Genomic DNA, 72089 nt, shown 5'->3' with positions numbered 1-72089 from the left:
TGAAAGAGGGGACGATGGAATTAAAACATTAAACTGGCCCGCCCCCTTCTGCCTAAGACCCCGCCTCTTCCATAGAGCCACATCCCGTTCCCCAGGGGCCCGTCCAGGCTGTCGGCTTCCCTGGCTTCACCGTAGTAAATGGAAGAACAGTTTTAGCATCCAGCAGCTGAGGATCTCACCGGTTATGATTTCTTGCCAACAGAAGAAAAGATGAGCATTTGAGAAAACTGATGTAATTTTCTACTTTGTGACTATCTGGAGCTGTGGGTGAGTGGCTCAGAGGATTTCTATTGTGTATTTGGACAGCACAGCAACTGAATTTAATTAAATTTGTGATGTGGCCTGGAATGCAGTGGAATTCTTACACAGAAATTCTGTTAATTGAGGCTCTGATCCTGCCATTTGATCTGCGTCAGCAAATTTATTCTGCATGGAGACATTGGTCTGTCCTCCTGAAGCCCCACTGAAATCAAAGGGGCTCAGCAAAAGTCTGCCCCCCCAATCCAATTGTAGGATCAGGCCAGACTAACCAAATCCTTGTTTGTACTGACATCAGCAGCAAAATTCTATTTGACGTTTATCAGACCATGGATTAAGCCTACATTTGAGGCAGCACCTGTAGCAACAGTGAGCTGAACTCATTTGTACAAAAGATATTTTTTTAAGGGTGGGAGGGGTATGGTAGCAGATGAAGTAAATGTATCAGATGATTAGAGAAAGAGGGAGTCGAGACTCCTGGGCTACGTCTATACTGCGCATTGTTGCGCAAGAAGATATGCAAATGAGACAAGGGGATGAATATTGCTATGCCTCATTTGCATACCTAATGAGTCGCCATTTTGCAGAAGGGGGTTTTGTGTAAGAAGGAGCTGTCTACACTGCTCCGTCTTGCGCAGGAGCCGTTCTTCCTTAAAATAAGTGGCAGACTGGCTCCTATGCAAAAGGCGTTTGTTTGCACAAGAAGGAGCAGTGTAGACAGCTCCTTCTTGCACAAAACCCCCTTCCACAAAAATGGCGGCTCATTGGGTATGCCAATGAAGTGCGGCGATATTCATCTCCGTGCCTCATTTCTATCTTATTGCGCAACAATGCACGGTATAGATATAGCCCTGGGGTTCTACAGCCTTTCTCTGACACTGACTTGCTGTGTGGACTTGAGGAAATCACTTGGTTTTGTGTTTAGTTTACCCTTCTGTGCCACCACAGATACAGAAATTCTTGCCTCCTAGGTTTGAAGAGGCTAAATGGTTATAAAAACCTTTGTGATCTTCTAAGGACAGATGCTAGGAAGTACAAAGCATCACTCATGTCAAAGTAGTCCATGCAGGTTCTAGTTCCACTTCATGCTAGGCTGGGGTGTTACCCCCCAAAGCAGTCTAGGTAACCCCCAGAACATAACTGATCTATTGCCCCCTCCTTGCAGGAGGCATAAGGGATCTGTCGAAAAAGGCTTTCTTTCTCGACAGATCCCCCTCTAGACTGCTGCTTTTTGATATTTAAATCCCCACTTCATTTGCAATGTCAACCTGCCTAATCTGCATCCCTCTGCCGACAGTCTAGACATACCCTAGTAGGCTAAAATCAGAGAAGATATGTAAAACTGGGTTATTGAAACATGCAAATTACCCTGAAGATTTGGAGGGAAAAAATCCTATAGTTAAGCGGTACTAAATCCATGGCCTTTCCAAGGTGAAGAAGCCACATTTCTCTTACTTGTTTGCACCGGAACTTATGGGCCCTACCTACCTGTTTCTAAGAGCCGCCTTCTCTTCAGCTTAACACTATGCCAGAGTACATGTAAAATATGAAGCACAGAAGCTATAGTAATAAGCAAGTGCTATACAAGTAATACCAGAGGGCCTGAGGTCAAATCCTGGGAAAGCCTTTGTGGCTAAAGTCAAACTATACAACCTGTAGTTTTTACATAAAGATGACCAATTATATACTAGTCTGGGACTGGGGAGACTCAGATAGGATTTCTCCTTCTGCCACAGATTTCAGGATGACCTTAGTCAAGGCATTAAACTTCTCTGTGCATCAGTCAAATGGAGAAAAACAGTATTGCTGTTCCTCAAAGGATAAACACATTGAAGACTGGAGTGCTCAAATGCTATTGTGAGCGGGTGATGTAAGTGGCTAAGATACCGACACAAAGAGACTGATACATATTAGGGTACGTCTAGACTATAGGCTTTTGTCAATACTGTTGACAAAGCTTCTGTCGACAAAGAGCGTCTAGACTACATCCAGCTCTGTCGAGAAAGCAAGCCGCTTTGTTGACATGAGAGTGTAGACACAAAGGACAGTGTAGATGCAATAATGTCTTCTGTCGACAGAACTCTGTCAACAAAAGGCGTTATTCCTTGTAGAATGAGGTTTACAGCCATCGACAAAACTGCCGCATTCTGTCGATGTTATGTCGACAGAACTAGGCGGTAGTGTAGACACAGGTATAGTTTTGTCGACAAAAGTCCACTTTTGTCGACAAAACCCTGTGGTCTAGACACACCCTTAGTCTCTTACAGTTGCATTTTTCTGTCACAACAGAAAATGGAAAGTTGCTGAGAAAGAATCAAATTAATTCAATAAGCTAGTGGCTCTTATTCTGTTCCATAATATGATTCCTGGATATACCTGGAATACAAGTTTTGAGACCCCACCTCACACCTGTCCATTTACTCTGGCCATAAGGAAGGAAATAATTATTGTAACTCTCAAAGCCTGATATATAAGAATGGCCATTCTGAGTCAGACCAAACCATCTAGCCCAGTATCCTCTATGCTGACAGTGGCCAATACCAGATGCCCCAAAGGGAGAGAACACAACAGGTAATCCTCACATGATCCCTTCCCTGTCACTCACCTCCAGAGAAACAGAGGCTAGGGACACCATTCCTACCCATCCTGGCTAATAGCCATTGATAGACCTAACCTTCATGAATCTATCTAGCTTTCTTTTTAACCCTGTGAAAGTTGTAGCCTTCACCGCATCTAGCTGTTCACAGTCCTTGGCTGGGAACTCATGACTTGAGACTGCTCAACAGCCTTCATATGGTAACACCTTTAGCTTCTAGGTAAGCTCTACTGAGCCTCAGCTATTACTAAGGAGACTGTTTCATTGTGGGGTTTGTCAACTACAAGAATTGCAGGTCAGCTTTGTGCATACCTTGCAAGCTAAACATTCTGCTTTCACATTAATGCTATACCTTGCACACGTTGGGGCTTTGTATGACTGATGCAAAAAAAAAAATCCCCCAAACCTAAGGAACCTCAGGGTATGTCTACACTACCCCGCTAGTTCGAACTAGCGGGGTAATGTATGCATACCGCACTTGCTAATGAAGCCCGGGATTTGAATTTCCCGGGCTTCATTAGCATAAGCGGGGAGCTGCCATTTTTAAATCCCCGCCGCTTCGAACCCCGTGCAGCGCGGCTACACGGGGCTCGAACTAGGTAGTTCGGACTAGGTGTCTATTCCGAACTACCGTTACTACTCGTGAAACGAGGTGTACCGGTAGTTCAGAATAGGCACCCTAGTCCGAACTACCTAGTTCGAGCCCCGTGTAGCCGCGCTGCACGGGGTTCGAAGCAGCGGGGATTTAAAAATGGCAGCTCCCCGCTTATGCTAATGAAGCCCGGGAAATTCAAATCCCGGGCTTCATTAGCAAGTGCGGTATGCATACATTACCCCGCTAGTTCGAACTAGGAGGGTAGTGTAGACATACCCAGGTTTATTAAGAGACTTTGCTTAAAAAGAGAATGCCAGATGCACAGATCACATATAAGACATGAACTATCCAAACAAATAGCTTCTGCAGCACAGCTTTTGTTTACAAAAAGAGTATATTCATGAAAAGATAAATATTAGCATATATTTTAGAAATGTGCGTTTGTCTGTCTGTCTGTTCATCTGTCTGCGAGTCCATTTGTTCAAGAACTCCTAAACAGTAAGAGCTAGGACTACAAAATTTGGTGTGCAGCTCCCTCTTATCCTAATTTAAAGCAAGGTCAGGGTTTGGTTGTGCCAGGACAATGGGGTATGCCTTGAATGCAATTGTTTCTCTTAAAATAGAAGAGAGGGATCTTGTAGGCGGGAATAGTTATAGTGTAGAATAACCGCAAGGGGGCAGTAATGCACCAGAGATGGCGACTGGAACAACTATAACCCCATTGAGCCAGCAGGGGGCAGGGGTGGAGAAAGGGACAGCTATCTAATATATATTTCAAAGAGTTTGTGTGTCTGTCTGTCCCCTAGGGGACATTCACCCCTTCCCTGGCTGTGCAGCAGCCATGGACTAGTGTTTCTCACCAGGCTCCAAGCTGCTGCAGTGAGAGAGGGCTGGGGTTGTCCTCTCTACCTGGGGCAGCCTGCTTACTGAACCCCTCATCCCCAACCCAACCCAAGAACAATGATTTAAACAAAGAAAAACAAAACTTATTTGAGTTAAGGAGCTGGGCAGTGCTGGGTAAGTCTTCTAGTATTTAATATAATTAATAAATGGAACAAAAATATCCTCCTGGTAAAATCATAATGCATATCATTTGCTCCCCACAAGACATTATGAGTATTAATAGTTTAATGATGTTTTGGTGCCTACATTTCTTTATGACGAGTCTCTGAAGCAGAGCCCCTGTAGCACACTGAATATAAAACAAAATCCAGAACACAAATGCCTATTTCTTATTTCTGTTACTAGCAGTGTGAATCAAAGTCCAGATTTTGCCCTCTAATGTGCACAATTGGTTCCCAATGGGATCTTTCAACATGCAAGCAAGTGCAGCATTTATCCCTGAATATTTAATAAGTCTTGTACACAAATCACTTCCACTATGGTGACTCACGAAGCAGTGAGCCGGTAGTTGCTTTTCACAAAAGAGCTGATTAGTTGTGATAAATAGAAAGTTATTTTCTAAGTTTTCCTTGCTATGTAATTCTCACAAAATTATCATGACGGTGCTCTCACTGTTCATTTCAGTAGCACGAACCAAGGAACAGAAGATAAAAGCAACAAACATTGCATTTGTTTCATAGCCAACTGTGTGAACTCAATGAATTTTAATTATACCCATGGAATTGCAAAGCATTTAATCCGTAGGGAAAATCGTGTGTTTAATCCCTAGGCCAGCAATTTCAACATTGGATATCCGAAGTTAGGTGACTAAATATGGGTGGATTTTTCAAACCTTCATGATTTCCATTTTGTATTTTGGGCAACGATTCAGATCAGTTATTATATCCCATATGCCATCCTATCTACACTTCCTGAGAAATCCTGGTACCGCTTTTTGGATCAAACTTCCAGTTATGTAATGGTGAAGCCCAACCTGAGAGATTAAATGACATGGCCACCCCTCTCTTGTGTAACAGTTTTGCTACTCAGGTCTCCACAGAGCCTTCTGTATTTATCTCTTATCCAGTTGATTTACTGCCATGTTGTCTCTAGGTCAGTGGCTCCAACTGTTTTTACCACAAGATCACTTTTTCAATGTAAGTGCAATGTAAGATCTACCTCAAACCCAAATACCCTGGCCCTGCCTCCTTCCCGCCCCTTCTCTGAGGCCCTACCCCTGCTCACTCTGTCCTTCTTTCTCCCCCTTCCTCACTTACTTTCACCAGGCTGGAGTAGGGAGTTGAGGTACAGGCTCTGGTCTTGGGCCAAGGGGTATTGAATGTGTGTGGGGGGGCTCTGGGCTTAGCCCAGGGTGGGGGATTGGGGTCCAGGAAGGGTGTCAGGGTGCAAGCTCTGGGAAGATGTTTAGGTGAAGGGGGACTAATGTCTGGGGCAGGAGGCTGCCTGCAGGAAGAGGTTCAGGGCTGGGACAGGGGTGCAGGAAGCAGGCTCTGGCTGGGCACTGTTTAACTGAGACGGCTTCCGGGTGGGGGAGCAGTGGGGTTAAGGCAGCTTACTCCTGCCCTGGCCCTGCACCACTCCTGAAAGCAGCTGATATGTACAGCCAGGGCTCGACAAATAATGTAAACTACTCGCGCATGGCGAGCAGATTACAACCCTGAAGAGCTGGCCCAGAGCGATCTGGGCCCACCCACTACTGCAGGCACAGAACCACGCGAAACCGCATGGCTGGCGAGCAGGGCTCGCCGCCACTTGGCGACCCCTGTGTACAGCAATGGTGCCATGGCACCATGTGCTGCCCCTCATCTACGGGCACTGGGCCCACAGCTTCTACTGGCCACGGTTCCCTGTTACTGGTCAATGGGAGCTGCAGGAGCGGTGTCTGCAGGCTAGAACAGCATGTGGAGACCCCCTGCTCTGCCTCTCTCAGGGGCTGCAGGGACAAGCCAGCTACTTCCAGGGGCAGCAATTACCACAGGGATAATTACTCCAGCCATAACAGAGGAGGCATTTTAGAACTCACTATTCAAGGAATTATATTTAAGCATCAGAGAGAAATGAAAATTATGAAATGCACAGACCAGTCAAAAACCCCAAATAGCCCACTTTGCAAGCAGTAAAAGAAGTAACAACCCCCCCCTCCCCCACGTGTGTGTTGGGTTGGGAGATGAGAGGGAAGGACAGTGTGTGTGAGAGAGAAAGAGAGAGAGTGGGGGTACATCTACACTACAACATTAACTAAGCTAATTCGAACTAACGTATCTAGACTAAAAAACTAGTTCGAATTAGCGTTTTGCTAATTCGAACTAGCATGTACACATTAAGTGGACCCTGAATCAGGCTTAAGGATGGCTGGAAGCAGTACCAGCAGGGCATCAGAGGAGGAGATGCTGTCTCAGGCTAGCCGAGGGCTGCGCTTAAAGGGTCCCGACCCCCACCCCGGACAGACAGTTCTCAGGGGTGCCCCGCTTGCAAAGCAGTCCTGGCTTGGATTGCCCGGACTACCCACACTGGGCACATCACAGCACTCGGCCATCAGCCCAGCTGCACTTGCCACAGGCTGCCATCTGGGGAGAGGGGACAATCGGGGGGCTGCAGGAGAGGTTCCACCCCAAAAGCCCGCAGAGCCAGCCCAGTCCTCCCCATCGGGGGCTCGTGCCCCATTCCTCCCTCACCTCCTTCCACTTACCCTTCCCTAGCCCCTTTTCTTGATGTACAAAATAAAGGACAATTGGGTTCAAAAATGGAATCTGTCTTTATTGAACAAAACTGGGGGAGACTGGGAAAAGGAGGTGGGAGAGGGGAAGAGAGAGGCTGGGAGAGGGGAGGGCAACTAAAATGATCAGGGGTTGGGAACAGGTCCCATATGAAGAGAGGCTAAAGAGACTGGGACTTTTCAGCTTAGAAAAGAGGAGACGGAGCGGGGACAGGATAGAGGTCTCTAAAAGCAGGAGTTGGGTGGAGAGGGTGCATAAAGAAAAGTTCTTCCTGAGTTCCCATAAAGAAGGACTAGAGGACACCAAAGGAAAGGAATGGGTAGCAGGCTTCACACTAGTAACAGAAAGTTGTTCTTCACAAAGCAAAGAGTCAACCTGTGGAACTCCTTGATGCAGGAGGCTGTGAAGGCTAGAACTAGAACAGAGTTTAAAGAGAAGTGAGATCAAGTCATGGAGGTTGGGTCCATGGAGTGGTATTAGCCAGGGGGTAGGAGTGGTGTCCCTGCCCAAGGTTTGTGGAAGGCTGGAGAGGGATGGCACGAGACAAATGGCTTGGTCACTGTCTTCGGTCCATCCCCTCCAGGGTCCCTAGGGTTGGCCGCTGTTGGCAGACAGGCTACTAGGCTAGATGGACCTTTGGTCTGACCCAGGACAGCCATTGTAAGCTCAGGGCTCAGGGTCGGGGGTCTCAGTGGACCCCCTTGATTTTCATGCACACCTGCTCCTGGGTGGCCAGGCTGGCAGCTCTCCTGCCCTAGACGGCCACTTTCCTGTGCCTAGTGCGGAGATCGTGGACGAGGTCCACGATGTCCGCACTAGCCCAGGTGGGTGCCCACCTCTTGCGGTCCCGGGCAAGCTCCCGGAAGCCGCCAGCCTGGTCCTGGGAAGAGGGGGAGGGCTGGGGGGCATCGGGTGGGTGGCTCGATCCGTGCCAGGTGCAGGGTCTGCTGGCTGGATGCTGGCAGGCTTGCACCTGGCACGGGCACCGTAGCCAGCCCGTGCCCCTTTAAGGGGGCCGGGGCCGGGAGGGGGGCAGACGAGTTTCCCTGGTGTTGGCCAGAGTGGCCACCAGAGAAAGCTGGGGAGGGCTAGCCTCCCACTAGTTCGAATTAAGGGGCTACACAGCCCTTAATTCGAACTAGTAAGTTCGAACTAGGCTTAATCCTCGTGGAATGAGGATTACCTAGTTCGAACTAAGCGCTCCGTTAGTTTGAATTAAATTCGAACTAACGGAGCGCTAGTGTAGCGCCTATCAAAGTTAGTTCGAACTAACGTCCGTTAGTTCGAACTAACTTTGTAGTGTAGACATACCCAGAGGGAATGATAGAGACACACACAGTGTGTGAGAGTGACAGAGATTTGCCAAGCTCCCTTCATCCCCTTCTCTCTGTGTGGAGATAGGGTACAGAAGTGGGGGAGGGGAGGGACTCTCTGACATCAGCACCCTCTCTCTTTTCCCTCCCACACACTGCACAGCGAGAAGGGATTCCCAGGGAGAGGGGGCAGCTCCAAGGCAGAGGGCAGGAGCAGCATGACAGTGAGTGGAGGGGCAATTGAAGAGCCAGCACTTGATAGCTTCCTGGCCAAACCAGTCAGGATCACTTGTCAGAGGCTCCAGGATCTGCTGGTAGATCCCAATCCGCTGGTTGGTGACCACTGCTCTAGGCTAAGCCGGCCAGCATTCTTCCCATTTGTAGAAAGTCTGTCTTTTCCTCACACCAGACCTACTTTTAATGTTGCTCCTTAGATGAGCCGTACAGTCTGACAGAGGAATAGCCATTATAGCTGCTGTTTCTCATTTATTCTTTAAACAAGGCTTTATCTGTGCTGGCGGTAGCATTGTTTTAAAATATATTCATGTTCCTGGTGACATCAATCCGCTCGGGAAATTGCTTAGACCGAAAACTAATGAATGTTAATGAAGCAAAATATTTGTGCAGCCTTGCCAAACCAGTGCGGTAGGACGTATGTTCTCTCACTCTCATTTAATGTTTAAGTCAATATTTTGCTTGCTCACAGGAAAAAAGTCTGTGTATTCCTCATTTGTTATCTCTTTCCCTCTCATTCCACCTTCATCTGTGAAGCCTGTGTTCCTCCTAAATATCACCATGACCTGCAATCAGCAAGATACAATTGTACAATGCCATTCATGTATAGTTATCCCTGTGCCCACATGGTTCCTATCATTATAGTATCTGAGCACATTGGATGCATTAATACATCAATTGTCACAGCATCTTGTGAAATACCACTTCCCTGTCATCCCCATTTTATAGAGAAATGACTCAGCTAAGGCCACACCGAACTTGTGGCATTGGTTGGAACTGAATCGAGCTTTCTTGAGCCTCAGCCCAGTGCCTTAACCACGGGACAATCCTTTGCCTACATTTTAGCTTGTGCAGCTATACTGATTATATTTTGGATCATTTGCTGATCTTGGGCCTAGACCAGTCAGCAAAGATCTCTACCACATGGCAGAAAACACTCGGCTTAAGGAGGACCAGAAAAGACATTGTACCTCACCAAAGCAGGCAGTGTGTGATGGAGTGCTTGCTGCATATTGGACTCTCAGGGGTTAATAGAGCCCTAGGGAGGCTGTAAAGGAGGCAGCCAATCACAGAAAGGCTTACAGAAGCAGTCCTTATAAGAGTTGTAGTACAGAGCCGCTGCAGTCACTCCATGGAGCTTGAGGAGGGAGAAGGACTGACTTTCTTGTAGGCAGAGGCCAGCAGGGATCGGGGAGCTTATGGTAACCAGAGACCAAGAGAGCTAAACGCACTTCCTGGCAAGCTGTAGCGATCTGAGGCAAAGGCAAAGGGGATGCTGGGATTGTGGAGAAGTGGCCCAAGGAGATCTACAGAGGATTCAGAGGGGACACAGCCTTCTACAGAGTCCCTGGGACAAGACCTGGAGTAGTGGGTGGGCCCAGGTCTTCCCATCTCCACTTGCTATTGAGGAAGTGTCTGGAATAAAGGACTATGATACTGTCCTCTGAAAGAGGGGAACATAGAGTGTGACACGAAGAGAACGCTACACTCCTGGGAATGACGTGAAACCCTGGAACAAAAGTGACAGTGGTGAGACATCACCAAAAGAGAGCACCCCGGCTTACAGAGCTAATCTCCAGGAGAACCTGCGGGAGGTGCGAGAGTGGTGAGTCCAACCCCATCACAGTGATATCAGACTTCACGCATCAGTGACCTGGGCAGAGGGGCCAATATGAAATTAGACCACCTGTTTTTAATGTGACAGGGATTTATCACTGAAAAGTTTTCAGGAAGGCATGCAGTTGTCAGGCGGGCTCAGACAGAAGAGAAGGAAGCAGACTGACACACAGGACCCCTCATTGTTTCTACAGTTACGGACTAACCCGGCTACCCCTCTGAGACTTTCTGCATAAAATAAACCTTCTGGTGCCCCTTTCATCCATTTTCTCCCTTCATGTTTTAATGTTGAGTGCAGCAGATATATTCTATGAAGCTGCTGCCTTCTCTGAAACTGTTCCTATGTAGTCTTTTGGGTCCTACTTGCATTGCATATGCTGGAAGGGCAGAACCAAATGACAGGTAACATATAGGCTATGTCTAGACTGCAAGCCTCTTTCGAAAGAGCGCGTCTAGACTGCACGCAGAATTTCGAAAAAGCAAGCCGCTTTTTCGAAAGAAAGCACCCAGTGAGTCTGGATGCTCTCTTTCTAAAAAGCCTGTTTGCTGTCAAGAACGCCTTCTTTCGAAAGAGCACTTTCAAAAGAAGGCGTTCTTCCTCGTGGAATTAGGTTTACCACCATCGAAAGAAAAGCCGCATTCTTTCGATTTAATTTCGAAAGAATGCGGCTGCAGTCTAGACGCAGGTGAAGTTTTTTCGAAAAAAGGCTACTTTTTTCGAAAAAAAACCTGAGTCTGGACACAGCCATAGCGAGCAGGAAGCAGCAAGGAGAAGATGGATTTGAGATAGTAAAAAAAGCAATTTTTTTTCCAGTGGGTTTATGTTTGCTAAAGACCCCACATGCACACACACACCTTGCCCCTCAGCACCATGTTTCTTGTAAATATTTTTTTACTTTTTTCACAAAAAAATTTAAAGTCAAAACTCCAGGATTTTGATTGTTTCCCAAAGCCAGTTTTGGTAGCATATTTGGCTAGTTAGAAGTGACACGAACACAAACAAAAGAAATTGGATGTTTTACATTTTTTTCTATGGAAAAAAATTAAAATTCCCCCCCAAATGAAAAAAGGTTTGTTTTGTACAAAGAGCAAAAATAATTCAGTGAGGGTATGTCTACACTACCCTCCTAGTGCGAACTAGGAGGGTAGTGTAGACATACCCTAAGATCTACAACTAAATCATGCATTACTTTTTTCAAAGGCGAGAGAGAAACAAAAGAAAAATCTGTCCTGGAGGTTCTCAATCAATTGTTTATGGAAACCTGATAGGCTGGCAAAGCAGTGCTTAGATTGTGCATGGAAGTTGCACTAATTAAAATATTTTACTAGAATAGATAGTCCAAATATCAGTTCTCATACAAATGATCAAAACGTTCTTCAATAATCAGTGTTGTGCTGCTGGAAAAATGGTGAGGATTTCTCCAATGATAAAAAAGAAAGCTTGCCAGATCTTCTGCAAAGTTGAGGGGAAGAGCATCAATTTAATTCCAGGATAGGTTTGGGCAGCAAAAAGTGAAAACAAAAAATAAAAAGCTGCCATAACAAATTATCATCTGGGGGGGGGGGGGGGGGGGAGAGGAGAGGAGGATTTCCAAAATATGTTACAGAAATAAAGAAACCCTTCCACTGATTGAATTTGATATCTCTAAGGAGACATGATTGTCCAAAAGCAGTGTCTGAAAAAAAACTTTTCATTTCCTGACTCAGATCCTTATCACTATAAATAAAGTTTAACTGATCTTAAAAAAAGCCCCACCAATGACAGATTCCACAACAATCCTAGGCAATTTGTTATAGTGCTTAACTATGCTGACAGGAAGTTTTTCCTATGTCCAACTTAAGCTCCTCTTGTGGTAATTTAAGGTCACTGTTTTTTGTCACATCCTCAGAGGTTAAGAAAACACTATCTTCCTCCTTCCTTGTAACAACCTTTTATGTAACTGGCTGTGTCTAGACTGGCCAGTTTTTCCGGAAAATCAACTGCTTTTCCGGAAAAGCTTGCCAGCTGTCTATACTGGCTGCTTGAATTTCCGCAAAAGCACTGACTCTAAGAAATCAGTGCTTTTTGCAGAAATACTATGCTGCTCCCGTTTGGGCAAAACTTTTGCGCAAAAGGGCCAGTATAGACAGCTGAGATTTGTTTCGTGCAAAAAAGCTCCGATCACGAAAATGGTGATCAGGGCTTTTTTGCGGAAAAGCACGTCTAGATTGGCCACGGATGCTTTTCCGCAAAAAGTGCTTTTGCGGAAAAGCGTCCGTGCCAATCTAGACGCTCTGTTCTGAAAATGCTTTTAACGGAAAACTTTTCCATTAAAAGCATTACTGGAAAATCATGCCAGTCTAGACGTAGCCAACTGAGCTTATTGAGTCAGGAAAAGACTTAGGAGAGATATAACAGTTTTCATTCTTCCTTCATAGGTAATGTTTCCAGATCCGGATTCATTTTATTGCTCTTCTCTGATGTTTCTCCAATGTGTCTACCCCTTTCCTGAAATATGGCACCTAGAATGGCATATTATACTCTAGTTGAGGCCTAATCAGTGTGGAGTGAAGTGGAAGAATAACTTCTTGCGTGGTGCTTACAGAACTCCTTCTAATAGATCCCTGAATAACCTTGGCATCATTTACATATTTTGCAAGTGTACCCTCTGCACCATTGTCCAAATTACTGGTGAAGATACTGAACACAACTAGAACCAGAATGGATCCCTGTGGGACCTCTTTCAGCTTGAGTGAAAACCTCTGATAACTGGAAATAATTTTCCAACCAGGCCTGCACCCACTTTATAGTAGCTACATTTATGTTGTATTTCCCTAGTTTGTTTATGAGAGGGTCATGGGAGACAGTACCTAAAAACATAATGAGGTCAAGAGATAATACATCTATGGTTTCCTTCATCACCCACCTGGCTTGTTATCCTGTCAGAGAAAGCTGTTAAGTTGGTTTAACAATATTGGCTCTAGACAAAACCACACTGACAGTTATTTATTGCCTTATCTTCTAGATGTTTGCAAATTGATTGCTTAATATTTGCCCCTTTATCATAGAATACTAGAACTGGAAGGGACCTCGAGAGGTCATCAAGTCCTGTCCCCTGCCCTTATGGCAGGACCAAGCACCATCTAGAATTCCAGATCATCCTGATAGATGTCTGTCTAACATGCTGTTAAATATCTCCAATGATGGAGATTCCAGAACCTCCCTAAGCAATGTATTCTAGTGCTTAACCACCCTGACAGTTAGTAAGTTTGTCCTAAGATCCAATCTAAACCTCCATTGCTGCAATTTAAGTTCATTGCTTCTTGCCTTATCATCAGAGGTTAAGGAGAATATTTTTTCTCCCTCCTCCTTGTAACGCCCTTTTAGATACTTGAAAACAGCTATCATGTCCCCTCAGTCTTTTCTTTTCCAAACTAAACAAACATAATTCTTTAAGTGTCCCCTCATAGGTCCTATTTTCTAGACCTTTAATCTGTTTTGTTGTCTTCTCTGGACTTTCTCAATTTTTCCTGAAATGTGGTGTCCAGACTTGGACACAATATTTCAGTTGAGGCTTAATCCATGCAGAGTGGAGGGGAAGAATTAATTCTTGTGACTTGCTCGCAACACTCCTGTTAATACATACCAGAATGATGTTTTCTTTTTTGCAGCAGTGTCACACCATTGACTCATATTTGTTTGTGGTCCACTATGACCCCTAGATTCCTTTCTGCAGTACTCCTTCCTAGACAGTCACTTCCCATTTTATATGCATGAAACTGATTGTTACTCCCTACGTGGAGTATTTTGTATTTCTCTTTATTAAACTTCATCCTTTTTACCTCAGACCATTTCTCTAGTTTGTCCAGATCATCTTGAATTATGACCCTAGCCCCCAAAGCACTTGCAACCCCTCCCAGCTTGGTATCATCTGCAAACTTTATAATTATATTCTCTATGCCATTATCTAAATCGTTGATGAAGATATTGAACGGAACTAAAATTGAGCCCTGTGGATCTCCACTTGTATATATGGCCTTCCAACATGACTTTGAACCATTAGTAATGATGCTAAGAAATTTTGTATTCATGCATTGGTCTGCCTGTTGCTACTAATTTTTCTGGTGACAACTAAAACAAAAACATGATTTAGCCCTCCTACCATTGCCACATTTTCTGTTATTGTTTTCCTCTCCTCAGCGAGTAATGGTCCTACCCTGCCCCCCAATTGCCCCCTCTCCCCAGATGGCAGCCTGCGGCAAGTGCAGCCGGTCTGATGGCCAAGTGCTGTGATGTGCCCAGTGTGGGCACTCAGGGCACTTCAAGACAGGACTGCTTTGCAAGCAGGGCACCCCTGAGAACTGTCTGTCCGGGGTGGGGGTCGGGTCCCTTTAAGCACAGCCCTCGGCTAGCCTGAGACAGCAGCTCCACGCTCTAAGTCCTCATCTGATGCCCTGCCGGCACTGCTTCCAGCCATCCTTAACCCCGGTTCAGGGTCCACTTAATGTGGACATGCTAGTTCGAATTAGCAAAACGCTAATTTGAACTAGTTTTTTAGTCTGCATCCGTTAGTTCGAATTAGCTTAGTTCGAATTAACTAATTTGAACTAAGTTAGTTCGAATTAGCGCTGTAGTGTAGACATACCCGAAGGTGCCACAGGCCTACTCGTTGTTTTCACATAATTTTGGCATTCCTAAGAGACCCGTTTCTAACAGCTTGACATTACCATTGGACTACTCTGAACTCTGATCAGACCACGCTCTGATCATTTTCTTATCTACCTCTCCTTTTGGATGATATTTAGTATTGCAAGCTGCTCCCCTACCATACCTGTAAGACATTAAAATAAAATTTTTTTCATGAGGTTTTCATCCCCAAGATTTAGCGGAGTTCTTCTCAAATAGTGAGTGAACTCAGAAGTAAGATTTTTAATAGGCCAGGAGTTTAAAACAGTAAAGAAGTGGAAGCAGATACATATAAAACTTGATGGCTGTGTCTAGACTGACCAGTTTTAACAGAAAATCAGTCACTTTTCCAGAAAAACTTCCCAGCTGTCTACACTGGCCGCTTGAATTTCCGCAAAAGCACTGACTTCCTACTGTAAGAAATCAGTGCTTCTTGCGGAAATACTATTCTGCTCCCGTTCAGGCAAAAGTCCCTTTTGCGCAAAGCTTTTGCGCAAAAGGGCCAGTGTAGACAGCTCAGATTTGTTTTCCGCAAAAAAGCCCCGATCGCAAAAATGGCGATCGGGGCTTTTTTGCGGAAAAGCGCGTCTAGATTGGCACAGACACTTTTCCTCAAAAAGTGCTTTTGCAGAAAAGCATCCGTGCCAATCTAGACGCTCTTTTCCGAAAATGCTTTTAACGGAAAACTTTTCCATTAAAAGCATTTCCGGAAAAACATGCCAATCTAGACGCAGCCGATGATCAAAAGGAGACTATGCCTCCAATATGTCTAGTTTTGGGTAACAGATTAATCTTGCCTGAACAGCAAATGTGGCTGAAATGATAAACCAGAGCAGCATTTGAAGTTGTTGAAACCCTAGAGGATGTTCAATGACAAAAGTGTTCAATTTAGTTTTATAATACTGCTAACAAACTTTTAATTATGTAACAAATATACTTTAAAGGAATCACTGTGACAAAGAAGGAAGAATGAAGACAGACATTTCAATATTTTGGGAGAGGGGAACCTTGTTATTATTCAGAAATGAATCAATGAATGAAATTCCAAGAAAAATTGAGATAATTACCTTTTTTATATCTTATAAGATTAATGTGAGTGAAGAAAAATAGCCTCTTCAGTGGGAATCATAAAAGTTTTAATAAAGTTTTCATACTAGGGATTGTTCTCATGTAAGAAGGCATAGCCCTGAGCCTCATGGGCCATAGTCCGAATCTGGCCTTTTTCCCCTGCAGGATGCATTCATATGCTTTTCTCCTGGGTGCTCCCAGTCATGAGATTAGATCAGTAAATAAAAACAAAGCACCTCTTGTCATCAACCTCAATAAACAGCTACAGCTCCATCTTGGCTATTTCCCTGAGACTTTTTAATAGATTTTGGGTGTGCGAGAATTTTCTAACATTAAAACCCAGAGGTAAACCAGGCTGTAACAGAGTAGCCTTTCTACAAAGCTGTAAATGGAAAGGGAAAAACACCTGGTCACCAAATCACATGGCGAGTGTCAGGATCTCAAATGCACTTGGGCATTCAAAGTTAACAGTAATTTAACTTGATTTACTGAGGTCAGCCTGGGGGAGCAAAGCAACAGCAGGAAAAAACTAAAAAGCAACACTTGAACTAATTGTATTGTTTTTAAGATGCTAGGGAAATGTTAATGCATCTGGAAAACAGGCAGTGAATATGGCAAATTATTCTCATGCTAAGGGCAAGTATGGCTTTTAAGAGAGAAATTGCAACTTGCTATGCAAAACAAAATGACAAAGCTTCAGCAAAAAGCAATTAGTCGGTCAATTTATCAGTAAGTAAATCCCTCTCCCCAAAGGGCAATTTATGGTCAAATCACATGAACTGTAAATTCAATTATCTTCCAAAGTAACTACCATAGTCTATTATACACAACACTTCTTTAAAAATAGGGTTCTAGCACTTTAATATGCTTCTGATTCATTTTTGTCTTAAATGCAATATTGCTGGATGTTTTCTTTAATTTCTAAAGGCAGACATAAGAGCACAAATGAGCAAACTAAGATTTTCATCTTGCAAGCTGTTAAATGCAAATGTACTTCCATGCCCATGTAGTGATCCATTCACTTCCCCTGTTGAGAACAACGTGAGGATACAGTGGGTATGTCTAGACTACATGGCTCTGTCGACAGAGCCATGTAAACTAGTTTACCTGACATAGTCAATGAAGTGGGGATTTAAATAATCCCTGCTTCATTAAAATAAAAATGGCCGCTGCGCTGTGCCAACAATCAGCTGATCCGGCACAGCGTGGGAGTCTAGACGCGGATCAGTCAAAAAAGGAAGCTTTTGTCGACCGCTCCCTTATGCCTCGTGAAATTTCCTTAATTTGAGTGGTTCTGGACCCACTTGCAACATGTCAACATCTGGTTTCTTTCCTAATAGAAATTACACTGAAAACGGAAACAAGACACTTTTGGGCTACGTCTACACTGGCCCCTTTTCCGGAAGGGGCATGTAAATTTCACTAGTCGTCGTAGGGAAATCCGCGGGGGATTTAAATATCCCCCGCGGCATTTAAATAAAAATGTCCGCCCCTTTTTTCCGGCTTTTAAAAAAGCCGGAAAAGAGCGTCTAGACTGGCCCCGATCCTCCGGAAAAAGTGCCCTTTTCCGGAGGCTCTTATTCCTAGGACTTTTTCCGGAGGATCGGGGCCAGTCTAGACGCTCTTTTCCGGCTTTTTTAAAAGCCGGAAAAAAGCGGCGGACATTTTTATTTAAATGCCGCGGGGGATATTTAAATCCCCCGCGGATTTCCCTACGACGACTAGTGAAATTTACATGCCCCTTCCGGAAAAGGGGCCAGTGTAGACGTAGCCCCCATGTATAGGTCATACACATAGAGTTGGAACATTGTCACTGTTTACTCTTCATGTTCATGGTTTGTTCTAAAGACATCCTCTATACCCACCCAACGTTTCCACAAAAATAGCCTCTCTCCAACAGTTTTTAAACTTATTGACTCGGTCCCACCTGGAAACACCACAAGAGAAGTTCAAGCTACAACACATGGATCCCACATGGATCCAGATTTCAGACATCCCCAAGTTAGTGGGTGTTTGGATATGAATTTTGGTAGGGGACACTAGAAAGACTCAATTTGCAAAATTCAAATAGAAATAGGGTTCTAGGTTTGGATTTGAGAGACCTTATTCAAAGGTCACTTGTTAAGATTATCAAACCAAGTACTTTTGTACTTGGTGAAGTGAAGGTACAAAATTCACTCATTATCTTCCTTTAGAAATCTTCTTTGGTATGAGCTTTACAGAAAGAGTTGGACAATGGTGGGGCCATTGGTGTACTGAGACCACTAACAACAATGCTCATTCATGTTGTTTTGTCACCGTATACTCCATCTGTCTGTATCCCATTATCTCCTCTTACTGTTTTGCTTATGTACAGTATCTATCTCATTATTTGAGGCTGGTCCTGCTCTGGTAAGGGAGTAGGAGTAGAATACCTCCTGCGCTCCCTTCCAACGCTAATCTTCTATGATTCATTGACATCTCAATCTGGATCAGTTCTTCAGATTTGTCACCCAAGAAGAATGGCTCAGGTTGTGAATCTCTCTCACATCCTCAGTCATGAAGACTGATGAAAAGAAAAGAATTCATTTGGTTTCTCCACAATGGTCTTATCTCTCTTGAACACTCTTTTAGTGTCTTAAATAGTGGAATCACTGGATGCTCAGCAAGCTTCCTGATTCTGATGTGCTTAGAGGGGAAAAAAACCTTAGTACTTTGAGTCTTTAGTCAGATTTCCTTCAAACTCCTTTTTTTGGCCTTCCTTAGTATTTTTATATATTTAATGTGCTAGAATTTATGCTCCTTTCTATTTTCCTCAATAAGTTTAACTTCCACATTTTAAAGGATGCCTTTTTGCCTCTGCCTCTTACTTTGTTTTCAGCCACAGTGGCTCTTTTGGATTCCCTATAGGCTATGTAAATGAGTCTGATCGATAATGCAAATGAAGCACAGATTTACAAATCTTAAGCTTCATTTGCATAATCACCCAAGAGCGCTTTTTCGAAAAAGGTTTTTTCGAAAAAGAAACCGCAGTCTAGACGGCATTCTTTCAGAAAAGAAACCCTTTTTTGAAAGAACCCGTACTCCTGAAAAAATGAGGAGTACAGGTTCTTTCGAAAAAGGGGTGTTTTTTTCAAAAAAAATCCCGTCTAGACTGCGATTTCTTTTTTAAAAAAACCTTTTTTCGAAAAAGCACTCTCACACGATTATGCAAATGAAGTGCAAGATTTGTAAATGCCCTTCATTTGCATTTTTGATCAGGCTCATTTACATTCCTCTTTCAAAAGAGAAATGTTGTTTAGACGTGTTAGTGTTTTAATTTGGGGTACATATTTAAACTGAGCTTCTGCCATGCTGCTTCAAAAAGTTTCCATGCAGCTTGCAGGGATTTCATTTGGGGTGCTCTGCCTTTTAATTTCTGATTAACTCACTGCCTCATTTTTGTTGAGTTTCCCTTTCTGAAATTAAACACTACTGTGATATCTTCCCCCGGGCCTCTAGGGCTCTTAAATTTTATTATCACTATTACCAAGCTGTTCAGCTGTAGTCACCTCTTGGACTAGAATATCAATTTTAAAAAAAGCATATGTGGGATTGCTATTAGACAGAAATATGGCTATGGTCCATAAATGACAGATTAATTTCCATTGCCAATCCATTGCATAATAGCGAGTAGTGATGCTGATCTCTTTTCTGAGGCACTTTCAAAGCTACAACTGAAAAGCAGAAGAAGACCTAGGTGCTGCTATTTCACCGCCTTGATGTTCCTAGTAGCAGCCTCAAGGTCCAAGGGGTGAAGTAAGGAACGGTTGCAGAGTCACTCACAGGTCAATGCACCCCCTTGTGGCCAAGTCAGCACAGTAGCATTTGTCAGCCATTTTCTCCACTGCTGGTCACCACTCTTCCGGCTCAGGGCAATCTACTCCTCCTCAGAAACTCTGTCTAGGTGGCTTATAAGCATGCCCCTTGTAGGGTAACCAAGGAAGTTGAAATAGAACAAGAATTCAGTGACTTTATGTTAGGACTTGAGCACCAACCTGGAGTTTGATTGCCCCTGTTCGTTTGCACACAGGAGCTTGCACCTGTGTTCCTGGGGGGTGGGAATGGTGGTAGAGGAACTTGGGCCTCCCCTCTCCTCCAGATTTTCAGCTCAGAAACCTTGACAGCTAAGGCCTGTTTCTGAATATCCCTTGCTGCTTCCTTGGGCTGTTCATACATGCTCGATGGCATCCTTCATAGTGCTGTGCTCCCCAAACCCCTCTCCCTGGAAGCCTGACTGTTCATACAGGTTTCTCCCAGTGTGTTACTGGGGAATTTCTATGGAGTAACCCCCAGAGCTTTTTGTAGCCACCCTTCTCTGCAGAAGCAGTAGCCTTATAGCCCAGCTGTCTCCAACCAGCCATTTAGTAACAACTGTTGAGGTAAATGCTTCATCTCCTAAACCTTTCACAGCTGCTACTGTTGTTGGTTCTGTAAACCCCCATCATAGATATGTTTCAAGGACCTTTGGCAGTTAGTTTAAATTTTAAAAAAAACTCTAGCCAAATCAATCTCTCTCATTCGGGGGGAAAACCCCATCAAAACACAATTTAAGGCAGTTGATAGGACAAAATCCTGTAGACGCTCCAGGAGGACCATGCAGGGACCAAAGTGCTTGGATTCTATTTTGCATTTTCTTTATATTGAAATGTGATTTAGGGTTTTTTTTTTATTTTAAAAATCTCTTTCTGAATGCATTACCAGTCTTTTAAAGGCCTCCTGTTTCTCCTTCAGGCTGTCACCTCCAACTTGGCTCTAAACTGCTTGACTAATGTGGCTTTTGAAAAACTAAATTTCAGTGAAATGTCTCTCAGCATGATTCCTTCCTACGTAGTCCTGAAATGCCAGGTTCTTAAAGAGCGTGCTGCGTCTGTTGAATTAATTGTTTTACCCTCTTTGCGTAACCCTTTCAGTTATGACAAAACTTTCTAAAACAGCGGTTTTCAAACTTTTTTCCTCATGACCCAGCTGAAGAAAATTGTTGATGCCTGCAACCCCAAGTAGTTTGACTAGAGGGTGGGCTCTGAAGTGGGGCTGAGGATGAGAGCTTTGGGGCATAAGAGGGGGGCTCTGGCTTTGGGGGGGGTCACGGCTGGTGCAGGAGGGGTGCTAAGGTGGCTTCTTGCCAATCCTGGCACTGCAGACCAGGCTGCGCCCCAGAAGCAGCCAGCAACACATTCCCAGCCAATGGGAGTGTGGAGCTAGTGCTCAGGGCAGGGACAGTGCACAGAGACCTCTGCGCTCTTCCCCCTCACCTAGAGCTAGGCCTGCTGCTGGCCCCTTCTGGGGCAGAGCACAATCTGTGGTGCCAGGACAGGCAGGGAGCTGCCTTAGCACCCCCACTGGTCACCTGATCACCCTGCAGCAAGGAGACCAGGTCCCGACATTCCATGACCCATTACTGGGTTGCGACCCCTCGTTTGAAAACCACTGCTCTAAGGCAAGGGCCTTCTGAGAATCTCAAATGATTTGAACACATTCCACATCCGCAAGCCACATGAATTTCTATCCATTCCTCTGATCTGGATTACTTGAAGGAATACTGGAAAAAGCTTTCAATCCAGTTTACTTAAAGAGCTGATTGTGTTATCGTGATGTTTGGAATTAGGAGACGGAGATGGATTTAGTTATTGTACATTGAATCCGTTCTTCCCTATGTGGGGCACAGCCTTTCATTAGCAGTTTGTTACTCGCATGTAGAGTCACCGATGTTCAGTGCTCCACAACATCAAATGATAATTTGGGAAGTGATTTTAATTTCCTTAGCACTCTGAGTGACCTCGAAGGCTCTGAGCCAATACTCCCAGATGCTACCAGAGCTGCTCCTCCATCATTCAAAGGGACCAAATGCTGAACAAATCATCTGGTTTCACAAATATATCCCTTCCCAAGCCACCTCTCAGTAGCAAACCTCAGCAACAGTGTGCTTGGAACAACCGTACAGCTCTCCCATCTGCCAACTGAAGTAGTTTATGTAACCCCCTTTTTCTTTCCTAGGTTACTCGGGAGCATGTTACACTCACAGGTGTGCCTGGGCGCCTGATGTGTTTTAATATAAAAATCATGAGTGGTGTGGAGAGGGCCGATAAAGAAAAGTTATTTATTAGTTCCCTAAATAGAAGAACTAGAGGACACCAAATGCAATTAATGGGTAGCAGGTTTAAAACTAATAAAAGAAAGTTCTTCTGCACTTAGCGTGTAGTCAACCTGTGGAACTCCTTGCCAGAGGAGGCTGTGAAGACTAGGACTATAATAGAGTTTAAAGAGAAGCTAGATAATTTCATGGAGGTTCGGTCCATAAAAGGCTATTAGGCAGGGGATAAAATGGTGTCCCTGGCCTCTGTTTGTCAGAGGCTGGAGAGAGATGGCAGGAGACATATCGCTTGATCATTGTCTTCGGTCCACCCTCTCTGGGGCACCTGGTTCTGGCCACAGTCAGCAGACAGGATACTGGGCTAGAAGGACCTTTGGTCTGACCCAGTACGGTCGTTCTTATGTTCTTATGAGATGCTGAGTACCTCAGTGGTGATATTGTTTGGTTGGGGATTCCCTATCCACCCCCTTGCTGCAGTCCCTTACTCCTAACGAATACAGTAGTCAATAGCAGTGCCTCCATAAGTGTGTACAGGGCTAGCCAGGTGGTGTGCCTTGGGAGCTTCTAGAAATAAAATTATTCCAGCAATAATCTGGATCTAAATCCAAGATAACAATTATAAATAATTTGTTACTCTCTCAGAAATTCTTGTCAGAGTTGACGCACTCCCTATACCCAACATACTGTTCTCATGATATATACCCAAAAGTGGTCTGACTGGAAAACGAGTAACTCTCTGATTAGTATTCTTGTATGATGTAGATACAATGTATGTACAAAGAGTTATAAATATATGCTAAAATTATGTCCTTAAAACGTGTTTGGCAGGCAATAAATAAGCACAGTCTGCCTTACACAAAAGTCTGCATTTGCTTATCCAACCAGCCTAGTTATTAGTCAGAGAGAGTGGCGTTACATTTACATAAAACAAAGCCATCAGCCTAACAACTGGGGAATATGTTCCCTAGGGCCTTCAGAACCCACAGCAGTGGCAACTCAAGTGTTTCACTCCAGGCAGGGTTAGGAGTAAATTGGTGGAACTCAGCAATTCTGTCTGAAAAGATTAATGCAAGGAAGTGTGCGCTATCTAAAATGGCAGTTTGTTAGATTTCAGCACCCAAAGATATAAGCAATAGGTTTAGAACATCCCAAGTATTTATCTGAAATGGTTTTGAGTTAACAGCAGGTTCTCAGTGGCTTGTTGCTCACCCACTGGGGAGAAAAGGTGTCAGGAAGACATTTCAAAATAGCTTTGGAGGATGGCTCCAAAGTACACGACATTGGCTAGTTTTTCATAATTAACTTCTACAAAATATATGTCATAGTGACTCCCTACTAAATCACCATTTTTCCTAGCTTTGAATAAGCAACTTAGCACTCCTAACAATCTTAATCGTAATAACACTTCTATAGCAAAGGTGCCGAAATTCAAGGTTTTCATCCAGCCTCAATTGCTGACTTTCTTTCTCCTCCTCCCATTCTGATTACCAGAAACTGCCACTAGTTTTGACTTTCCCTCTAAAAGCCTGCATTCAAATGTACTCTGTAGTGTCTGCTATTCTGTTTTATAACTTCAAACTAACTGCAACCATATTTTGTGCACTCAGTCACAATGATCCTATTTCTAGGGTATGCACACCCCTCAAATCTAATGGAACAGAGATGGTTATAAAGACAGGAGTCTGAGTCTCAAATGATACAAAGAGTGGATTCAATTTTTTGTATACAGTGTCACTTTTATAAAAACGAATCAAGTACACTTTTCAAAGAATAAATTCTAAATGTTTTTGGATCACAAGAGCAAAGAGTGAAAATCCCCTCAGTTACTACTTGTGGGACTCTTGGGCACCCCAAGCTCTTGACAGCACATCAAGTCTTTCAACCATAGGCTCAAAGTCCCAGAGAACTGAATAGTGGTGAGAAATCTGCATATTCACAGATTGTAACTTCTTGTAGTTTTAATCTTAGATATGTATTTGTGCTTTTGTTTCTTTGATGCCATTTCTACACCTTATACTTGGTATCACTTAAACCTGTTTAATAAACTGCTTTGACTTTCACTATAAACCAGTTCAGTGCTGGGCCTGAAATGAATGTTTGACAAACCCCAGTTAAATTAGTGAAACACAGTGCATTGTCTTTTTAAATGAGCAACAAGATTAACAACATCTGAGAGCATTCAAAGGGCACCTCCATACTTACTGGAAAATCAATGCTCCAGAGGTCAATCTTCTGGTGTTCAATTTAGCAGACCTGCTAAATTGAATGCTGAGGACAGTTCCCTGAAGTATCCAGTACTCCTCCTTTTCTGTGGAGTAAGGAAATCGAACCCATCGGCTTCGCACAATGTGGATGCCGCCAAGGCCTGGCTTAAAGTAATCCAACTAGCTGGAGTTGTGTACCTTAACTTGACCTTCCTGGTAAAGTGTAGACCATTACCAAGAGAGGGATGAACACTGCAGGGAGATCTCTTTGGGGAATTTGGGACTCATTGTTTGTCACTTGCAGAGCAAGATTTGGACTGGCCAAGTTTTGAAGAGTTTATTGGCAAAGCCGACAAGCTGGTGTGTTAGGAGTTGCCACACAGTGTAGCAGTAGCAAAACTCACTTACTGAGGCTGAGAGGGGTAACACTGTAACTCCCAATTCTGGGAACTTCATCAGAGTCACATTTTCAGGGCAGATAACAGGGCCATCCAGGGCATTGGTGCCCTTTGCAGCCCAGTACCGGCACTTCCCTCCAACCCAGCGGCAGCTCCGCACGGGGGAGGGGGATGAGAGAAGGAGGAGGAAGCTTGAAGCTGTGGGGAAGAGGGCTGCCAACTCTCCCAGACCAGATGACGTTTATTGCAAATGGTGTCCAGTCCATCTGGTCTGGGAGAGTTGGCAATGGAGGAGCAGAGCCATGAGGGAGGCCGGGGCTGGAGGAGCAGCTGGTGGTCGCAGACCTGGCTGGAGAGAAGCGGCGCTTTTAAGAGGAAATTCCCACTGCATGGCCGATCCCTGCTCTGTGAATCCTCAGGTTTCGTGAACACCACACAGTGAGTTGGGGCTGAGTCCTAAGGGAGCAGTCAAGGGATGAGGCTGGGGGCTACCAGAGTCTGAGCTTGAGGTAGGAGTGGGGGATGGGCATGGAGGCACTGAGCCAAGGGTGGGCCACTAGGGGGATGGGGTAGGGGACATCTGTACCTGCAGATGCACAGATAAATAAAGCATCTCATGGACAGCTAGCAGCTTGCCCTTACAAGCCATGACCCAGATTTTGACCACCCAGACTTGGTCTATACACTCTGTTTATTTTGGGGCTCAGGATTTTGCTCCAAACACACAAAATGAGACTGATCCTGGATACCCTCTCCTAGGTTTTACATAATCCGGTGCATCCTAAGGCAGGACTTTGGGAATATAGTCAGTAATGTGTGACTCTCAGTAGCTTTAGGCCAGAAGGGACCATTGCATTATCCAGCCGGACCTCTTGACTAGCCCAGTATCTTGCTAAAAGAACATCTCCCAGTTGATTTCAAGGCACCCAGGGATGAAGACTCCATCCACCATGTCATTTGGCACTTTGTTCCAACAATTAGTCACCTCCACAGTTGACAATGTACACCTTGTTTCCGATTTGCCTTTGTCTGATTTTAATTTCCAGCCATTGGTTCTGGTTATGACTTTCTCTGTTGGATTAAAGAGCCCTTTTGCACCTGCTATTTTCTTCCTAAGAACCTCCCAGTCTTTTTGATAAATAAAGCCAGATAAGTCCTTTGTAAGGCATTTTCTCCAGCCCTCAAATTATTGACGTTGTAGTAAGTTGAGGGTCAGTAATATGGAGTCAGCAGGCCTAAATAGAGGCCTGTAACATGAAAACAGCAACAGGCCTGAAATCTAGTGAGCAAGACTTTGGTTTAGTAACACAGGAGCCAAGAAAGAGGACCTACTGATAACTGTGTAATTGTGTAAGTTAGGTGGAACATAGAAGGACACAGGGAAGCACCAAGTACAAACTGTAAGCCAAAGAGGAGTAACGGAACATCTTAATAAGAAATGTCTTGGTACAAAGACTCCCTAAAAACTAATGCACATACCGACCTAGGTTCAGGACCAGGTCGGAATTGACAGCATGAAGGATAGTAAGTAAGCTCCCCTTCCATAAGGTATGGGGTGGTATCTAGGCAACAGAGGGTGGCAACCCTGTACATAAAGAAATGATGTAAGTTGTTTGTACCTGTCTATAAAAGGACACCGCAGAGGGTGTTCTCCGGCCGACCTGGGGAGGGGGGGGCGCACTAGGCGCCTGTACGGCAGGTGTCATTGCCTAAACTTACAGAATGCACAGTAGCTTAACTTTGACTAACTGCTGCTGTTAATACCTGATATATGGCAATAGGCCTGCCCAGTGTTGGTACCTTGTCAATGCGGGCCATAGTGCCCAGTGGTGTAACATTGTACTGATCTCTGTTACCAACTGGTAGAGTTTCGCATTTGACAATAAACCTGCTCAATTGATTTCAAACCTTGCATGCATCTGTCGTTACCGGGGCCTCTCAGAGATCTCCTGTGTTGACACTCTAGATAAGGGGAGTACCGATTGTTATGCACAGAGCCGAAAGGTTATCATCACCGACGGAGTAGAGGTCCTGTCAGGAGTGCGCCAGTAAGACCCTGGCCAGACGACGCGGACACTGACAGTCCAGACCACCGAAGGTACCGAGGTACGAAGACACCGAGGTACGACAGACGTGACTCTTTTCCTGTATGCAGGTAACTAGGCCTGCTGTCCAGACCTCAGCAATAAAACCCTGAGTATATGTGTGGCAGTCAGATGGATCTCACTGTCTAATCCCAGGTTACGTCTATATTGGCAAGATTTTGCGCAAATACTCTTTAACGCAAGAGTTTTTGCGTTAGAATATTTGAGTAAGAGAGCGTCTACACTGGCATGTGCCTTTGCGCAAAAGATGTGCTTTTGCGCAAGAGCATCCATGCCAGTGTAGACGTTCTTTTGCGCAAGAAAGCTCCGATGGCCATTTTAACCATCGGGCTTTCTTGCACAAGAAATTGATGTTGCCTGTCTACACTGGCCTCTTGCGCAAGAACAGTTGCGCAAGAGGGCTTATCCCTGAGCGGGAGCATCAGAGTATTTGTGCAAGAAGCACTGATTTTATACATTAGAACGTCAGTGTTTTTGCACAAGTACTCGTGGCCAGTGTAGACAGGTGGCAAGATTTTGCACAAAAGCAGCTGCTTTTGCTGAAAATCTTGCCAATGTAGACGTAGCCCCAGTGTCTTCAACTGAGGAACTCCTCATTAACTTGGGACATGGCAAATATGAAACCTGTTACGTGCTCAGCCAATATCACAGTGAAAACTACATTTGGCAGCATTGTCAGTTACAATCTCTTCGTGCTGGCTGTCACTATTACAAAATGTCGCCCATCATACAAGTGCTATCAGCACAGCTGATTTAAAATGATTACCAAGTGGCAATTTAAAAAGAACTAAATGGAACGTGTTGGCTCATCTGCATTACATTTTTTAGGTGGTACTGAATAATTGTCCTAATGAATATCAGCCTTGATTCAGACTTCTGCATCCCCTACTTAGCTGCTCTCTTTGAATGCACTGATCACGTCAAGCTCCTTGTGAAAAAAAGGCAGTTAAGTGAGGGCTGTACTTCTGACACTGCAATCACAGGTCTCTTTGTAAGAAGCGGCTGTAACTCACAGCGATGCGGATGCTAAGATGAATTCCTTACCTTTTCTGCATGCTCATATCGGAGCGTAAGCATTCCAGGGGCGTTTAAGTGATTGATAACTTCACCGTGGGCATTGATAACTTCACGGTGCCTCCTTTCTGGCTTGTTCAAATTTGTCTCTGTTTTAAATGGTCCCTGAGCTTCCAGAAAGGGTTTCAATTGCCATAAACGCATTGCTCTGACTGTTCCCTCATCATAGGCAATCTGTTAGGATCCACATTAGGGGTCCCATTTTATCCAAATGTGTTTGACCTGCCTGTATTTTGTGGAAATGATGCAATCGGAATCCGATTCTTCCTCTGGGCAATTTCCTCGCCGGGTTCATCAGAGAACATTGTCTCCTCACTGAAGTGGGCACTCGTGAGCTAGCTCTGAAAAAAAGACGTTGGCAGGAAAGGAACGAGGGGAGGGGAGAGTGGAGCAGTAGTCACGCACTAAGCAACAGAGGCAAAATGAATGTGGGTGAGTTACTGCCGCTGCGATGCCAGAGAACCAGACGGTCCATCCAAGCAATTCCAGAGAGGCAAGGTGGGTGTAAAGACAAACCTGTTTAAATAGATAGTTACCTAACTTATGTTATCTCCGCAATGACTCTGTGCTACAACCTGGCCCCATCACACTGGGTATGTCTAGACCAGTGGTTCTCAACCATGAGCCATATGGCTCTCCAGGGGCCACGCCCTACCTCTAGGGGGCCACATGGAAAAAACGGAAACAAAGATACATTATTTACCTAATGTTCTAACTAACAGCAGCTATGAGGGGGGCCACAGAGGTAAACGAGGCTCAGAAGGGGGCCATGAGCAAAAAAAGATTAAGAAACACTAGTTTAGACTACAGGGTTTTTCGAAAAAAGTGGCCTTTTTTCGAAAAAAAGCTTTCCTTGCATCTAGACTACAGCTGCATTCTGTTGACAGTAAATTGAAAGAATGTGGCAGTTTTTTTGACCGCGGAAAACCTTGTTTTACAAGGAAGAACGCCATTTTTCAAAAATGCTCTTTTGAAAAAAAGTGTTATATAATGCAAACTGTGCTTTTTTGAAAGAGAGCATCCAGACTGCCTGAGTGCTCTCTTTCAAAAAAGCGGCTTGTTTTTTCGAAAGTCCTGGTCGTAGTCTAGACGCTCTTTTTCGACAGAGGCTTGCAGTCTAGACGTAGCCACTCTGTGGACAGACATCAGTCTGTTGTGATTGGACCCAACCCTCTCAATCCCACCTCTCTAAGCCCCCGGTGTCTGGGCTATGACAGGTCACAGGGATTCTCAGGTAGACTCCCAGGTGCAGACCCATGTTTGACACCTTTCGTGGACAATGAGACCCACACTCCAGTAGCTTAGATCCCAGAATCAACCCACACTTTCATGCCCACCAGGCTGTGGGAGCCCTGCTTGTCCATTTACATCCTTCAGGAGCAATGTAGCAGTAAAGCAAGGCCCACGGGGTTAGAAAAGGAATTTTTTATACAACTGCGTTTCACTCTTAACAAAGCACAAGGGACTTACAGATCTAGAGAAAACCACAAAATTCTGAACTCACTCCCTGGGTTTGGCCACTCTGTAGGCAGATCATCTCTTCCTGCCTGCTTGGCCTAGTCTTCTGCCCTGTGGTGATGGAACAGCTTCCATCCGCAGGGGAAGCTGCTTCCTTCCTCACCAAATCAGCCTCTTTAAATAAAGTCTGTCCTCCTTTTCAGGTGGTCATGTAGTCCACACACTTAGAATGGACAGTTGCAGCTCTTCCAGCCATGGACTTAGATTGGGAATTCCAGCCCACTCCTGTGTTCTGTGTAGACACCCTTACAGTCACCAAACCCATTGTTCCCTGAGGAAAGAGTTGTTCAGAATTGATGGGCTTTGTGAGTTCCGTACAAGGTGTCCCATTCCTGGGCCCAAGCACACAGTGTCCAGGATAGACTGTCCTGAATACCACAACCATACACAGGACATGACAGTTTAAGGGCATGTCTGTGTTTAATTGTAAACTGCATTTTGTTCTGCGAATGTCATGCTGATTTGCCATCTTCCCTGTCACTTTCTCTTTGTCCCTGTCATGACTGACTTGCTTTCAACACCTCCACGATGGAGGCCCTGGTGTAAAGTGTGTGCACATACTTCAAAACATAACATAGCTAACCAAATATCTGGTTCATAGAATCATAGAGCTGGAAGAGACCTCAGGAGGTCAAGTCCAGCCCCCTGCCCAAGGCAGGACCAATCCCAACTAAATCAACCCAGCCAGGGCTTTGTCAAGCTGAGACTTGAAAACCTCTAGGGATGGAGATTCCTCCACCTCTCTCATAACCCATTCCAGTGCTTCTCCACCCTTCTAGATAAATAGTTTTTCCTCATATCCAACCTAGACCTTCCCCACTGCAACTTGAGACCATTGGTCCTTGTTCTGCCATCCGTCACTACTGAGAACAGCTTCTCTCCATCCTCTTTGCAACTTCCCTTTGGGAAGTTGAAGGCTGCTATCAAATCCCCCCTCACTCTTCTCTGGACTAAATGAGCTCAAATCCCTTAGCCTCTATTCGTAGGTCATGTGCTCCAGCCCCCTAGTCATTTTTGTTGCCCTCTGTTGGACTCTCTCCAATGCGTCCACATCCTTTCTGTAACAGGGGTCCAGAATTGTATGGAATACTCCCAATGTGGCCTCACCAATGCCAAATAAAGTGGCTAATCAGTTCCCTAAATATCCTGGTAGCACTTCTAGTAATGCATCCCAATATGCTGTTAGCATTCTTATATACAAGGGCACACTGTTGACTCTCATACATTGTAATCCCTAAGACATTCTCTGTCATTTCAGGCCATCAATTCCTGATACAGAAAAAACAACAACCATTCAGAACGTGTTTAAGTATTTTCCTGAATGAGAGCCTTAATGAGTGAAATGACTATATCTGTATATAAAACATAACCATGTGTCCTCACTAAAGTAGTGGGAGATTTATATCAAGGAACCCAAACCAACATGAATTCACTGGGTTTGTGTTCCATTTCATACTCTACATTCAGTCCAAGTGCAACACAACCTCTGTGAAGCTTGACAGATTGTGAAGTTGGAGACAAATGACTGCCTTTCAGAACGTTGTTCTAAACCGGGAGAAATCCACTGAGACTGGGTGTTTGAATCTTAAAACTCAAAGGGTACATCTACACAGCAGTGTTATTTCAGAATATCTGACATTATTCTGAAATAACAAAGTGCACATCTACATTACAAGCCTTTATTTGGAAATAATGTTGAGCTGGAGGACTTCTTACTCTGACTCCTGTAACCCTCATTTCACAAGGAATAAGGGAAGTTGAAGGAAGAGTGTTCTTCCTTCAACTTCCTGCCGTGTAGACAGTTCCAAGAGCCGAGTTAAAAGCTATTTTGACTTAAGCTACAAAATTGACATAGCTGAAGTTGTGTAGTTTAATTCGACTTTAGCCCTGATGTGTAGACGTACCCAAAGTGTTGGTTCCTGGGTGAACTGAAACCAAAGAAAATGTCTGCACAAACCCCTCAAACTAAAACCACCACTCTTTATTTTGTATACAACTTCAGTCTTTACCTACAAAGTAATCCTTTTATTATGGGGCACTTCTGTAGCCAGACAGAGACACCCCCCCATCACATCCATCTTGCTTGCCCCTCTGAGGGGCACACAGGACACAGAGAGCAATAAAATCAGCATAGTCTTTGATGCCTTGACAGAGGCCCAGATATGGTGGCTCATCTGACTCTGGATAACTGTAAACACATATACGAGAGGGTGATCAAGCCAATAAGCTGACCTAGAGGCTGTGAGAACTGCCCTTGGCTGGCACCTATATTGATACGATCACATAGGCGTTCCTGGAAGGGGAATCTCCCGCTGAGAAAAAAAATGCCCAGTACTCCCAATTTAGTTATCTCTCTTACAAGTGTAAATTAAGTTCACAACTCCCTTGTAAGAACTGGCATCACAAAGACAAACCAGCACCATTTGGCACCAAAGATAAGAAAGAGAATATGTGACCCCACAGGTATAAAGATGGGTCTAGCAGCACACTCACTCTGAGCATCAATCTACCATCTACCTGCTGGTCGGGTTAGGTGATTGCCTCCCGAGGACCACGGGGACGCCCACCTCGTATTCGTCTTTCCGAGGAATTGAGGGACCGATCCTGGCCTGACACGTTGGAATCGAGAGATGCAGAAGGGGGTAAAAATTGTACCTGTATGTGTCCTTTTGTTTTTAGTGCATGCATAGAATAGAGCTCTTTAAAGATTAAGCTGTCACTTGGTACCATTATTTTCTATCTTCCTTTTTCCTTTGTAACCATTTTAAGACCTGTATTTGCTAGCAGTTAAGAAGTAGAACAATAGCCATTGTTACCATATGCTTTATAAGCCTTTTAATAAACCTGTAACTGTTTAAGTTTTAAACTGACTCCTCCTGTTGCTGTAACAGAACCAGACACAATCAAAAGAACTCCAGCCGGTCATAGGGGCAGACGCAGGCAGAGCTGGGCATTGCGTCCTGTCGCCTCCACAGGACAGGCCCCCTGGGGCATCAGTCAGCCCTCCATAGGCTGCCTGCTGCGAAGGGATCCTGTCCTAGTAGCCAAAGACTCGGATGTAATAAGCTCTCCCTGCAAACTTTGGGGTGCCCGTCAGCCTTCTCCAGGCTGCCCGCTGCGAAGGGACCCCGGTCCTAGCAGTTGAAGACTCGGGTGTATAACACACACACACCACGCACTGCCCTGACCATCGGCTGACAGCTTCATGTAACATTCAGGAGACTTGGTGTCCAATGACAGGATTTCAATAAAAAGGAGGAGGCCCATTAGATGCTCCTTCATGATCATGTTCAGGTTTTCAGGGATCGTTGATTTTTACATGTATGAAATATATCCAGCTATGGAAAGCCAACCTAACCTCCTCGGCCTTGCTATCATGCCATGTTCAGGAGGGAAAGAACAGTCAAGACAGCCTTTGTACTTAATGTGTACTGTGAGGGAGCTTCCACAGGCAGCTACAAAGAGGCTAGGAAAGGCGATTATTGGGAGCATGGCCATAACACTGCCATAGGAGGAAGCATGGTCTTGAGGCCAAGGCATAAGCCTGGGTGTCAGGAAATGTGGGTTCAGCTCTTGTTTTTTATGTAGCTACCAGTGGCACTGGATTGCTTTCACTGTGGGGGTGCAGAAAGCCAGCTCCCTTTCTTATGCCTGTGCCCCTCCCCTAGCTGAGATCAGGAGCAGGGCCCTGTCTCGGGGAGTGGGAACCCAGACAGGGTTAAGGGGACCAGGGTTGGGGCCAGAGCTGGGGGTGAGCATGGGGCAAGGAGCAGTGCCCCAGCTATGGGGCCAGGGAGGGGGGTGCAGTGTGGGCATATAGCTGACAAAGAGCTTGGGAGTGGAGTCCCGGGCGTGAAGCCCCAGATACAGGATTGGGAGCAGGGTGCTGGGCACGAAACTCCAGGCACAGGGCCGGTAGCTAGGGAACGGGGCTGGTGGCTGAGACCTGAGTCCCAGGTCACAGATCGGAGACCTAGGCACACAGCTGGCAGTTTGGGCCTGTGTAAAACCTCAGGGCGCTGCAAAGCCCTCCCACACCCACAGTTCCTGCATCTAGGGCGACCCTGAGCAAGTCACTCAGGGCCGGATTTTTAAAGGTATACAGCTGACTTTTTATTTACATTGTCAGCTCTTAGGGCCAGGCTTCTCTTACTGAGCGTCTGTACTGAGCCTACCTCAGAGCAGCTCCAACCTCTACTCTAAGCACTACTGTAATATACAACACCTTTTACAGGGAGTGCATAGATACAGGGTATGACTGTACTGCAACCACGCCGCTGAGATTTAACACAGCTGACTCGGGGACTGGAGTGAAGCTGTAGCAGCCTGGGATAGGCCTGGTGAGTAAATACCCACGGTTTGGGGTGGTCTTGCACAACCCATTCTTGATGAGCTCCCTGCTGCAACTTTCCTGCTCCAGTTCCTCAGACAGCTAGATTAAAGCTGGCTCAGGTATGTGTTTTCGAGCTGGAATTACACTCTGTGGCCAGGTCTACACTGGCGGAGAAAATCGATGCAAGAGACCAACGCCAGCTATGTGAATTGCATAGCTGGAGTCGACACACCTTGCACTGATTTGTTTGGGGTGGACCCACAGCAGGAAGCTGACAGGAGAAAGGCACCTACCAACCTCCCTTACTTCTCGTGACAGCAAGGAGTAGCAGCGCTTACAGAGGTGCCCTCAGGGTTTGATTTAGCGGGTCTTTTTTAGACCCGCTAAATCAAACCCTGGAGGATGGATTGCCAGCATGCTGATCCTCTGGCAAGTGGAGACATGGCCTATGACTGCAGTATAGACATACCTACAAAGTGCAGTGCTCCAACCTGTAGCTGGAATAGCAGCTGCAGAATGGCAGATCTGCTACCTGCCTGATGGGGCAGATTCCATCTTCCTGTGCCTTCCACTTAATTCCTTGCCCAGCATAAAACACATTTCCTTTGGAAGCAAGGATGTGTTACTCATTTAGCCACATGGAAAAGAGCAGCCTCCTTGATCTCTCCAAAGGCTTTTAAAATTGTCATGAATCATGAGATTAACATTTTTTTTAATTCACACCTAGAGAACATGTTTGTTTGCACACAGGGAACTACAGTGACAGGTTTCTGTTAAATATGTGACTTAGCTGGAGAATCCATAAATATCTCTGGAGATCATCATCTGACTGCAGAATGATTCATATTTCCCACATCATAAAAGGTGCGGGGGAATAATCACAAGATAGTTTTTGCCGTGACTACAGAATAGCTCCTCAGGTTATTTTTATTCTGGAAAGCGTCTTGCATTTATCTGAGAAGGGGGGCGGCTGTGGATCCTTTCGGTCAAAAGGGAAAAGAGATGGTATCATGTGAAATTCAAGAGGGGCAGGATTATTAGTGCAAATATTTTGTAATACAGAATGAACCTCTCTAGTCTGGCACCCTCAGAACCTGACCTGTGCCAGAGAATTTGCTGGTCCACAGGAGGTCGGTATTGTCTGTCAGCATTACCAACACTTCCACTGCTTATTGGGCTCTTAAAAGACACTGAGGTGTAAATAAGGGTACGTCTAGACTACAGGGTTTTGTCAACAGAAGTTTTGTCGACAGATACTGTCGACAAAGCTTCTGTTGACAAAGAGCGTCTAGACTACATCCAGTTCTGTCGACAAAGCAAGCCGCTTTGTCGACATAATAGTGTGGACGCAAAGGACAGTGTAGATGCAATAATGCGTTTTATCGACAGAACTCTGTCAACAAAAGGCGTTATTCCTCGTAGAATGAGGTTTACATATGTCGACAAAACTGCTGAGTTTTGTCGATGTTATGTCGACATAACTCAAAGGCAGTGTGGACGCAGGTATAGTTTTGTCAACAAAAGTCCACTTTTGTCGACAAAACCCTGTAGTCTAGACACACCCTTAGAGCTAAATCACAGCGTAGAACTCTGAGATCCAGGACTGGTGGCTATAAACAAACTTCATGAGACTGCAGAAAACTTGGCCACACCCATGATAAGTGGACATCTGGATAACTAAAATCATGCTGGACCATGGATTTTGTTGGACCAGTGCCGGATTAGAAAGGCTCAACCTGTACAATAAAGTCTAATGTAGGGGCCAAGATGCAGATCTGTACAGGTATATATGCATTAAACTCCCATGGATTTCAGTGGAACTAGGGAAAAACAACAAAGAGTGCTGTAATAAAATTGTTAGTCTTTAAGGTGCCACTGGACTCCTTGCTGTTTTCGTTGGAACAGACTCAGATGGCTGCCTCTGAAAACTGTCATCATGCAATGGAACTGGGAGTTGTTAAATATTATTGAGGATCTGGGTTCCCAACCCGTTTTTCATTGCTTCATAGATACCAAGGTCAAACGGGACCATTGTGGTCATCCCATCTGACCTTCTGTAGAAGACAGGTCCTAGAACTTCCTCCAAAATAATGCCTAGAGCTGAGCTTTCAAAATTACATCCAATCTTTGTTTAAAAATGGTCAGGGATGGAGAGTCAGCGATGGTGAACTGTTCCAATGATTAATTACTCTTACCATTTAAAAAAGATCTTCCTTACTTCCAGTCTGAATTTGTCAAAGCTTCAACTTCCATCCATTGGAGAGATAGAAGAGCCCATTCTTAAAAGTTTGTTCTCTGTCTAGGTACTTATAGATGGAATTCAAGTCACCCCTTAATCTTCTCCTTTTAAAACTAAGGGTATGTCTACACTTGCACCCTCTTTGAAGAGAGGGATGCAAATGAAGACATTCAAAATTGCAAATGAAGCTGGGATTTACATATCCCGTGCTTCATTTGCATATTTGCGTTATGGCACTATTTCAAAATAGCGCTATTTTGAAATAACAGACGCTGTTAAGACGCGGTTATTTAGAGAGAAAACCCTTCTCTCAAAATAACCCTTATTCCTCATACAATGAGGTTTATCGGTTATTTCAAGAGAAAACCCTTCTCTTGAAATAACTAAGTCTTAACAGCGTCTGTTATTTCGAAATAGCGCTATTTCAAAATAGTGCCATAACGCAAATATGCAAACGAAGCGTGGGATATTTAAATCCCGGCTTCATTTGTAATTTTGAATGTCTTCATTTGCATCCCTTTCTCCGAGGAGGGTGCAAGTGCAGACAAACCTTAATTGGTTGAACCTCACCTGCCCTCTCTTGTAATAGACCCCTAACATCTGGTGATGTCCTCAAATCATGATTTCAAGACTTCAAGTTAAATGGAGTTGAACATTTACAAGGGTTTAAACCTGCAAGTGACTAATACCCCATGCTGCAGAGAAAGTAAAAAAACCCCAAACAAACCCCTCCCCAGTCTCTGCCAATCTGATCTGGGGGATTATTTTTTCCTGATCCCAAATATGGTGATGAGTAGGGTCCTGAGCATATTGGCACAACCCACCAGCTGGACACCTGAGCAAGAATTGTCAACAGTGACTCACAGCCTTTCCCATCTCGGTTCCCATTACAGGCCATTGTGAGTCAGTCCCTATTAATATGGTCCTACCAAATTCACAGCTGTGAAAAACATGTCATAGATTGCAAAATCTTCTGTCCTCTATGAAAACTGGCTAGTGTCAGGGAGGTGCAGGGCTGGATCACTCCAGCCAGGGGCTGCTCCCATGCATCAGGCTCCAGCTGCTTGTCTTGGCCTGGGAAGGGGAGGGATTGCACTGCCTCTTCCCCTGCAGGGCTGTTTCCAGAAATGGGTCACACCCGCCTCTGGGAACCAGTCTGGGCTGCAAGGAGCTCTGCAGCTGCTGGATGGGAGTGAGGGTGGTTATGAAGCCCTGACCCAGGCAGGAGGCTGCAGCTCCAGCTGTCACCTCCCCCTAAGCAAAGAGGTTGCCCTTCCAACTGTGAGCCCCCTGCCTGGGCAAGACGCTGTCAGAAAAACTGGATGTATGTTAATCCACTTACCATCTCCCCCCACACACTGCAAGCCTCCTGGTAATTTGATGAAATAACCTCCTCCCCACATACAGACCTTAATTGAATCAGAAGCTTTGCTGAGGCTTTGAAATGTTTGCATCGGTGGGATTTGTGGTGTGCTTGTTTCATTCCCAACTTCCAGATGGAAGTAAAAGTGCTAAAATACCATGGGAGCCTGTCTTCATTTCTGCACAGAATGCAAAGCAGACGTGGAATAATCTAACGAGGAGGCGTGAGTGTACAAGCTTTCCTACCCAGCTTCTACAACCCAAAGAAGACTGGTAGGTTTGCATGAGCATTTTAGCCCCTAATGTGCTTGTTTGCATCAAATCGTATGTCTGAAACCTATGGAGGCTTGCTGCTCTTTTCTAATACAACACACTCGATAGTGGGTTAGGAATAAGCAAGAAAGTGGGAATTCAAAGAGGTAGGTTCTCACAGCGAAACTTCAGGCAATTATTTCTGCCTAAGACTACATCTCTATTATGACAGAAAGTCAACTTAAGCTATGCAACTCCAGCTCTGTGAATAATGTAGCTGGAGCTAACATCTCCTAAGTTGAGTGTAGCCTGGAAAGGAGTGTTAAAATTTGGATGGGTTAGACTCGCCAATCTGACTAGAAATTCTAAGTTCGTCCTCTCTATCCCAGGTTACAATGCAGTGGAACCATAAGATTCCTCTTGAGGGCCATCAAGCAACCGACAGCAACCACAGCTGAACTCAGGAAATGAAATAGAAAACAATTTTATTGCTCAAGGGAAGACAATGATAATCACCGTGATGAATATAGCAGCAAGAACACAAATCACTTGGATTCCTTCCCCAGATGTCATTGACACAATCAAATTAAATTGATCTAAGTATACAAAGAGTAATCATATAATAATAATCTCTACCCACAAGATTTTAAGAACTCCAAGGCTGGGCGGGGAAGGACCAGCCTTCCTTTGCCTGGAAGGCCTGGGAGCAGGTGGTAGTGAAATCCCTAAAAGCAAAAATGAAATTAAAGAAGCAAGGAAGCAGTAAAAAGATAGAAGAGATGTAGGTATTTTGTTTCTGACCTGACAAGATAAGAACACTCTGGAGGGAGCTTCTGTCAGCAACGGCTAAGGCAGCAGCCCTGATCTCCCAAATCTCTAGGCCTAAATACTCCTTTTGGTGCCAAAATGTCCCAGATGTTGAACCCCTTGTCCATAGTTGGGCTTGGTACCCTAAAATTTCTGAGGGTACCATCTCTAATTGGAGAAAATATTTGGGGAACTCATGAATATCAGATATCACTGATGCTTTCTTGGCCTCCCAGGACGGCTAAAAAAAGGCGGGAACTTGCAGATGGGACTTAGACATTTGGTGACTATTGTGCAGGAAATTCGAAATGACAGTTATCACCAAGTTAGCAATTTTCCAAACAAAATTTAAAAATAGCTTATTGAGCCAAGCACAAAATTCTTGCCTCACACATCTTATGGAAAATAACAAGAAAAACATTAAATATTAACTAACTTCCAAACTTCTGCTCTAAGCAATCACACAGAAAATTAATTCTGCAGGCTCCTTGCATTACCAGCCTATTCAAATCTATAGAAGAAAAAAGCAAACAAAATAAAATAGAACATCTATCAATTAGTAGGTTAAGATAGAACATATATCATTAAGTAGGCTACATGAATTACTACACACACTACACTGTAGGGGATTGGTGAGAGAAACTCTCCTGTTAACTTCCCTTACTCTTCTTATCTGGGGTGGAATAACAGAATCTACAGGAGAGTGATCTGCAGTTGATTTGGCAGGTCTTAATTAGACCTGCTAAATCAACTGCCGGTGGATCAGTCTTAGAGCATCCATCTGGGCTGCAGTGTAGATGTAGCCTTAGTTTCGACAGCTATAAAATACCAAGAATATTTTCTTCCCTTACAGGAGCATTGGGAGGTCAACAGGCTGTGTAGTGATTTGAACGTATCAAGCGCTAAGTACATGGTAGGTATTATTTCTGAAGATGGCAAAACCAAAAGTCATGATTTTCAACACTGACCGGCATCTTGCCCTGTGACTGACCTCCATCGAAGGCCATGGAGTCTAGTTAAGAAAGCCAAAATTCCTGTTTTACAGAAGGATTTGCTGAAATACTGGGAGGGTGAGAAATTTGCCTGAGAACACTCAGTTCTAGGTAGCAGAGCTGGGTTTATAACTCAAGGGTTCTAATCCCTTGCACATTTTCTAATCACTCAGTAAAAATGGTGAAAAAAACTTCTGCCCTATTAAAATTAATTTCTCAATAAAGGGCAAATCTTGCTCCCATTAAAGCCAATGGGAGTTTTTACATGGCCATTTTCAGATTAAAGGCAATGTAGAGGGATTGTTGTATATTTTAGATCTCAAGGCAATTACCTTGTATTTACTTTAATTTTCCTTCTCAGTTGAAGGAAATCTTTACCAGTTGTGGGATTTTATTGTTTTGGAGGGTGATGCTTTAAAAAAAAGTTTCTTTTGCAGAACTAACTGGTTCACACCACCTATGTCAATTTCTCTCCAGAATGCTGACTCTAAATCCCCTGCTGTGAAGGAAATCAGTGGTTGCTATTGTCTGTGCGACCTTTTGGTAACAATGGGCAAAAATTAAATCTTGACTAAAAGGTCACTCGGCTCAGTCCCAAACAATATGTGAAATCTCTCTCTCTTCTGAAGCCCATCAGAGCTTTTCAAAAGTAAGATTGACCGGGCATGAATACTTCTTCCTTTCTCTCAGTAATATTGCAGTGCAGGCAAATTAAGAGCTATAGAACTGATAAGAGTTGCCCATTGGGTCCTAGATTTTTGAATAGAATAATATATATTGAATATACTTTTAAAAATGTGTTACCTTGACTTTTTGAAAGGATAAAGACTACAAGATCAAGAGATATATCTTTTAAAATAAAAAACAAACCAAAAAACCCAACAAACCTATATATAACTGCCTTTCTAACATAATATAACTACTTGGAACACAGATACATTTTTTTGAGTAAAGAGTGACCTGTACTAAATTATTACTCTGAAACATGAGCAAACTATCAATAATAAAGAAACTACAACTCTTTGCATTATGGTGTCATAGAAGAATTCTGAAAATATCCTACACAGATCAGTTAAACAAAGAAAAAGTATTATAGATGATTGCAAATCAAATTTTTCTTTTCATGCGGTCTTTGGCTAGAGTTTTTTGTATTCCAGAGTGCATTTTAAGGGATTTTATAGGCAATGTATATTTGTGGGTACTGAAAGGGAAATCTGATGTCAGAAGAACACAAGGCAGAAAAAAAAGGACCTTGGATGGATGGTGTGTTATATTAGGCGGATCAGAAGGAATATTCATCCATATAGAGGCTAGAAAAGCATCATGAAGAATGGGTAACCATGGCTGCAAATCTGCAGCAATGGAGATGCCACATAAAACGAAGATGAAAGAGTGGGACTAAGAAATTTTAGGGGGAAGTTTGAAAAAAAATAGATTAAAAGGGACATCCTGAGAAACAAAAGACATCTCTCTCTCTAGAAAAGAGATGTCTAGAAAACGGATGTTTATTTGATTATTGTTACACTGCTTCTTCGTACGCTTTGTGATGGGTCTCCAACCCAATCAGCAAGAAAACCAGGGAAGGAACTTTAATTCGCCATGGTCCCCACCTGCAAGTCTGAACGCAATGCTCTGTCCAGGCATGCAGGAGTACCCTAGAGATCAGCATGGGGGGGCTTTATGTGTTTCAAAGGGTTTATTCCAGCTCAAGGCATGTCCATCTGCAGGAAGGCACATAGTGGTGTTAGATAACCCAGTGACCAGTACTTACCAGACAATGCAGAGAACTGGCAGCCATTGGGGTGTCTGAAGGGATGTTGGGCACGCATGTCACGGGGTGCTGGTTGCTCACACACGGCTCACAATGCCGGCCATGTGGGACAGGCCCTTGTCTAGTTCCCAGGACTTTCAGAGGTCCACGGGAGCAGGAGAGCAGTAGAGATGCCAAGTGTGGCCAGAGTGGTCAGAGGTGACAGCTGTGGGAGGCCACCGGAGGCCAAGTAGTTCAAATTAGCAGCACTGGAAAGCCCGTACTAACATTACTTTGGACTTACAAGTTCAAAAATAGTGTTATTCCTCATGAAAAGCAGGAGTACGGAGTTCAAATTCTGAGGCCCCTTTTTCTGGAATAATGGGCTTGATAGTGTGGACTCGTCGCTTACAAATTTGCCCTGGGTGGGGCTTATTTAGGACTAAGGTCCTAATGTAGACTAGGCCTGAGTGCCACAGGACTACTCGCTGTTCTTTAAAGTTCCAGACTAACTCCACTACCCCTCTGAGACGTATAAGCTTATGTTGTATAAAACTGAATACAAAGTAAGATGGTTGTATCTGGGCTTCATGTCCCACTGAACCTGGGAACTTGGGTGCTGAGACAAATCCCTTTGGCTGAGTGATCCCTCTTTATGGAAAAGGGATGCATCTAGACACAGCCGAGGAGGCCGGAAGGCCTGGCTTAGCAAGACAGAGTTGAGTGGTGCCCAGAAGGGCAAGAAGGTAGGTTTGGTGGCATCTCAGCACATCAAGTGACTGTCTCAAGGGGGCCTCTGTGACTGAACCCATCACTCATGTCAGTAGAAAAATGCCCCACCTGCAACATTTTTCTACAAACAATTTTCATATTCCATTCCATGTATTCCTTGTACCTATTAGTCTGAACACAACATCCTCATTCATCCCATCCTTACCTTAACTTTGTGAGGGTTCAGTTTGTTTCCGTAGCATTCCCTCAGGAATGCATTTACTTGGTTAGATGATACCTTGTGTTACTATTCCGACAAGGCCTGATGTTGGCTCATGCTTTTAGCTATGCTATGGCTCCAGAATCCAGAGTCCTCCAGAGCTTACAATATAAGTAGACTCTAAGATGAAGATGGAAACAAGATTTAAAAGGGACAGATAGGTGGGAGCAAAATGGATGAAAAAAATACAAGAGCTATTAAGAGATGTGGAATTGTGTGAAAGTGCCGAGCAGAAGTCTGAACCACCTTTGTCAGCCAAAGGGGAAATTGAATGCAACATGGATTGGATAACTCAGAGGCTGGTAATGGGATATACAGCCTTCACCTTCTTGTAGAAGGATTTCAATGAAGCTCAAGCTGGCAGTGACTAAAAGCTATTACTGTCTCATGGCTCTTCAGTGGTCCCGATGAAATGAATCCTGTGCTCCCAGGCCTTGTCCCCGTGTATGAGTATCCACATTAAAAATCAAATGACTTACAAGTGGCACTCTAAGCAGAGAGGCAAAGGACTGCGACAACCTGTCTCTCTCCCCCGGATTGCAGGCTGGGGAATGGCATAGACGCTTTCATTGTGGAAGAATGCATTCTTCAGGCTTCCGGGGCATCATTCTAGAACCTTTCATGAATGCTAAATTAACATGTATCCCTCAAACAAAACGTAAATTATCTTTTGTCCTCTCCGGCTTAGTATTACTCCAAGTTGGTCAGAATCAGGAATTACAATTTCAAACTAATATAAGAAAGACTGTTCTTGCACACCTTCTAGCTTGAAACACAATATAAGGAAGTATGGTCAAATGGACAGGTCATTAGACTGGGAGCAAGAAGAGCTGAGTTCCCTTTCTGGCTCTTTCACTGATTTCCTGTGTGACCTTGGTCAAGTCATTTAACCCCATTTTTGCCTCAGTTTCCCCATCTGTAAAATAGAGGTGATAGTGCTTACCCACATTTGCATAGTACTTTAAGATCTAGTGTTGAAAAGCTCTATATAAGCCTCCTAGCATTCTGCATTATATTCTAAAAATTGAGGCTAACCCAGCACTAGCTGGTTTCTAATGGAGGCTGACTCATAGTTCTCTTGAATGTCAAAATGAATATTTCATACAATCCTAGCATGGTGTAAGCCCATTTTGGGTTGGTTGGTTTTGGGTTATGCTAATCTACAGTAGGAACCAAGACTGAAAAGAGAATCTAGATTCCTTGCAGTTAGAAAGGGGATGCTTATGTCTCCCCAATGCAACACACTTTTGTGTCATAGCAGGGCGAGATCTAGGCTTGCTCTAAACTAGACCATACAAGTTGACTTAAGGTATGCCATCCAGCTATCCAAAATGCGTAGGACACCAGCGGGTGGTTGCCCTCAGCGGTCAATTTGGGGGTCTACACTAGACCCACTAAATGGAATACTAGAAAATTGACTTTTGAAGGGTCGGTCTTCTTTGTAGTGTAGACATGCTCCTAGTTGTAATTGTAGCAACCATCTGGGCCACATACCATAGACTGATGCCTGAAGCTATATACTGCTGGATCAACCTGATTAGGTGTAGTTTCTCTCAGAATGTCTCTGCCGAAGCTCTTCGTAATGAGGACCTGTTATCAAACATCCATTTTTGTAATGCAGTGCTAGCTCTTCACTCTCAGATGGTCCCAAAAGGGACAGCAGTTAGAAGTCACCAATTTCCCTGCTTAGCTCAGATCTGAAAGCATCTGAAAAGAAAGCTCCAACATCTCTCAAAATGTTTATTACTTGTGGTTTATTAATTGCAAAAAAGGAAATTCTGTTCAAGAATTCTTTGTTGACTCTCTCCATAATCACCCTTTGTAAGCTTTGCCTGGGCAGGGTCAGCTAAGATCAATGAGGCTACATCTACACTGCAACGCTATTTCGGGATACCGGAGTATCCCGAAATAGCTACCTGAGTCCTAACAGCAAGCCCATTATTTCAGGCTTGCTATTCCGACATCCCGGTAAACCTCATTCGATGAGGTGTAAGGGATGTTTCAGAATAGCAGGTTATTAAAAAATTTGGTGCTAGATAGATAGCGCCAAATTATGAAATAAGCTATTTTGAATTACGATTGAAATAAGATACGCAACTCGCGTAGCTCAAATTGTATATCTTATTTCGAACTACAGTGTAGCGTAGATGTAGCCTTACTGACCTAAAAGGGACTGAAACAGAATGAGGAGGGGGGGAGCTATTCGTAAACATTACACAGAGCTGGAAGAAGAGAATGTAGTGGCAGCATTTGTGAAACACTGTGTGGCTTGGTTATCACTGGGGCTTGAATTTGGGGTCCTCAGAATTAAAGTGTTCATTTCTGAGCTTTCCTACCTGGCAGCTGTAAAAGGCTCCTATGCACAATAGGAACAGTGGAGTGAAGGGGAGACATAACATTAAATATTGTTTGCTTATGCTGCAAGGTTGACAGTGTTAAAACACTAATTCATTTGCCGCTTGAAGATGAGAAGGAAAGTGTCTCTTTTTCTAGTTTAAAATCTATCATCTCCCTTCCCTTCCCTTCCCTACTTTTTGCAACACTAGTGAATCTTTTTAAACAGGATCAAATTTCTTCAACTTAAATTTTGTCATTAGCATGGAACTTGGTAGAACAGTACAGGGCTTAGGGTATTGTGGGGTGCTAACCAGTTTCTGACTTGATTGGCACCCAGAATAAATGTGTGTATCTAATTTATCTCACACATGGCTGATTCATAGGCTATGTCTAGACTATGTAGAATTTTTGAAAGAGGATATGCAAATTCCATGGGAATTTGTATACCTTCTTCGGATCTCACTTTCGAAAGAGGATCTTTCAAAAATGAAAGTAGTCCGAATGCATTTTTTTCAGAAAAACACCCCGTTTTACTGCTCTTCCTTTAAAAAGGAGGTTTACGCAGTTTTTGCAAAAAAGGGTTTTGTTCCCTTTTGTTCCCTGTAGATGTGCCCATAGGGGTCCTTTTTCAATATATTAATAGGACTTCATGGTAATGTTGAGTGCTACTTCTGTTATTAAATTACAAGGACCTACAGCGAGGACAGGAGGAACATTATTGTTTAGGGAGAGGTGTCCTTCACTCCAGTAAAACCTGAAAGGCCACAATAATTAGGATATATTTCAGAGGCAGGTCGTGACTGGCTGCTACGTGGGTGAGTGGAATTTCCTTCTCCTTGGGCCAACAGTTTAGCAACTAGGCACAGAGTCTCCTGGGCTTTCTCATAGGCTACATCTACATTGCAGCACTATTTTGGGATATCGGAGGTATCCCTGTACGTTCAGATAGATCGGAATGGCTACATAGTTCGAACTATCTAGCCCGTGCCGCGTGTAGCCGCACGGCACGGGGTTCGAACAAGCCGGCTTTTAAAAATGGCGGAGCCGGCTTTATGCTAATGAAGCCCGGGAAATTCAAATCCCGGCTTCATTAGCAAGTTCGGTATGCATACATTACCCCCCTAGTTCGAACTAGGGGGGTAGTGTAGACATACCCTAGATTCTCATCAGCAGTTGTTTCTCTGCATTACAAAACACACACACAGTGAAATCAGAGGGCAATTCAGTGTCTTGGCCCAACTGTGTTCATCGATGCATCACACCACAAGCAAAACCTTGTTGCTGTTACAATTAAAAATCTGTGATCGCTCACCCAGAGTTTATTGTTTTCATTAAAACCCAAATGCATTTTGGCTTCTTCCATTCTGTCAGCTTTGAGGGCTGCATGCAACCAGAAGCTAAGTGGGAGGTAATTGAATGCAAAGTTTGCAGTGTATTGGCTGCCTTCCTATCCCATATCAAACTAGAGGCATTAAACTGTTATTGGACAGCTGTTTTTAGATGTGTTTACCTAAGTGAAGAGAGAACAGAATCTGTAATGTGGATGTAAAAGAAAAAGGAGTTTGTTTTAAGACTAATGACATAAATCCATTTGTGAAATTAGATTATATCTGGCAAGCTGCAGAGAAGTCCACAAGCATGCTGTTTGCTGATGAAGTTTGCATGCCGGGTGTAATACATCTTTTTAGGTCACCACTCCAGCAATGTTAACCAAAATTGTTCCTGCAGGTATCAGATTGGATCTAAAATGTGATTCCATGGGAATTTCTTCACAACACTTCATTTATGAATATCTTCAAGCATCAGGAAGCATTATTGTTCTTTACGACACAAATAGATCATTAGTTGTTGCTAGGCTGAGTTAACCGGGAAGTGAGAAAGGAAAAGCATGGCTACTGCCAGGTGTAATTGGAGGGCTAGACCTAAAGTCACATAGGAACTTCCATACCGGATCAAACCAAAGGTCTATCTAGCCCAGTATCCTGTCTGCCGACAGTGGCCACTAAATGCTATGTACCCCAGAGGGAATGAATAGAATAGGGAATCACCAAGTCACCCATTTCCAGCTTCTGACAAACAGGCTAGGGACACCATTCCTGCCCATCCAGACTAATAGCCATTGATGGACCTAACCTCCATGAATTTATATAGCTCTTTTTAAAACCCTGGTATAGTCTTGGACTTCACAGTATCCTCTTGGCAAGGAGTTCCACAGGTTGACTGTGTGTTGTGTGAAGAAATACTTCCTTTTGTTTGTTTTAAATCTTCTACCTTTTAATTTCATTTGGTGACTCCTAGTTCTCATGATATGGGACATGGAGGCAGCCTCCTTTATTCACTTTTTCCACACCTGTCACAATTTTATAGACTTTTATCATGTCCCCCCTTAGTTTGGAAAAGAAACAGCTGAGAAGTCTCAATCTTATTAATCTCTCCTCATAAGGCAGTCATTCTGTACCCCTACTCTTTTTGTTGCATGAAGTATTCTAGATGTTGGTGTACCACAAATTTATGTAGACTCAATAAGATATTCTGTCTTATTCTCTATCTCTTTCTTAATGATTCCCAACATTCTGCTTGTTTTTTAACAAGGGTATGACTATACTGTGGGGTTTTTCTGGGATACCTCTGGTATCCCAGAAAAACTTCGCTGCATCCAGGGAACACGTTTGCTCTTCTGCTTTTTTGTTTGTTTGTTTGTTTCAGAAGTGCAAACGTGCTCTTTCAGAAGCCCTGTCTTCCTCATTCCATGAGGAAGAAGGGATCTTTCAAAAGAGGGGGATTTTCCAAAATTTGGTCCAGTGTAGACAGGGCAAATTTTGGAAAAGCCTCTCCACTCCCAAAAAAAAATTCGGAAAAAGTAGTTGTGTAGACCTAGCCTGAGTGGAAGTTTCCAGAAAACTATCCACAATGACTCCAAGACCTTTCTCTTGAATGGTAACAGCTAATTGATTCCTCTAATCTAATACGTATAATTGGGACTATGTTTTCCAATATGCATTACGTTGTTTTTATCAGCATTAAAATTCATCTGTCATTTTCTTGCCCAGTTACTTAGTTTTGTGAAATCCTTTGATGCTCTTCAGAGTCTGCTTTGGACTTAACTATCTTTGGCTTTTCTATATCACCTGCAAATTCTGCCACCTCACTGTTTTACCTCTTTTTCCAGATAATTTATTAATAGAATGGGTCCCAGTATGGACTCCTGGGAGACACGATTAGATACCTCTCCCCATTCTGAAAAAAAGTTAAGTTCATAGTGACACTTTCCATTGACTATTTTTGCAGATTCAGTGAAATCGTGTTGTAATCGGTTGGGTATAATAATCACCTTTCATGCAGGATGAATGTAAAGAAGTGACCAAAATAACTGTGGCCTCCATACCCCAAGCACAGTCACATGGCTCTGCCCAAAAATTTGAATGACTTGGTGGAGGGACTCAGTATTGTTAGACCGGAGGAAGGTGAGTGGAAAAGTGAACCAAGGGACAACAGAGATACACACACATGTATAGGCTATATTTGTGTGTTAAGTGTGCTGTGTGACCTTGAGAGAAACAGCGGCTGGATCTGGTGCTGGCTAAGGATGCTTAAGGCTAAAAGTTAAGATATTTATTTCTTATTATTTGGGTAATAAAAATCCCAGCCTTTACTACCCAGACGAAACGTGGGATCCCTGGAGCTTAATGCATGTGCCTCAATTGCACGAACTAAAAGCAGAACTCTCTTAGCCATGGCTGTAGCAGCCTCCACGGTGGGACAGAGTGCCAGCAGGCAGGGGTAACATTTAGTTCCTACTTGTAAATAAACAAGATTGATGGAGCTAGGTATTTTCTTTATTGTCATTTCTCTTCACCCAATAACAGCTCAGACTTGGCTATCAGCTCGGACAGAAAGGAGTCACATTATTACTGTACCTCTGGGCACATTACACAACAAATAGAAAGACACAGTCTCCATGTCAAAGAGCTGTAAAAGACCCCAGCCATGAAGCTTAGGGTGAACCCTTATTTTTGAGTGGAGTCCTATGGAAACTAGTGGAGCTATGTGGGGACACAAGAGTCCATCTCTATGACTCCAATGGCAGGACTGGGGCATAATGTTCGATATAACTTTATACGTGAAGGTAACAAAACTATACATTGGGGACAGGATGGGAGGGTAATAGAAACAAGTTTGGCTTCCATAAAGCTTCATACAAATAATTAACCAATAAAAACACACTAAATTGTAGCAGTGTGACCCTCACTTGACAACTAAATAGCTGATTAACAAATCATAATATTAGGATTACACAGTTTAGAGACTCTAACTGAGATCATGTCCACATTTACTATGCATAGATACAATGCATAAGACAAAGACAAAAAATGGGACTGTGTAGCACTTTAAAGACTACACAGTCCTGTTTTTTTTCAGCTGCACCAGACTAACACGGCTACATTTCTACCACTATAAGACAAAGACAATTTCTGCTCCTAAAGCCTAACATTTACATCAAATTCCCTATTACCAAAATTACCCAAACAGGTAAAAGAGAAGATGTGTGGACACACTTCTGGGAGTCAGGCACAGACCTGCTATTTATGCCCTTGAACCTCCATGATAACCTCTAATCAGACCTGTTATGTGATAAGATTGTGTATTGAAAACATACAATCGTTGCTGGGAAAATATTTAGGAGGTGTATATTCTCTCTCTCTCTCTCTCTCTCTCTCCCCCTCACTTTGAAAATAACACATTTCAAAGGTTGGTGAACTAAGTACCATTACAAAGTGGGTTACATATCGGGAACAGTCCACTTTTCAAGGCATGAGTCATTTCAGAGTACCAGGGTGAAGTACAGCATGCAGATGTAATTTTTGAACAGTTGCATTCGTGTACAAGGTGTCAAAACAATGCCATGGATTTTATTTCTGTAAGGATCCAACTGGAGTAACATGCTCTAGTTATTCAGTTGTTAAATTATTGCCTTATGCATGGCTGGGATAGTCTGTACTTACTCTTGTTTCCATAATTTGTCTCATCGGTTCTCAATCATGCTTCTTCTATTTGGTGAAATGACTTCTTGCCTTGTTACCGTTTTGAACCAACTGATTTCCTCCCTTTCTCAGAAAAAAAAAATTAGCTCTGCAGTGAGAAGTAACAAATGAATTAAGGGCTTCACAATGTCTCACCTAGTCTCTCTTAACAAGACAAGGAGCCATTTTACCAAATAGAAGAAGCATGACTGAGAACCAAGAGAGAGATCTTGGAGTCACTGTGGATAGCTCTCTGAAAACATCCACTCTGTGTGCAGCGGCAGTCAAAAAAGCAAATAGAATGTAAAGAATCATTAAAAAAGGGATAGAGAATAAGACAGAGAATATCTTATTGCCTCTATAGAAAACCATGGCACACCCACATCTTGAATACTGCATACAGATGTGGTCGCCTCATCTCAAAAAATATATTGGCATCGGAAAAGGTTCAGAAAAGGGCAACAAAAATGATTAGGGGTTTGGAACGGGTCCCATATGAAGACAGACTCCTCTTTTCTAAGCTGAAAAGTCTGAGTCTTTTTAATCTAAGGAGGGAGATAATAGAGTTCTATCAAATCATGACTGGTGTGGAAAAAAGTGAATAAGGAAAAATTATTTACTTATTCCCATAATATTGGAACTAGGGGTCACTAAATTAAATGAACAGGCAGCAGGTTTAAAACAAACAAAAGAAAGTTTTTCTTCACTCAGTGCACAGTTAACTTGTGAAACTCCTTGCCAGAGGATGTGGTAAAGACTAGGACTTTAACAGGGTTAAAAAAAAAGCTAGATAGAATCATAGAGGTTAGATCTATCAATGACTATTAGCCAGGATGGGTAGGAATGGTGTCTCTAACCTCTGTTTGTCTGGAAATGGGTGATAGGAAAGGGATCACATGAGCATTACCTCTTGTGTTCCCTCCTTCTGGGGTATCTGGTATTGGCTACTGTTGGAAGACAGGATACTAGGCTAGATGGACCTTTGGTCTGACCTAGTATGGCCATTCTTGTGTTCTTATGGAGTTCAAAACATCTTGAAGACCTTAAAAGCTTTACATGTAGCTCTTGATTCATACTTTAAACAACTGCATTCTACTCCCTCTTTAAGCACTTTGGACCTGATTCTACTCTTCATTATCATGGTGTAATAGTGGAGTAATTCATGTGTCTTCCATGGAGTCATTCTGAATCAAAATGGAGGTAATTTAAAGCAGAATCTGGCCCTCGTATCCAAATCATAATTTGTTACGGGTTTATCAGCATGACTCAGTTTTCCAGACAAATCTATTTTACTCTTTATCAGTATAGAAATTCTTTGTTGTTATTACCCTTTAGAGCTGAGTGGTTAGCTAGGGGTCTTGTGGGTTGTTTCCATTAGCAGGAGAAATCAGCGATGAGGTTGGGAGTTTTGTAGACACAACCCTGTTTGTGTATAAGTTTTGTAAATAAAGCCCTGTTTCCCTGAACACTGGGGCTACGTCTACACTGGCACCCTTTTCCGGAAATGCTTAAAACGGAACAGTTTTCCATTATAAGTATTTCCAGAAAAAGTGCGTCTACATTGGCAGGATGCTTTTCCAGAAAAGCACTTTTTCTGGAAAAGCGTCCATGGCCAATGTAGACGCGCTTTTCCGCAAAAAAGCCCCGATCGTCATTTTCACGATCGGGGCTTTTTTGTGGAAAAGATTAGTGTGCTGTCTACACTGGCCCTTTTCCGGAATAGTTTTTCTGGAAAAGGACTTTTGCCCGAACGGGAGCAGCATAGTTTTTCCGGAAAAACACTGACAATTTTACAGTAGATCATCAGTGCTTTTCCGGAAATTCAAGGGGCCAGTGTAGACAGCTGGCAAGTTATTCCGGAAAAGCGGCTGCTTTTCCAGAATAAGTGGCCCAGTGTAGACACAGCCTGGAATACTGAGCCAGGAAACTGTCTTCTGTCTGATTTTTACTAAGTCCCATTTCTCCCTAAAAGCGCTCTCAGCTTTTTTTCTGGATCACATTACTGTGTATTTTTGGCTGTTCTGTGGCTGCATCTGCGCACATGTGCACACACACATATACGCACAGACCCACAAAGCTCTCTGTGATTATGTACAGTGCCTGGGGCCTCTTGTCCATTCACTGCTTGGATACTCACCAGCCTGATATATGGCCACCATTGGAATATGGCTCCTCTTGTTTCAGCTCTCTTTCTCCAAAAAGAGGTCAACTCCTTCATACATTAATCCTGAACAAAGGCTGGCCATTATGCTCACCAGCTTCAATAAGGTTTCAACCAGCCCTCTCAACTTAACATTATGTTGTAAAATGACGGAGGGAAAAGAATGTGTATGACTTTCCACCTTTATCTTACAATGCTGCTTACCACGACAATTTATAACTCTTCAGTGAGAGGTCAGAAAGGGAAAAGAAATGAAAACAGCCAGCTTTTAAGAACACTTTATCAAGTCTCCACAAGTGGGAAATAAAACCACAGAGCAGCAATGGTCTTTAATGTACATGCAGATGTATAAAAGCGTTGGACTTTTGTGGCATTGGACTTTTGTTCCCTGGGGAAATACAGTGAATAATGGTCCAAATCCAAAGCCCACTGAAGGCAATGGAAGTTTTTATGTTGACTTCAGTGAGCGTTGGATTTGGCTAAAGGAAACCAATCCCATTGCCAAGAGAAAAATCAAGTGCCTCCATGGTGCAAACAATTCAATTCAAAGCCTCCATGGTTTAAGTACAGGTTGAAACTCTTTAGTCCAGCACTCCCTGGTTGGGCAACATCCGTGGTCCGGTATAATTTGAGTTAGCCAGATGTCCACTTATTATGGGGGTGGCTAAGTTTCCTGTGGCCTCAAAATTTGTTTACAGCCACCAGTCCTGGCTTGCCATGTGCTGTGCTGTTATTCAATTTGAATTTACCACTCACTGTCTTCTAAGAGCCCAGTCCTCAGTGGAAGTGTTGGTAATGCTGCTAGACAACACTGACCAAGAGTGGTTCAGCATCAGTCAGCGAGGCCTTGTGCTCGTGGGAAGACTATTGACATCAGGGGTCTGAACCAAAGGTACACAGCAAAAAATAACACAAGGTTCCAGCACAGAACTCCTTACTGATCTGAAGAATTCCACCAAAAGGTTACAAGTGGCTAAAATATTCAGCTGTCTTTACAAAATAATTGGTGAAACTGTATGAAATATATCCAAATGCCCTCTGTAAGTATTTACTTGTAAAGTGGTGTTGCCAACCCTTAGCAAATGTGAGCCAGAACCTCCAAAGTCATCAATTTGGCTTTAAACATTATAAGGGGGTTAGAAATAAAAAAAATGTGGATGCTTTGTGTTTGCTTTCTAGTTTGTGAGCCTGCAGTGATCACGTTTCCAACCTCTTCTCTGCCACCAGGAAGGCTAGAATATATACATGCAATGAAAAATCCAATCGTGATATAATCATATGATTCCAGAAGCTGAAACTATAAGAAAAGCACCAAATATTGTGAGACTCACATGAGCAGTGTGTCTACACTGCACCCTAAACTTGAAATAAGACATGCAATTTACGTAGCGCAAATAGCATATCTTATTTCGATTTTATTTCAAAATAGGTTATTTTGAAATTTGGCGCATCTACATGGTGCCAAATTTCTAAATAAAGCGCTATTTTGAGCCATCCTTTAACCCTCATGCAATGAGGTTTACAGGGATGGCAAAATAGCGCGTCTGTTATTTCAAAAAAGATTTTGAAATAATGGGTCCGTTCCTTGGATGTGGACAGCGGTATCCCAAAATAGCCGTGCAGTGTAGATGTACCCTAAGTGTGATAAAATGCTCATGCAGTAGCATACACTCATCATTACGAAATATATGCTGATATATCTGTTGCTCTAGGTAATTCTGTCTCATGTAGTGTAGCATAGACATTTTGCAAGTAATGAAAAAAATCATAAGTCATGAGTACCTAAAAATAATGGGATTGTCTTAAAATCATGACATGCAATAACAAATAATTTATTGTGGTTCTTTGTCATTGCCTGGTATCTGAACATTTGGGTCAAATTTGGGATATACTCAATGTTCCCTCTATTTTTTTCCATCCGTGTGCAGAATACATTTTGTTATGTGCACCAAAGTATGTGTGGATGTGCACCACCAGGCAAAATACATGCTGGCAGCTGAGGTCACTGTGCTAATCATCTGAGAGGTACCTGAATCTGTCCTAGGTGGCTGCCCAAGTGCACAGTTTACAGGGAACTTCATACCTTCAATCTTTTGTCTATAACTATATGAGTTAGAATGTGAACTTTCATTCAGAAAACAAAATAAAAAGGCAATAAACATCTGACATAATGTGCAAATAATAAGATTTGTTGACATGCTGGCAATCTCCCTCCCCAGATTTTTTTAAAATTTGGTTTGGGTCGAATTAAAAATAACATCTTTCTAAATTTTCAGCAAATCCAACATGTAAAAGTAACCCCCAAAATAATCTTGGTTAAAAATATTTTAGTTTTCCAAAATGAATATTTTAGTTTAAAAAATATTTTAAAAGTGTCAAAATCAAAGGAAATTTTTAATTGAAAAGTCCCTTCAAACTGAAACTTTGTGTTCAGAAAATGTTGACCTAATGTTTTTATTGACCAATTTTATTTTAATTCTAGTCTCCCCTCTATGGCTCCAGCCATAAGAAATCAGCAAAACCAATATGAATTGGCAAACACATTTTAGTGTGCTGAATCTGCATTTTTTCAAAAAGAGTTGCATAGGAAGAATTTTGCCCAGCCATATACAGATTATGATCTTCCCTGATTTATGGGAGAACTAAAAATAAGCCTAAATGTCATAATCTACTCCTGAAACTGATTTACATTTTGTTAGCATTGCTAGGTCTAGTAGCAGTGGGATGAAAATTCTATCCTTTACTGCATCAGATTCTTAAATAATTATGAATGTAGAAGAGAGGCTGATGAAAAACTCAGTCATAAGCCTGCCAGATGTGCTATGGAATTGTTTTTGTGCTGTTTTTCTGATTCACTCAGTTGTTTAATTTAATTGTCTCAGAGGGGTAGCCGGGTTAGTCTGTAACTTTGAAAACAATGAGCAGTCGTGTTGCACCTTAGGGCATTGCAGGTCAAAAGTCAAATTAAGATACACAACTTCAACTACTTCAATTGCATAGCTGAAGTCGACATAGTTTAATTTGGCTTTTGGCACTGTCTACACAGCAAGGAAGTCGAAGGAAGAACAACTCTTCCTTCGATTTCTCTTAGTCCTCATAATCATCACCTAATAAACCGTCTTGTTAGTCTTTAAAGTGCTACATAGTCCTGTTTTTTGTTTCAGCTAGACTAGACTAACACGGCTACATTTCTATTACTATAAAATGAGGATTACAGGAGTCAGAGTAAGAAGCCCTCCAGCTCAACATTATTTTGAAATAGCGTCTTGCAGTGCAGATGCATGCTTTGTTATTTTGGAATAATATCAGTTAGTCTCTAAGGGTACATCTATACTAAATGGCTCCGTCGACGGAGCCATGTAGATTTGTTTGTTCGGCAAAGGGAAATGAAGCTGCGATTTAAATAATAGCGGCTTCATTTAAATTTAAATGGCTGCCCCGCTCTGCCGATCAGCTGTTTGTCAGCAGATCGGGGCAGTCTGGACGCTCCCCTGCCGACATGAAAGCCCTTTATCGACCTCCCCAGTAAACCTCATCCTACCAGGCATAACGGGGAGGTCGATAAAGGGCTTTCAGGTCGGCATGGGAGCGTCCAGACTAGCGCGCTGAGCCGACAAACAACTGATCAGCTGTTTGTCGGCTCAGCGCAGCAGCCATTTAAATTTAAATGAAGCAGAGATTATTTAAATCACAGCTTCATTTTCTTCTGCCGATCAGCCTAATCTACATGGCTCCATCGATGGAGCCATGTAGTTTAGACACATCCTAAGAGTAAGTTTACACAGCAGTGTTATTTCAGAATAACAGCTATAGAACACTAAACCTGGAAAGGACCTTGAGAGGTCATTGAGTTCAGTCCTCTGCCCTCACAGCAGGACCCAGCACCATCTAGACCAGGGCTACTCAACACATTTGTTTGCGGCTGCGGTGTGGTTTCGATTTACACAGGGCACAACATGCGGCCTGCAAGTGGGAGCCAAAAGAAAAACTTAGTCAATATAATGGTCTTCTGTTGATATGCAGTTTAGTAGCTAAATTCCTGGATTGTCATTGCTCATTAAAGGTGCTGTCATGTGGGTGCATTTTATTAATATCAGAAGACCTGACTTAAATGAGGCCTATGTGTTGTTTTGTCTTGCCTTAATCTTTGTGAAATCAGTGTGAAAGAAGCTATTTGCATATATATTTGCATGTATATGTAACCACACTTTAGTTGTGACCCCCGGCAAGTGCTGTGAGTACCATTATGGTCCCCGAGGTTTCCAAAGTTGAGTAGCCCTGATCTAGACTAGCCCTGATAGATGTCTATCCAACCTGCTCATAAATATCTCCAGAGATGGAGATTCTACAACCTCCCTAGGCAACTTATTCCAGTGTTTAACCACCCTGACAGTTAGGACAAGAATCAATGGGCTCCAACTGCAGCAAGGGTGGTTTAGGTTGGACATTAGGAAAAACTTCCTATCCTCAGAGGCTAAGGAGAACAATTTTTCGCCCTCCTCCTTATGACACCCTTTTAGATACTGAAAACTGCTATTATGTCCCCTCTCAGTCTTCTCCTTTTTAAACTAAACAAACCCAATTCTTTCAGTCTTCCTTTATAAGTCATGTTCTCTAGACATTTAATCATTCTTGTTGCTCTTCTTTGGACCTTCTCCAGTTTCTCCACATCTTTCTTGAAATGTGGTACACAGAACTGGACACAATACTCAAAGTCTACACTGGCCAGTCTTGCACAAGAACATATGCAAATGAGGCATGGCAATGAATATTGCAGCACCTCTTTTGCATAGTTAATAAGCCGCCATTTGTGCAAGGGGCTTTTGCACAAGAAGGAGCAGTCTACACTCCTTATTTTTGCACAAAAACCCCAGTGCAAAAACAGATTGGCAGAAAATATGCAAATGAAATTGTGACTCGTGCAAATCAGTCCCTCATTTGCATTTTTTTGCATAGAAAACTTGTAATATAGACATAGCCTTACAGACCAATACGGCTACCCTTCTGAGACTTTTAAAATTTAATTGGTACATTTAAATACACGATTCTACCTCTAGAGGGCTCTCATGACTAAAAGACAGATAAATACTATACAAAAGTGTTGAGGTTTCAGAGGCGAGCTTTCTTGGTAAATGTATTAATCACTTTATCTGAAAAAGAACCATCTGGTCTATGTATGTGTGTAGAGAGGACATGAGGTGTGAGGTTCCCCTGTTTCAAACAGAGCCTGATAAATCTTTGGGGGTCTGCTATGAAAAAATCTTTGGTCGGAGGAGATATTTTTATGAAACAACAAACATGGGTTTTGAATAAATTTTCTGACTGTGGTGATGATTGGATAATCAAATATTAAATGTCATTTGCTGAGTTCTATTAACTGTTGACCTCTGCAAATCTAAGAAATAATTACAAATTATAAAATATAGAGGCTATATGTGTATTTTAGGATAATGTGGTCTTGCCTCCATTCTGATATCCCCGATGCTATCATGAGCTTCTATACAAATAGAAGATCTGTAGTAAAATATCATTAAGGATGTAGAGGTTTTCAGAAATAACACACTGGTAAGTACATGGCAACACAAAATTCCAGATAAAGAATGAAGCGCAAGAGTTTTCAACAGCAGCTAAGTCACATACCCTAAATGCTTGTAAAGGCTTGTAGAGATATAAAATTTGTACCTCTATAACTCTGCTGTTCTCCTGGGTGAAATCATGGAAATTGATGAGTGTAACAACTACCCTTCATTCAGGATGAATGTAAGAAACAATTAGGAAATTAAAGTACATGTCACTGCCTGGAAAAAGCATGTGTGGATCTGCTCAAGAAATAGCACTATGTGGATGGAGGGTTTTCCCTGGAGATTGTCTGGACGTGTGTGTGAGAGAGAAGAGGTGGAATCACGAGGAAGACTGCAAAAAACCCCTAAAGACACAGGCTAATGAAGTACGGAGAATGTGCTCCTGCAAAAAGCCTTGAGAAAGGGTTTTTAGGCTGAGTGCTATCTGACAGTTTCTTTATTCCCCACTCCAAGCATAGTCCCTGTTGTTTCCTTACTCTTCCTATGTTCCGAGAAACAGAACTTTTTATTTATAAACTTAGGAGGAGAAATTGATGAAATCTTTGCACTAACATAAAATATAGCGAGCCCCAACCTCTGACCAAAAAAATAAACAAACACAGGGTTATGTAAAGCAATGTGACCTCCTAGCATGGATGTAGTTATATCAGTACATCTTGGCATAACTATTCCTATATGGGAAGCAGCATATGTAGTACTGGTATAAGGTACCATTATATCAGTATAACTGACTCTAGGCCAAAGTAGTTTTACTTGGAATCTCTTCCTCCAGAAGGAATTTTCTGAAGGCGCTTTCATGATGGAAACCTGCTCCACACACAGAGTTTGTACGAGTACAAGAACCTCAGAGTATCTGATGTGAGATAGAAGATGAAGGCAAAACTTTCATTTAGTCATTGGGGATCCTTAGGAGAGTTTGAAATAACACTGATGCACCAAAACTCTCTACAATTAGCAGGTCCCTAAAGAGAAAACCAAAGCACGTTCTTCTTTCTCTTATCTGTGAGAATACTAAGTATCCAAAGGAATATAATTTGCCTCTGGCCAGTTTAACTGTCAGATAGAGTTCCTCTTTTTTTTAAACCCACCTTAATATCTTTGGAACTATGTTTGTGGCTTTTCAAGACTAAATTTCTGCTACTTTGTCTAAAATGTACAACCTGAATGCCCAAGGTTAGACTCCCAGATCTACATTTATATTATCTATATCATGTATCACTAATATGTTTTATTTTAATATGCTGTATTATAGCTATATAGCTGCTGCACTGTATCTATAATTAAACGCTTGAACCTAGCAGTTCCCTGATTAGGAAAAGTCTTCTGTAGAATTAAGAACACTTTAGATTAAAGGATTTTCAAGTGAGCAATTATATGCAAATAATTATAACCCTAGTGAAGACATAATGTTCTGCTCTCACTAGACGTCAAAAAGTAAAGCCCTGCATCAACACAAAAGTAGTTGCAGGCTTTCATTTCTCAGAAGTTTTAATTATATGAAAAGAGGAAAAACAACACAGCACTTCTTGCATCTTAGTGGCACTTTTATTTCTTTAAGGAAAATGTGTGGAGAAAATGTTAGCGGCACACCAACAAATCCTCAATTCAGGTTCCCATAACGAGAAGGAAAACTTCAAGGCCAGTCCTGCGATGTTGAATCAATTCCAAGGCCAGGCACGGTCAGAAACCTGGATGATAATACGGTCAGAAACGGCACCTAATGGCCAAAAATTCATTTGAATGGTTGTCATGTAAAAGAAAACGTGTATAGTAAAAATAAACAATCGTATTTCTGTCGTTGGACTTGGGTGTTATGAAAGGAGAGCCTGGGAACCAGCATCAGATTGCGGAGGAGTAAGACTATCCCCTGGGAATAGAGGCCTGTCTTGTTTTTTAGGCAGTTGGAATAAAATACCGTATATTCCGGCGTACAAGACGACCTCTGATGTTAAAAACCATCCCCCAAAAATCGGGGGTCGTCTTGTACGCCGGGTATACATCCCAGGCGCGCCTGGGCTGCTCCCCCGCCGGAGCCCCTCCGCGGCTTTGAAAGCCTCGGGGGAAGCCGGCGGGGGGGGCATCCCAGGCGCGCCTGGGCTGCTCCCCCGCCGGAGCCCCTCCGCGGCTTTGAAAGCCTCGGGGGAAGCCGGTGGGGGGGCATCCCAGGCGCGCCTGGGATGCCCCCCCCCCGCCAGCTTCCCCCGAGGCTTTGAAAGCCGCGGAGGGGCTCCGGCGGGGGAGCAGCCCAGGCGCGCCTGGGATGCCCTCCCGCCGGCTTCCCCGGAGGCTTTCAAAGCCGCGGAGGAGCTCCGGCGGGGGAGCAGCCCAGGCGCGCCTGGGATGCCCCCCCGCCGGCTTCCCCCGAGGCTTTCAAAGCTGCTGCGGCTTTGCTCCCGGTGCCTCTGGTCTGCTGGGGACCATCTCCAGCAGACCAGGGACACCGGGAGCAAAGGAGGCGGAGGGGCGCTGGGGTATAAGATGAAACCCTATCTTTTAATTAAAAAGATAGGGGGTCGTCTTATACGCCCAGTCGCCCTATACGCCGGAAAATACGGTACTCAAAAGTGCTCTAGCTTTTGAAAACTTTACCTTGAGTTATTATTATAACAAGCACAGTATATTCTGCAACAATAGTAAAGGATCACTTTTGTCTAGTACAGAACAAAGTAATTCAGTTAAAAATCAAGAAAACAATATTATCTCCAAAGGTACTCCCATCTGTTGCTCTAAATCCTATTACACTATATAGTCTTTCCTAGCTCCCCTCCTTCCTGCTCTAAAGAAAGAGCTTGCAGGATAAATATCTAGCATTGAAAAAAAAAGACATTAAAAGAATGTGGAAGTTAGAAAGTCAGACACCCAGGAGGTAGGAAATACCTCTGCAAGCTTAATTCAAAATATGCATCACGAGACAGTCTTTAATCACATATTGTTCCCCTCACCCCCATAGGGCACCTGCCTCGTTCAGTGTGCATGATGGATTTTTTTGGGATATAAAAAACTTAAAATCCTCAGCTTGTGGAGTGACTTGGTCTTCTCATGGGTAATGAGAAGACTTGAGCTCTTTAGATCCACAGCACAGCTCTCTACTACTTGAGCAAATGGAGCAACTGCCAGCAGTAGTGGGCTGTTATCCTCTATGTGGACCTGCCACCAGAGAGAGATGGGAGCAATCATTTGGCCACAGTTGGGGTTCACAGCTATTTCCTAGATGACAGAGGAAGGGTGAGATTTGATAAGCCCATCAAGCTGCTAAAAATGTGGCCTCTTTTTCCTCAGCCACCATGCCAGATTGACCTTTCTCTTCCCTGCTCATTTATCCCCTGCCCTACACACCAGCCTGATGTACCTGGCCTGTAAACCCAACCCCCACCCACTCTGAAGACCCTCAGTTTCTGACAGAATCCCACTACCCTATCCTCCTGTGACGTAGTGGGGGGTACCTTGCTGGTTGCTATGCTGGGCAGTGGGTTGTGAGTGACCTCCACTGGCTGCTGGCTGCAGCACGGCCCAGCAGGGCAGGGGATGAGTCATTATGCAAGGGGGCTTCAAACCTGTCTGACCAGTTCTCTCTGAGGAAGCGGAACAATGGGAAGAAGGGGAGTGGAGCCCTGGCTGGGGGCAGGGCTGGAGGTGAGTGAATTAGTTGCTGTCGGGGATCATGGAGGAGACAGTCTAGGGAAAAGGGCTGGAATTTAGGGGCCCAGTCTCCCCCATCTCAAGGGGGGCTGAGGCATCCTAGGCCTGCCCTGTAACCAGATTATATCAGTGCCGTGCTGTATCCTGGAGAAGCAATAAACACCCTCTGTTCTACTGGCTGGTGGAGTCTGTTCGTGCCATTACAGGGGTGCAGGAGACGGGAAAACCCCAACACGCCGTCACACCTCCCCTCCCCTATCTTTGCTTCTTATTGCTCCCTGCTAGTGAACCTTCGGTCCATCTGCCTCAGGTCCCTGGCCCCAGTGCTGAGAGGAGCAGGAGCCATAGTTTTGGCATAGTGAGGGCCTGCCCTACAGGGCAGGGCTCCTTGCAGACCTGTGATATGTGTGCAACTTACTTATGAAAATGTGCCTTCTCCCCTCTCTTGTAACTGCCAAGGCAGGATGAAAACCAGACAGGCCAGTTACTGGCCCGGGGGAAATGCTACTTGGGAATAGTTTGTTCAGTTCCAGGCTCCAGAAGGGAGTGTTTTTAGGGGTTACAGACCTTCCTACCACATCCTCCCAGACTGTCCTGTTCTGCTTCTGCCCCATCCCCACATGTCTGCTACCACCTCCACACCCCGGCTCCTGCCTCTCTCTCCCCTAGTTGCCAGATACGTTAACAAAAAATACCCAACATGGCGGGGGAAAAATTGGTTGAGCAAAAAACCAAGAAAAAACCCCACAGGGCATCAAACTTGTTGAGCAAAAAAAAAAAGTCTCACTGCGGCTTTAAATCCCCATGCTCCCCTCACCTCCCACACCCAGATGTGGCAGAGGAAGAATGTCCCCACTGGCCTTCCATCCGAGAAAAACAGAAAATACCGGCCATTTTACATATCCAGTATTTTCTGTTTTTTTTACCAGACAGAGGCCACAAATACCAGACTGACTGGGTGAAAACTGGACACCTGGCAACTCTACGTTTTCTATCCTCTACTCATCTGTCTCCCCTCCCCTTGTGCCTCTCTCCTGTTCCTATCTTGATTGCACAATGCAGAGGCATTCCTCGGAGAATTTCACTGTCAAGTAGTAACAAGTCTCTTTTGAGCTTATGTGAACTGAGTTGTGTAGGGGCTCCTAACTGGCCAAACAGGGGGGTGGATGAGCTTAATATCAAGAGGCACACAGGGTGACCCCTCCGTCAAATTTCAGGTTCCTGCTGCAGAGCATGGAGGCACAACAGCTTCTCAATGACATGGCGGTAAGATTGGTTTTTACATAGGCCAAGCAGCCTGTTTGCTCCCAGTTTCAGTCTTGGGAACAGCTAAGCCCCTTCAGCGGACGCTTTCCACACAAAATTAGACACCCAGATTGGGACATCTCAGTGCAAATGGCTTAAGTCTGGCAAAGTGACAAGCAATTCAGGACGGGGTCTTACCACGGAATGCGTCAAGCAACATCTAATGGAAAGGACCTGACGCCGGTCTTGCTTTCAGTTTTCAAACCTATCAGTCTGCATCAACTGCAGAGGAGGGGCTGTTGGCCTAAGCCAGCTCTCTCATTGACTCCTGTCTTGGATTAGAAGGTCAGGCATGAGCTCCTCCTCTCCCTGGTTCTCTAGGTGGGTGTTTGGGGATGTAAAACTAGAAAACCAAATTCTGGAATTCAGGTCAGTCTAATTTAAACCTCTTCCTATTGTCCCGTAGGTGCCCGACTTCCTGTTTGGCAACATATTTTGTATGGGGAACTAGCAGCAAGAATTCCTGCATTATTTCTTAAACTCTGCCACTGACTTCCTCAGTCCTCTTGAACAAGTCACTTAACCACTGCATGCCTCAGATTACCCACAGGTAAAAGTGGAGGGCTGATCATTAGAAGTGTTGGAGTTCAAGTGAGAAGGGAAGGCAGTTCTAGCAATATCCTGCAATTACCCCAGTTCTCATCCTCATATTCTTTAGATAGGAGGCTTAAGGATCTAAAGTAAAAAACTCTACATGCTAAGCATTGCACTGGGGAAAAATAAAAATACCAACAACATATAAACAGTTTAAACATGAATTTCTATTTTTCCCCTCATTTGCCATTCTTAAAAAGCCAAATTTGCATTGACCAATGCTCTCTTGCAACCAGATTGCTCTCAGCGTGTGAGTCAGTACAGAACATAGTTTCACATCTATGGTTAGAGCCATCTTGCCAGCAGTAATTGTGTCAACTATATGGCTAAAGTCTTGTGACACTGGAGGTTTTACTGAAAGCTCCAGCAAGAGTAGGCTGTAGATTAAATGAAACGCTTGGCTTTTATTTTATCTTACTCTCAGGGGTGCAGAGAAAACCTTGAAAAGCTGAGTGCATCATAAAGGCTTTTTTAAAAAAGCACCACTTGGAAGAACCCAAAAAATGTACTTAAAAAAAATGAAAATCTCCTGATTTTTAAGCCAGTTTAATGATCTTTTGGGGTGGGATTCATGATTTTTGAACTTGCAGGGCTGGTGATACTGAGCAGTGAGTAGAGGCCAAGGTGTTCTCTTTTTAATATTGCCCAAAACCAAAAAAAGCCAAGCAGAAGCTATGGATTAGGAATTTCCAGGCACAAGCTCCTAAATGAAGCAGCTAGAGAGAAATAGTTATAGAGATTGGGCTACTGGGGCTCAAACAGAAGTAACTTGGGCTTGGTGGTCTAATGGTCCCTTTTGCCCTTAAAGATGATTTTTTTAGGACTATAAAATAAATAATACACGGTGCAGAGATGTGCAGGGCACTTTTTGGTGGCTGGCTTTGCCGTACAGTTCACATTTCAAATACCACCCTGTTCTGTCTGAGGTAGGTGAAGTGATTCATGATGAAAGAAAGCAGGATGGAATGCTAGAGGAGGGATCACGTGAGGATTATCTGATGTGTTTCCCCCCTCTGGGGCAATTGGTACTGGCCACTGTCGGCAGATTGGATGGACCTTTGCTTTGACCCAGTATGGCCATTCTTATGACCTGCTATCTACACTGGTGTACAGCTGGTTACTTATCACCTTTGGCAATGGTCCTGTGCATTTGACTGGGTGATGTTTATATCATGGAGCATTCTGACTGGGATGTAGGTTTAAGGATAGCCCTTTTTTTTAGGGCGGTTTTTTTTCCCTCTGTTAACTTGTAAATTTCCAGAGCTCAAAATTCATTTCTTCCTCCTCTGCTTAACTCCCTGCCTGATGGACTCTCCCAGGCAGTGCTGCACTGGCAACAGGTAAAGTGCAATGGGGAGAGATGGGAAGAGCATGGGAGGGGGGCAGGAACGAGTCATATAGAGGGCATATGGGGGGTTGCAGAGGTCCCCATAAACCCTAAGGATGGCACTGCCCATTCAGCTTAAAAAACACATGGGACACAGTTGTTGCGTCTAGAAGCAACAGACTAGTGACAATATAGAGGGATAGTGGCAAGCTTACTGGGGAAAATACCTACCTGATTCTCTAGAGAGTTATGGGACTTAGTTCAGGAGATCATCAAGAGCACTCTTTCATTTGTCCTCGTTTCATCTATTTTAAAACTAGCATATGATGCTCCGGTGTGACTGTCTGCTTGCCACAGGCCATTGCAGTTCACCCCTGATTCCTGCATCAAGTCTATCTATGGTACATGAGCAAGAGTGCATGCTTTCAAAAGATCTCCAGCCTTGATGGGAAGGTTTCAGGTGACAGAGAATCCATCTTCGCCAACTCCAGGGGTTAATGACCGTTGCTGTAAAATAATCTGCTCCTTATTTGTAGTCTGGATTTGTCTAGCTTCCACTTCCAGCCATTGGCTCTCGCTCTGCCTTTGTCTGCTGGATTAAAGAGCCCTTTGCTATTAAAGTGCCCAGCTTCAGTTCCTTGAGCTTGGATTTCAAAGCGGTGGAGCACCCCCTGCGAGGTGTCCCGGCGCATGTCCTGTCCTTGAAGCGAAGCATCCATAATGAGGGGACGTTTTTGATGACAATGCTGTGAGATCCTCTGATGAAAATCACCATAGCCATGCGATGTATTGTTTGCCTGATGTCTTTTAAAGGCCCAGCATGAATTATTCACTGGTTAAGGAAAAAAAATCGTATTGACGCATTGCAGGAATCAGCACATTGGGTTTTCCCAACCCTATCTTAGGGAAACTCTTGGCATGAACTGTTGAGTATGGAGAAGGTTCGCTCTTATCCATATCCCTCTACAGCCCTGAAAGTAAATAGCACTGTAAGGTCGCTAAGTAGTAACAGGGCATCCCTTGCAAAACCCAAACACCTTTAAAAGAAAGACATGAAATTAAGGCCATGGTGAACCTTACATGGCCTGCCTCATAAACACATTATTTCCAAGTGGAAAAAATAATGCATATTTAATTACAAAAACTACTCTAACTTCCAACCCATTTGATGACCTATACAGTGAAACCTTTGTTATCCAGCACTCTGTTAACCAGAAAACTTTGTTAACTTGCATTGCCCCCAGCCACAATACTGTCACATCTTCAGGCACACAGGTCTGGCTTGGTTTACTATGATTGGCTTAATTTTTTATTTAAGAAGTACTAATCTTCTTTAACTCAAAATAGAAATTGAGACCAACTGCCTCACACCACAAAATTACCAATATTAAAAACCTGAGTTTTACTATTATTATCCATAGTTTTTTCCTAGGTTTATGGGACCCTCAGATAACCAGAATTTTTAGATAACCGGAACGCCCTAATCCCCGAGCGTGTCATATAAATATTCTCATGTAATAAAAACTGTTATCTACTATATATAGTAAAACCTGTGTTATCAATGGGCCACAGGGCAGGGGGACTGTGGTTTGTTTGGTTTTTGGAAGTAATTGCTATTGGGTATAATGTTAGATATATATTTTAAACAGAAATGTGAAAACTTGTTTTCCTCTGATATAGCAGGCTCATAGGTTGGTAAAGAGATGTCCCTATCACAGAATGAGGAGCCTGTTACTACATCCTCAAATGTGAGACACAAGGATCCACGGAAGTATATCGTCTTACCTACCGTGGTATAAACTGTATTGATATAGCTATGTCAGTAAATTTCCCTGTGGAGACAAACCTTAACTATAGGGGTGTGTCTAAACTACATGGCTCCGTCGATGGAGCCATGTAGATTAGACTGATTGGCAGAGGGAAATGAAGCCACGATTTAAATAATTGCAGCTTCATTTAAATTTAAATGGCTGCTGCGCTCTGCTGACCAGCCGATGATCAGCTGTTTGTCGGCAGATCGAGGCAGTCTGGACGCACCGTGGTTGAGAAAGCCTTTGTCGACCGGCGCAGGTAAACCTGGTTTCACGGGGCATACCTGCGCTGGTCGACAAAGGCTTCCTTAAATTTAAATTTAAATATTTAAATCGCGGCTTCATTTCCCTCTGCCAATCATCCTAATCTACATGGCTCTGTCGAAGGAGACATGTAGTTTAGACACATCCTAGGATGCCTCAAGACAAGAGCTGTGCATCTTTATGAAGGGTAATTAAATATGTCATCCTTCCCACAAAAAAATTGAAAATTGTTGTCTAAACTTTGCAGAAATATTCCTCCTCTTCACTTTTCGGGTAAATCTGGCAATTTCCCAGACAAATCATTTTCCAGAACCAATTCAGGGAGAGGCTGAAATTGGGCATTCTAATAGAAGCGCTTCACAACTTTAATTGTGCGGAGACTAATGAGAGATTTTTCCAACCCAAAGATCACCACAGTCCACAATTCAGGAAACCACTTCAGGATGTATTTAAGTGCATCCCTACTCCGGACAATACTTAATCACATCCGGGGTAGAATTGCTTTCCTCAGTTCTGCTTCTGGTACAAAATGTCTATCTATAAATCTGTCTATTCACAGGCACAACTCAGGTTAAACATCAGGAAATGTGTAAGAAGAGATGTCAACATTGCATAGCCTAACAGGAAATGGACAGTACAATTTCCAAATGTAACTTCATGGGGAGCTTAGACAGAATATAAATACCCAACTGGAATTTAGCCAGGGCATTGTACTTAAAATCTCTGGCTGCGTCTAGACTGGCATGATTTTCTGCAAATACTTTTAATGGAAAAGTTTTTCCATTAAAAGTATTTGCGCAAGAGAGCGTCTATACTGGCATGTGCCTTTGAGCAAAAGATTTGCTTTTGTGCAAAAGCATCAGTGCCAGTGTAGACGCTCTCTTGCGCAAGAAAGCTCCGATGGCCATTTTAGCCATCGGGCTTTCCTGCGCAAGAAATTAACGTGGCTGTCTACACTGGCCCTCTTGCTCAAGAATACTTGCACAAGAGGGCTTATCCCTGAGCGGGAGCGTTGGAGTATTTGTGCAAGAACCACTGATTTTGTACATTACAAAGTCAGTGTTCTTGCGCAAACACTCACGGCCAATGTAGACAGGAGGCAAGATTTTGCGCAAAAGCAGCCACTTTTGCGCAAAATCATGCCAGTCTAGACGCACCCTCTGTTCTTGTGAAACATGTACTAAGACCTTAGTGGCTGTGGATGCTGTATTCACCATCTGTTCATTCCATCTCATCCACAGATGATATCTTCTGCAGCTGCCTGTCCTATCACACTAAGTTTGGATACTGTTTTAAGAGCGACTCAGAGAAAAAAGCACAGACCGTCATTCGCAACAAAAATTTCTGCTTGTCCTTGAGTTTTCCCCGGAGGTCTCCCATCCAAGTGCAAACTTCAGTAGACAATCAGATTCCACATGCCATCTGGTGAAGTGAACTGGAATGTACACATCCCCACCAAAGTAATAAAGCCATGTGGTAAAACACTCGTGTATGGGAGAGAATTGTTCTCTTTCCATCAGACTTCTTATCTGCAAACCTCTTTCCCCTAGTCACAAGCCTCAGAAAGAGAAGAAGAGAAGGAATGGGTCAAATTAGTTCTCAGTTCAATGGAAAGTAATTGGACACATTTTCTGGTTTCGTCCTAACAACAGAGAATTTTGCTAGTGACACCCTTCCTTCCTCCCCCCCCCCCCCGCATCCGCCTCCTGTTCTGCAATGTGATTTGTCCTTTTCATATTTGTTCATTTTTTTTAATTGTATCCTTTGGTATATATGGTTGTGACTACTTTCTTCCACTATTTGATCTGAGGAAGTGGGTCTGGCCCACGAAAGCTCATCATCTAATAAACCATCTTGTTAGTCTTTAAAGTGCTACATTGTCCTGCATTTTGCTTCATACTCCCTCAGGGTATGTCTACACTACAGAAAAGAGCGAAGGTGCCACTGTTGATCTTCCAGGGTTCAAATTAGTGGGTCTAGTAAAGACACGCTAATTCAACCTGAGAGGGACACTCTGGTTGATGCCGGTTGTCCTCCTTCAATGAGGAGTAAGGAAAGTTCCCTCTTCAACTTCCTTCAGTGTGGATAGCACCAAAAGTTGAGTTAAGGTACTTTGACTTCAGCTATGCAATTAATGTAGCTGAAGTTGCATATGTTAATTCAACCTTATCCGGTAGTGTAGACATACCCCAAGGCTACATCTAGACTACAAGCCTCTTTCGAAAGAGAGCATCTAGACTACAACCAGTACTTTCGAAAAAGCAAGTAGCTTTTTCGAAAGAGCGCACCCAGGCAGTCTGGATGCTCTCTTTCGAAAAAGCACAGTTTGCATGACATAGCTCCTTTTTTTAGAAAGAGCACTTTTGAAAAACCGCATTCTTCCTCATAAAACGAGGTTTTCCACGGTCAAAAAAACTGCCACGTTCTAATGGTAGAAACACGTTCTACTGTTTTCCACGGTAGAAAAAACTCCTCTAATGGCTGAGAGGAGCACATACAAGTGGGGGAGGGGCGGAATGCCTGCCACCACAAAGAGAGCAGCCAGTGGGAGAGGCCAGAGAGCAACTTGGCAGCAGCGATGACAGGGCCATCCTTAGGTATAAAAGGACATGTAGCTGCATAGAGGCATGAAAAAATTTGGTGCCCCAAATTTTCAGGTGCCCTAAGCAATTGCGTATTTTGCCTAGGGACAGCCATGACTAGAGTTACTTACCTTTGCAAAATAACAAATGTCGTAAGATTCTGAACTCACGCCTTTTAGAGTCCCTGGCATCCTACTCCTCAGAGAAGCACCTCCTCTGACATAAAATCTCTTTTTACTGTGTGCTTATGCTGAAAACTTGCAGTTCTACCAGCTGTGTTGGAAATCAGTTGTCTCATGAGCTTGGGTCAGCATCTGAAAGACAATCAAACTTGATGGCTCTAGATTGCTCCAAATTTGCTTCTCAGGGATAGACCTTCAAGGAGGCACCAAGCATCTTTCCTGTGCGGGGTCAGTACCTGGAATACATCATAATAGACTTATGTCTGGCAAGGTTAGACTTGTTCAGCACATAGCACAACATGACAGTTGTACCAAAAACTATAGTTCACAAGTTGGTACAGACTTATCCCACTGGCTGTGTCCAGACTCAGGGGTTTTTTCGAAAAAAGTAGCCTTTTTCGAAAAAACTTCACCTGCGTCTAGACTGCAGCCGCGTTTTTTCGAAATTAAATCGAAAGAATGCGGCTTTTCTTTCGACGGTGGTAAACCTAATTCCACGAGGAAGAACAAGTGCTCTTTCGAAAGAAGGCGTTCTTGAAAGCAAACAGGCTTTTTAGAAAGAGAGCATCCAGACTCACTGGGTGCTTTCTTTCGAAAAAGTGGCTTGCTTTTTCGAAATTCCACGTGCAGTCTAGACGCTCTCTTTCGAAAGAGGCTCTTTCGAAAGTATCTTTCGAAAGAGGCTCTTTCGAAAGAGGCTTGCAGTCTAGACATAGCCACTCTATCAACATACCAAGGGAAAAAGAAGACTGTAGTCTAGCCCTCGCCAACATAACTACAATTTCTTGTCTTCCATCAGAAAAAGTTACACAAAATGCTCTCCACATTTTGCGTAGCTTTTTCCGATTTTTTTTTCGGAAGAGGCTTTTCCGAAATTTGGTCCGTCTACTCTGGGCCAAATTTTGGAAAATCCCCCTCTTTCAGAAGACCCCTTCTTCCTCATGGAATGAGGAAGACGAGGCTTCCGAAAGAGCGCGTTTGCACTTCCGCAAAAAAAAGCAGAAGAGCAAACATTTTCCCTGAATGCGGTGAGGTTTTTCTGGGATTCTAGAGGATAATACCCCACAGTGTAGACATAGCCGATGTCAGAGACCTATGAAGAGAACCCAAAAGTTCCAATTCCTGCTCCTGTGTTTTATCCGTAAGTTCATATTTGCAGGAACCGTGATGAAATAATGTGAAAGCTAGCCAAAACCTGATAAGTAAGGCATTCTCTCTCCCCACCTGCATCCCCACACCTACAATGTGCATGCAGAGGAAGCACTATTGTGAGGTTGTTACAATAGCAACTAAAAGCAGCGAGGCTTATTTTGTAATGTCCTGGACTTGGCTTTTCAGATGGTCTCCTGACATTTCAAAGGAAATAATACCACCATATAATGGGATATTAAATCTACTGGTATTTTCTTTTCCACTGACCCTGTACCCTCCCCTATCCAGAGATGGTTGTGTAACATGGTGGTCAAGTGTGTACTCTGGACAGACTCTGCCTCACTTGCTCATGAGTGGTGCCGTGAGCCCTGATCTTGCTAGTCCTCCTGTGATTATACATGGGGAATTTCTCTCCCAGAAGCAGTGCCACTGAGTTTATTGGGGCTAATCCGGCATATGCATTGAAAGGTGAGAACAAGCAGCTGTGACAGAGGAGCTAGCTTGCTGATGAAAGGGTGTAATTATTGCAGGCAAAGCTGGGGGAGGCGACACAGTGAGAACACTCAAGGCTTGGCTGCTCTACAGTGACTATTCCAGGTACCCTGGTTTTCTCCCTCTCCAGAGCGAAGGCTGCAGTTGTCCAGGCACAATAACCTGAGCCTCCATCAGAGTTTTGGATTTCTCCCTCTCCAGAGCGAGGACAGAAGAGAAGGGGTAGATTGAATCCAGTGAAGCCCTACTACATCATTTCAAACAGTGCCTTAATGTGTAGCAGGTTTAAAACTAATAAAAGAAAGTTCTTCTTCACACAGCGCACAGTCAATCTGCGGAACTCCTTGCCAGAGGAGGTTGTGAAGGCTAGGACTATAACAGAGTTTTAAAAAAGAGTGAGATAAATTCAAGGAAGTTAGGTCCATAAAAGGCTATTAGCCAGGGGGTAAGGAATGGTGCCCCTGGCCTCTGTTTGTCAGCGGCTGGAGAAGGATGGTAGGAGACACATCGCTTGATCATTGTCTTTAGTCCACCCCCTCTGGGGCACCTGGCACTGTCCACTGTTGGCAGACAGGATACTGGGCTAGATGGACCTTTGGTCTGACCCAGTATGGCCATTCTTATGATCTTATGCCTTCCACTGTAAAAGACAGGCAGAAGTGCAGAGCAGTGCAAAGCTTTGCTAATGATGGCGTTTGGGATTTTACAAACAGGCTGTTATCATATGTAAGCACAAGGCTGGCGGACCCTGACTCATCAGTCTAAGAGCAAACGCTGCATCTCAGGCTTGCCCAGAATTCTGAGGCTCACTAGGCAAATCAACGGTCCTCTGGACAAGAAGCATATGTCTGAATGGGCAGCCAATGCCAGATAATGGGTTCCGCGTTTGCTGAGTGTTATGGCCGTGGAACTTACTGCTTCTCATTTGTAATTGATTACGCCTTAAAGGTGCCTGATTTGCGTAGTAGGGCAGATGTCTCCTTTGTTACTTAAAAACAAATTCTCATAAAAAAGCTGCACCTTAGAACTGAATATCAGTGACTGGGAGGGAGGGAGGGAGGGAGGGAGGGAGGAAAGAAAGGAAGGAAGGAAAGAAGGAAGGAAGGAAAAGAAAGAAAGAAAGAAAGAAAGAAAGAAAGAAAGAAAGAAAGAAAGAAAGAAAGAAAGAAAGAAAGAAACTAGTTAATGCTGCAGCCCTTCAGGTGAAAATCTTACTTGGGAAGAGTCTGTTGTTTCATTCTTCTGACTGGGGGTAGGGACAGAGACAATGTGGTGTCAAAGGCATCCTGGAGCATCTTTTGTGCTCCTCACATGCTGAAGTCAGGCAGGAAGGCGTTTAAAGAGAAGCAGAGTGATGCCATCGGGAGCCGGCAATGTTAGCTGGGACCAGGTCGTTCTACTTCTCCCTGCTGTCACCGGTGAGGGCAGCGGTGCTGCCAGAGCCAGGTCCCCTACTAGTCTCCCGAGGCACTTTGCTCGGGGGAGGGGTTTGGGAGGAGGGCTGGCACTGCCCCCTACACTCACTGGTGGCAGAAC

This window comes from Pelodiscus sinensis, chromosome 4 (assembly GCF_052426305.1).
Source record: "Pelodiscus sinensis isolate ZL-2025 chromosome 4, ASM5242630v1, whole genome shotgun sequence".
In the NCBI taxonomy this organism is placed as follows: domain Eukaryota; kingdom Metazoa; phylum Chordata; order Testudines; family Trionychidae; genus Pelodiscus; species Pelodiscus sinensis.
The sequence above is the reverse complement of the archived record's forward strand: the minus strand, read 5'-3'. Positions refer to the sequence as shown.